At 38.2% G+C, this 61,793-nt stretch overlaps 8 protein-coding genes and 1 long non-coding RNA gene across 9 annotated transcripts; 5 read left to right on the forward strand and 4 right to left on the reverse strand.

Moving 5' to 3' along the window:
- Window positions 1-14,854: 14,854 nt before the first annotated feature.
- Window positions 14,855-18,829, reverse strand: LOC141907174 (uncharacterized). Its single transcript, XM_074796748.1, has 2 exons — window positions 18,332-18,829; window positions 14,855-16,686 (listed from the first exon to the last, which is right to left on the reverse strand). The coding sequence occupies exons 1-2, from the start codon at window positions 18,827-18,829 to the stop codon at window positions 15,184-15,186; spliced, it is 2,001 nt and encodes a 666-aa protein (XP_074652849.1). The 3' UTR covers window positions 14,855-15,183.
- Window positions 18,830-26,365: 7,536 nt separating this feature from the next.
- On the forward strand, window positions 26,366-27,455 carry LOC141907175 (uncharacterized). Its single transcript, XM_074796750.1, has 2 exons — window positions 26,366-26,495; window positions 26,590-27,455. Exons 1-2 carry the CDS (start codon window positions 26,366-26,368, stop codon window positions 27,453-27,455), a joined length of 996 nt encoding a protein of 331 aa, XP_074652851.1.
- Window positions 27,456-29,904: 2,449 nt separating this feature from the next.
- Window positions 29,905-30,894, forward strand: LOC141907176 (C-C chemokine receptor type 2-like). Its single transcript, XM_074796751.1, has one exon. It carries the CDS (start codon window positions 29,905-29,907, stop codon window positions 30,892-30,894), a length of 990 nt encoding a protein of 329 aa, XP_074652852.1.
- Window positions 30,895-32,685: 1,791 nt separating this feature from the next.
- On the forward strand, window positions 32,686-34,461 carry LOC141907460 (uncharacterized). Its single transcript, XM_074797108.1, has 3 exons — window positions 32,686-32,778; window positions 32,983-33,118; window positions 33,391-34,461. The coding sequence occupies exons 2-3, from the start codon at window positions 32,989-32,991 to the stop codon at window positions 34,254-34,256; spliced, it is 996 nt and encodes a 331-aa protein (XP_074653209.1). The 5' UTR covers window positions 32,686-32,778; window positions 32,983-32,988; the 3' UTR covers window positions 34,257-34,461.
- Window positions 34,462-36,102: 1,641 nt separating this feature from the next.
- LOC141907356 (uncharacterized) lies at window positions 36,103-37,846 on the forward strand. The gene is made up of 3 exons (XM_074796969.1): window positions 36,103-36,314; window positions 36,529-36,663; window positions 36,759-37,846. Exons 2-3 carry the CDS (start codon window positions 36,534-36,536, stop codon window positions 37,622-37,624), a joined length of 996 nt encoding a protein of 331 aa, XP_074653070.1. The 5' UTR covers window positions 36,103-36,314; window positions 36,529-36,533; the 3' UTR covers window positions 37,625-37,846.
- Window positions 37,847-38,227: 381 nt separating this feature from the next.
- On the reverse strand, window positions 38,228-41,688 carry LOC141907354 (toll-like receptor 1). Its single transcript, XM_074796968.1, has 3 exons — window positions 41,462-41,688; window positions 40,925-41,039; window positions 38,228-40,737 (listed from the first exon to the last, which is right to left on the reverse strand). Exons 1-3 carry the CDS (start codon window positions 41,655-41,657, stop codon window positions 38,520-38,522), a joined length of 2,529 nt encoding a protein of 842 aa, XP_074653069.1. The 5' UTR covers window positions 41,658-41,688; the 3' UTR covers window positions 38,228-38,519.
- Window positions 41,689-42,874: 1,186 nt separating this feature from the next.
- On the reverse strand, window positions 42,875-45,093 carry LOC141907177 (potassium voltage-gated channel protein egl-36-like). Its single transcript, XM_074796752.1, has 2 exons — window positions 44,533-45,093; window positions 42,875-43,837 (listed from the first exon to the last, which is right to left on the reverse strand). The coding sequence occupies exons 1-2, from the start codon at window positions 45,091-45,093 to the stop codon at window positions 42,875-42,877; spliced, it is 1,524 nt and encodes a 507-aa protein (XP_074652853.1).
- Window positions 45,094-47,436: 2,343 nt separating this feature from the next.
- Window positions 47,437-50,527, forward strand: LOC141907178 (cysteine-rich venom protein VAR8-like). The gene is made up of 7 exons (XM_074796753.1): window positions 47,437-47,467; window positions 48,130-48,233; window positions 48,332-48,422; window positions 48,880-49,049; window positions 49,190-49,284; window positions 50,210-50,295; window positions 50,388-50,527. The coding sequence occupies exons 1-7, from the start codon at window positions 47,437-47,439 to the stop codon at window positions 50,525-50,527; spliced, it is 717 nt and encodes a 238-aa protein (XP_074652854.1).
- A 3,260-nt stretch (window positions 50,528-53,787) lies between these two features.
- Window positions 53,788-55,395, reverse strand: LOC141907596 (uncharacterized). The gene is made up of 3 exons (XR_012619518.1): window positions 55,001-55,395; window positions 54,817-54,922; window positions 53,788-54,466 (listed from the first exon to the last, which is right to left on the reverse strand). It is a non-coding gene; the product is annotated as an uncharacterized LOC141907596 (long non-coding RNA).
- Between the last annotated feature and the right edge of the window lie 6,398 nt (window positions 55,396-61,793).

Here is a 61,793-nt window from a genome sequence, read left to right on the forward strand (position 1 = left end):
AATGGCGGCTAGCAACTGTAAAATGGTTTATTGAAAAATTCTATATCAGAATGATTGTATTTGAGGAGCGACGTTTCGGCTAATAACTGCCATCATCAGGCGTACTGCCCGATGATGGCTAACAGTTGTTAGCCGAAGCGTCGCTCCTCAAATACAATCATTCTGATATAGAATTTTTTTTTTTGGCTTTGTGATTGTGGGATTTCTCTCGTCATCTTCATACGCGGATATTGTGTATCTTCTCGTCTAATATGTGGCTGGCTATATTGAACGATTTTCAAAACTGTCTGGTGCAAATATCTGCATTTATTTGCAGAACGAAGCAGTGAATGTTGTCGGCTCATCGGAGTTCAATGTTTTAATCATATTTCACTTAAACTCTACTGAATGATTTAGCAAATAAACGCAATAATCAATTAATAATCTACACAGTGAAGGGGTAGAAACGTCTCGCAGTACCTCTTTATCCTGTAGTCGGACAGTAATTCTTCAACGATGCAGTCTAGCTTTAAACGATATATCTCGTTGTTTTTAAAGTCGCTGTTATTTGGCGGTAAGTACTTAAATATTCCGCGAATTGATAATACATTAATTGTTAAAAAAAATATTTTCAAGGGAGGAAAGGAATGAATTTGAATTTTCTAACTTATTCAAAAATTTCCATCGGCGGATCTTTTGGAAATATCTGCTAAATCCAATGAAATTCACTGAAAAATCCTTCTATTTTCCTGATTCACAAATCGATAGATGCGACAGCCTGGTCAGACTGGTTATACTGGTTAGACTGGCCGACGATCAATCTAATTCAATAAAGAGGTTCCCAGTTTCTAGGCGCCATTTTGTGGCGGTCCCTCGAGGTCCCTATTGTTGCGATAATTTGCGCTCATTTTTGAATCATAAGTTTTGATTGAATATCATATAGCTCTGCAGTCCCTTGCTTGATCAACTTAATTTATAGACCGTTTTAAAGGAAATGAAATGCAGATATTTGCCGGTGATGCTTGGATTTTTTGAACGCAACAATTAAGAGCAGTGATGTCAATGATTACGTTATCCAGAATAAATTTATTGATCCTGATCTTGGTATCATATTATCTTATTATGTTATTAAGTTTCGATAATATTAGGCGATATAGAAGTTTACTTTTCATCGAGGCATCAAAAAACTTTCAAGCTAAAGTTATTCTTGTTTAGGGATTCTCGGTAGAAACGCTGTTTGTCCGTCGAATATAAACACGAGTGGTTCCGACAACACCGCAGCAATTCACGATACGAGACCTTACAAATGTCGGCGTTTGATTTTCCCGAATAACCAGTTCGCTTGCGACGGTGAAATCACTATGTGGCAATATGCGATCTATGAAGCAAATAATCCGGTGAATCTGTACGGGAGCGTGTGGAGAAAATTAACAGATAATTTATACAAACACATAGGAAGCAATCATTTACCGGGTAGAACAGTAACGGGTCAGGTGAACTTTACTGTGCCTAAAACTGATCGTATTCAATTTCTGACCGGAGATGTTTTAGGATTTCATTGCGAATCACATCCCGTTAATTCATTCTTGAGGTTAACATCACGTTCCTCGCCATTACCCGGTGATCGCGATGCACTGGGCTATTCGCTGATATTCCATAGATCATACGTATTCAACGGTGATGAAAATCGTTTCAGCATCACCGTCACTGAACCTGCCCCGAGCAGACGATATCGATATTTCAATATACGAGCATATGTCAAAGGTAAGTAGATTCAGGCTCGGGTACCCGAAGGTGGTTAAACACGTAACCGTTTGGTAAATCAATAACCAACGGTTAACCACTTAAAGAAATAATCCTATCAAGCAGGACCCAGTCCCACAGTTCTGAGCTAGATTTCATTTTACTACGTTAAAAATGAGCTGATTTTAACTCAATCTAATTGTGGAACTGGATATAAAACTCCCGAATTAAGTTAAAGAAATAGAAATTGCAGAATAGTTTGTTTTCTTTGAAGAGTATTAACATTTTGCAGATTCGGTTATAGAGCGCTGCTGAAATCAATCATTATAGAAAAGTTTCATATCAAAATTTGCCGGAAACATTTACATTTCAGCTAAAAATGAAGCATTTTTGTAGTATTTAGTTGTTGTTGCTGTTGCTTTGTAACGTAATAATCAGTAAGAATCCGTAATTGCTATCGATTATAAAAATGGTAAGTATTAACTTTTCAATTTCAATTAGATATTTAAAAGCAGTGATTGGTCAGACTTCGCACTACAACTATAAACAGTGACTTCTAGATGAAGATTGATACCTGTAGGTAGTCATCCCTCGGTTCAGAGGCGATGGTGCTGTACGTTCAATTTTATATCTTAAGATTCGTGCGTTTACATAGCGAAAAAAGATGTGAGAACTGGTGGTACATTGAACGTTAACTTTATTTCAATTATACTAGCTTTATCTGGTGAATTCGCATCGGTTGAAGCCAATATATGCGCACTCGGCCGCCGATCGGATAACTACATCTGTACTTTCGATTTCCGGTTTCAAAATCAAACCAACTGTTTCGCTCCCAACAGGGTCAATCCCTACTTAAGATCAATTGCGAAAGCTAGTATTTCGGATAGAAATAAAGTTGATGTTCAAAGTATTATCTTTCATCGCGTTTAAAAAAAACTTAAGGTGTAGCCCCGCAACAAACTGTTGCATTCACTTTTCGTCCATTGGCTGTCCTTAACATCCAGTTATTTTTGGAAGTTTTGAAGACGCTTTAATAGAGCGTGGCATAGTGTCCCTGGACCACTAGTTGTTCTAATAGTTACTAAACATGTTTATCATTGGGATTATTTGATGATTAATGATTTAATTAACCACCGGAAACTACAGTTGAGAATTAGAGTTAACTTCGAGTTAAATCATAACTTGCAGAGCAGTGTGGAACTGATTAACGACTCCTTCCTCTCATACAGCTAAAACAACGAGTGAAACGAGCTGAAACTTATACATTGCTAAACTTGTCTGTCAAGCGACGAATGTATCAATTTATATTTATCCTTATTGAAAATGATGATTATCTAATTTGCGCCTGGTTTGAATTGGAATCCATTGCCGCAAATCGCTACTAAATGATTCAACAGATGAAAATACACCACGAACAATTCATTCGTTCGAAATCAATCGTTTCAAATGAGTTGAATGACGACGATAAGGATGTAATACCTTTGCCGCTATCGAAATATCAAAAACCTGCTGAACGAATTAATGAGATAAAACAGAATAGTCACAGAAGTTTGAACCACTCGTCCTGAGATCGGGCTATCATTTCGTCAACGATGCGTCTTGGTTTTATACGAAATATCCCGTGGCTGTTTTTTGTGTCTCTGGTGATATTCGAAGGTACGTGAAATAAATCAAAACTAGTCAATGCGGTTACTTTGAAATGATTGGAAATTTTCCCCCTTCCCGCCATTTGTAATTTTGTAAATTTGAATGTGTGAATGTGTGCATGCTCGATGAGTATACGTGTTGTGACCGCGTGTGAGGGATGGATGTCTCATACCCGACAAGCAACCTTGCTTTAAATGAGCACCTACCACTGATATTGGAACATCCTTTATAAATATAAAATTTGTTACAATTACTTGTGGAAATAAAATATTATTATTATATAAGTTATGTATTACTTTCATATACGAATTTCAAATGAGATACAACGTTATATGACCGATATCTTCATTTCTCAGAGGTTTTTGGCAGTGGAAATGATGTTTGTCCCTTGAATATTGACCTGAGTGGTACCGACAACATCGGACTAGAGCAGAGATACTACTCGTGCCGTATTCTGATTTTTCCGAATAACCAGTTCACTTGCGACGGTGAAATAACTATGTGGCAATATGCGATCTATGAAGCAGAGAATCCGGTGAATCTGTACGGGAGCGTGTGGAGAAAATTAACAGATAATTCATTCAAACACATCGGAAGCAATCATTTACCGGGTAGAAATGTAACGGCGGGTCAGGTGAACTTTACTGTGCCTAAAACTGATCGTATTCAATTTCTGACCGGAGATGTTTTAGGATTTCATTGTGATTCTTATGACGGAAAATCATTCATTAAATTCAAACGTTCTTCAACACCACTACCCGATGATGGGGCTATGGGTTACACGTTGTACTTCAAGGACTCATACCAATTTAGCGTTGATAGCGGAACATTCAAGAGTGGAACTTTATACAACTTTTCTGTATCGTCTTCAAAAGGCCGGTACCGATATTTCGACTTTCGGGCATCTATAGTAGGTAAGTCGATATTCTGATAATAGTTTTTCAAGATAACTTATAATCTACAAGCGACAGGATTCCATGCACGGTAAGAACATCATTACTTTTCTATCGTTATTCCTAAATATACAAATCAAAACCAAGGCTAAAAATGATAAAATGATACCTTGATCTTAAAGTTTTTTGATTTGATTTGAACACTTTATTTTTCAAATATAATTTACAGCATAGTGTACAAAGCATAATACAAAATACAGTAAATTAGACGTGGAGGGGCCTGTAGAAACTAAGGAATAGTTTGTATAAAACAGGTCCCTCAAAAGAGAAAAGCAAAAAGAAGAAAAAAAAAAAAAAAAAAGAAAAAAGAAAAAAAAAAAGAAAAAAGAAAAAAAAAGAAAAAAAAGTTGACCCGGCCGGCCGCATATCTACCGTCTACATTACTTTTCTAAAAAAGTCACGATCAAGCTAACAATAACAGATCCGGCAGCTATAGAAATAAACTGATTACATATTCCATCAGAGTTTACAGAAATGGCCCAGCCGATTAGGAGAAACAAGGTATCATTTTATTTTAGCCCAAACTGCAGAAAAATTTGAGATTAAAAGATGGAAATCTCGCGTGAGGATATTCGTTCAAGACGAAAGATGCAGCAGGATCGGATTTGCAGGTATGGAAAGATGATAATGTAATATCGATGGTGGGATGAGATACATTTCACAGCTGTAACACGGGGACAACCAAAACCTTAATCCAGTTCCGCAAGTGTCTGGTTCACGGAACCCCGCACTGTGCGCACTGCGCGATACCGGTACCGTTGATGCCCAGGGGCCAGGTTTATAGACTGGTATCAACTTTAACCTGGGGGTTAATTCAATTCATTTTTAATTGAGTTAACCCCTGGCTCAAAGTTACCTCGCGTTCGGGTGAAAATCGTGGTGGAATTCGAGATGTTTATATACAAATTGAAATTGAAATTCAATAAAGTGCGGTCTGATAGCGAACGCAATTTGCTATGAATGATTCAACGAATAAATACAAGGAAGATCAATTTGTTCAATATCTATCGTTTCAAATAAATACGAAATGATACATAAACGGACGGGAAGAATGTTACGCTTGCGCTTAGCTGCAGTCGGTCATCTTCGGAAATCTGAAATATTCATATCTCGTCGAACATAGCGGAATAGTCACAGAAGTCTGAACCAGTCGTCTTGGTCGGACAGCTATTTCAGCAACGATGCGTCGTGGTTTTATTGGAAATATCTCGTGGCCGTTTTTTGTGTTGCTGATGATATTCAAAGGTACGAAATGCGTTAATATGAAGTAGTTGAAAAATATGTATTCGTTTGATATGAATCTGATTTATATCTACCATATGGAAGTTGATGAAATGAATGATGATGAATGATATTCATATTTCGCAGGGGTTTTTAGCAGTGGAGATGATGATTGCCCGTTGAATATGGACCTGAGTGGTACCAAAAACACCACCGGACTAGATGAGAAATCGTATGGATGTCAACTATCGATTTTCCCGAATAACCAGTTCACTTGCGACGGTGAAATCACTATGTGGCAATATACGATCTATGAAGCAGAGAATCCGGTGAAACTGTACGGGAGCGTGTGGAGAAAATTAACAGATAATTCATACAAACACATCGGAAGCAATCATTTACCGGGTAGAAATGTAACGGCGGGTCAGGTGAACTTTACTGTGCCTAAAACTGATCGTATTCAATTTCTGACCGGAGACGTTTTAGGAATTCATTGTGAGGCTCATGGTGGAAGTACATTCATGAAGTATAAATGTTCTTCAACACCCGATGATGGGGCTATGGGTTTTACGTTACTCTTCAAGGACTCATACCAATTTAACGGCAGCAGCTTCGACCGAAATTCATACGTGTTTAAGACACCGGCCTTAGTAAGCCGATACAGATATCACAAAATACAGGCATCTTTCATAGGTAAGTCGAAATTCTGAAATATTATCAATTAATATGAATGAATGAATTCATTTTGCATTTCAACATAAATAGTTTTCAAGATGATATATGATATATCTAAAAGCGACTGGATTCGATGAACGGGATGAATAAGTAAGTAGGCAGAAAATGTTTCTATCGTAACTCGTAAACATGAAAAGCGTAATTAAACTCCACGGAATGTAAGTTATAAGGTTCACAGGTTGCGCGCGAGTTTTTGGAAATCTCACTCGCGTCAGGAATCCGTTGAAGACGGACGATGCAGTAAACAAATCACGTTTTGCAGGTAAGAGACATAATACATAGAATAGCCAATTTTGAAATAAAATAACTAGTGCAGTTTCACTGACATTTTGAATTATTTCCTTCAATCTTATAATCTTCATATAGTATCCCTTTTATACATATTTCAGACTGTTGTTGCTCTCCATCGATTTTGAAGAAATATTATCATGAAATGTCTCGATGAGATGCCATATGCGTTTAGCCGTGACACGAGGAAAACTAAAACCTGTTTGGTTGGGTAAAAATCTTGGTGAAATTCGAGGCGTGTCGGTCTACCTCACTCGGTATCGCTCGGACTGTAAAAACAGCGAAACCTCGTTACAATGAACTCGGACACAACGATTCATCGGATATAACAAATATGGAATTTCGAAAATGAGAAAATTAATTGATTGATTTCACACTGGATATAACGAACTATCGGTAATAACGAACAGATTTTCTGGTCCCATGAAGTTCGTTGTAACGAGGTCCCACTGTATTTCACATGTTTTTTCCCAAATGTGATCCATCTCGTTTTTGAAACGACTAATGGATATTTCCCAAGGGACGCATTCGTTACAGGTCGATTAATATTTTGACGCCTATCGACACGATTTCCATGATGAATATCATATTACGTTACAGTCTAAATCATTTTCATTGCGCAACTATATGAATGATTGATATCAGTAATTGCTTCATGACAGAGCTTAATTGTTTTAACAATAAATTCGCTATTTTAATCATGGAAATATTTTTTGTCGATTTTTCGCGTATCGGATTAGAATGGGGTACGCGCAGTGCTACTGTGGCAATCGAGGATTCCACTCACGGCAGGCGAGGATCCGCCAGGTTCGCTAGTAGATAGTTGGTCGTCCGCATTCGATTTCCTTTTACGTTTCAGTTGAATCTGAATGAACTTTTCTCTTAAATGAATCAATTATTTATGAAAACTAAACCGATATCTGAGTAGGAGGATGAAAGTATTGTATATCTAGTGAGTCCTGTGATAATATATGGATTCAGGAGTCTAAAAATCAAGTTCAAAGTTCATTGAAAATGAACTTATTTTGACAACGAGCAACCTACTGCTTGTCGCGCCATCTAACGGGGTAGCTTGTTTAGCGGGTACCCCATTGTTACTTATTTTGATAACATCTGCAACAATCAACTTTGTAACGATGCAGGTTTTCCACGGACGGGCCAACATTTCATCATACTGAATACGGTTTTGATGGAAATGTATTTTGCTGGGTAGAAAGATTTGAGTGTTGAGATATGTATACCTACCAGACGTGTCACATAAGACAAAACTAAAGGAAATTGGAGCAAGCATTAAACTGAAACAATCTTTTTGAATCTACCCTAGTAATGATAATACCCTACCTTTAACCTCATCTTACCTTCATTTTCGTGGTACACATGCACATCAGGTATAAGGTTTCTTTTTGTTCTAAATACTCACTAACCGTAATATACGATTACTCACGACTTGTAACATCAATAAATGTGAATTGGACATATTTTAAGATAGAATATTGAATCGATAAAAATTGAACTTTGAGATTTATTTGTCCTCGGATGATGAGTTGGGCAATTAAAGATGTCACCAACCTACCTTTTAAACTAATTGTCCGCAATCGAAAATATCGATACCGGTTTATTGAATTAGATTCTTTAAAAATGTATGATTTTCGGTCGAATGCGCTGTCGAATTGGTACAGTTCCTTGAATCTCTCCGTGTAGCCCGATTCTTTGCGATCACCGGATAATGGCGAGGAACCAGATGTAAACTTCATGAATGTATTGCCACCATGAGCCTCACAATGAATTCCTAAAACATCTCCACTCAAATACCGAATACGATCAGTTTTAGGCACAGTAAAGTTCACCTGACCCGTTACATTTCTACCCGGTAAATGATTGCTTCCGATGTGTTTGTATAAATTATCTGTTAATTTTCTCCACACGCTCCCGTACAGTTTCACCGGATTCTCTGCTTCATAGATCGTATATTGCCACATAGTTATTTCACCGTCGCAAGTGAAATGGTTATTCGGAAATATCAGTATATGACATCCGTAATATTTCTTCTCTTGTGCCGCGGAGTAGCCACCAAGGTCAACATTCGACGGGCAAACATCATCTCCAGCGACAACTCCTGAAAACATCAATATTTCCTCAAAATCATTAGATCCCAACATAATTGAAAATCGAAGTTCATATCATACTTATTTCCCAATCACTGTTTGTAACTATTTTTACATACCTTCAAATATCAGAAATGCGAGAAGCCACGATATTAAAACAAGACGCATCTTTGATGTTAACTGCAGTCCTCTCTGAACAAATGAAGTGACTTCATTTTGACCGTTCTCTAATATCACTGAGCTTTTATATTTGCGAATAAATTGACAGTGTGTTGAATCTGCTGAATCATTTAGTAGCGAAGTTCAGTCAATAAAACCTTTTACCTAATTCTACGGAAGCAATAAAGGGCCTTATTTATGTCGATATATCGCGATATATCGATATATCGACTTTTCGCGAGAAAAATGGTCGAGAAAACGAAATATGTCGTCAAAACGTCACGATATATCGACATATTCATGTCGACTTAACGCGATATATCGCGGTATGTCGACATAAATATGGCGACTTGTCGAGTTGGAACGCGACAACTCGAGGCCCTTTATCGCTTCCGTATAATTCAGATATTACATCATATTTTTTGTTTTGATAAACCTGAATCTTTTGAAGGCAGACGATTTGAGAATAGATTAAGCTTTTCCCAAACTAGATATTAACCCTTTCAGTGCGGACTAATTACTACCCTATAGTGCTGGAGATAATTTGAACATTTTGAAAAATTCCACCCTAGTGTGTTGAATAACGGGAATACCACTATAGTGCGTCTACACTGTGGTGCGATGTATCGTTAGTTACTAATATCTCACTATGTTTGACAGGTGCTGCCATTTTTCAAGAGGGATAATTACTAATTACTAATGACATCAATACACCATAGTGCGGTGTACAAGCAAATCTATCACTGATTTATACACTGCACTGCAGTGTAGACGCACTGAAAGGGTTAAGCAAACAGTGTTGGCGCAACCATAGGTAAATCTAAACAAATATCTTCACTACTAAATGTAAAGAGCCCTATGTCCTTTGTGGATGAGACAATGCAGTTTCATCTAATCAGTTTAGACACCACTGCAGATATATCGACGAGCTGTAAATCACAGCCATGGTTAAAATTGAGTAGTTACATTTACGATAAAACGATATTGAAGTCTAAACTTTTGAAATAAAAACATTCGAGTAAAAATCAATAAAGTACGGACAGGTGAGAATCATACAATGTGCTTATGATTGAGATAGGAAATTTGCCTGTGGCATCAACGCTCTCTCCCCCAACCCCCCTCTCTCTCTCCCCCTCTCTCTCTCTCTCTCCCTTTCTCTCTCTCTCCCCCTTCCCTCCCCCCTCTCTCTCTCTCTCTATCCCCCCAACCCCCCCTCTCTACAAGTCCGATCGAAAAGCGATTAGGATTCTTTCATTCTTCGTCCTATGATTGGGGACAGGTTTTCACATAATGATACCATAATAATGATGATAATACAGTGCAGTCAATATTCTAATGGTATTATCAATTTACAAAATCAATTATTTACAATAGTCGCATTTTCAGAGAAGTTCCATTTAGTGAACTCGGGCGTGAATCACCGAGTTTAGTCCCCGAGGAAATCATTCACAAACGAATAAACGTCGGGTGTGTGTTCTTGGTATCAAAGGTAAGACCACCGAGCATTTAAAATCGGTGGAATATTTCGAGTTTCAAAACTGTAGGAGCGTCGATAGGTTTCATCAGAGATAGAGAAAACAAAATGATGAACGCTTCTTCAAATATCGCCCGATACGTGAATAACTCGTACGTAAAGACTACTACTACGACAGGAGGTGCTGCTGGATTTAGACCGCATCCTCGGTGTAAATACATTCACTATTCCGATTATAAACCGTTTCACGTGAATCTCTTTCTGCAAATCACGAATTTCGTCATTTTTAGTATTGCCGTATTCGGCGTTTGCGATAATTTGATATCGTTTGTCATACTCAGCAAGGAACGCTCAAGGAACACGAGTATACTATATTTGAGATGTTTGGCCGTTGCTGACATGTTTCAGTGTTTATCATATGTTGTTTTTAATTTTCACTACGAGCTCTACAGCCATACTCTGTTACTGGACATGACCGCTGAAATAAACCACGTTATGAAGCGCATGTATTCCTACACTCAAGTAATCAGACCCGTATTTTCAATGATCGGTGATCTGATAACTTTAGTAATCTGCGTAGACAGATACATAGTTGTTTGTTGGCCCTTTAAAGCTGCTAGAATAATCAGCCTGAAGAAAGGTTACATCTACATGTTTTCTATCATATTAATTTCTGTCGCTGATCAGAGCAAAAACTTCTTTAAATATACTACAAGGCGTTCACGCAATCCGTGCACTGGATACGAACGGTGGTCTCAAAGACGAACTCCATTTTCTAGAGATACTCATTTGCGATACTACGACGCTTTCGTTCGAGCTCCAATAATCAACTTCATCCCGACAGTGATAGTGATTATTATAACTATTCGATTAGTTCTCGTTCTGACATCAGCAGAAGCGGCGAGAAAATCAATTTCCACGAATCAAACTCGTAACGATCGTAGTTTAACTCTGACTTTAGTTGTAATTTCCTGTTTCTTTTTAGTTCGAAAATGTTTTTTTCTATCCGCGGCCGTCAGGAACTTAATTCTAAACTTAAGTGGTAAATTCGGTAATGACTCGGCCGCGCTCTATTTAAATCCGACTCAACGTATTCTCAATATGGTTATAGCGTCCGCTAATTTTTTCATATACTGCGCTTCGAGGCGTCAATTTCGTAAACAGTTCAAGACAATTTTCTGCTAACGACATATCGATTCCAACACGAAATTATGTACATAACATATGAAATAAGCCTTGAATCGAAGATAAACCGCACAACGAAAGCGTCACATAATATATCATTTGTAGTTCACACCATGCAGGTGAAATTTCTACGGTGACTAAGTACGTTTCATCTTTGAAATCAACATGTTACCGCTTTTTTATTCATCTTAACCTGTATTATCACAGTCTAGGGAAGAAAAATGAGTATTGACGTAATTACAAAACAGAAAATAAAAGCATCTGGAAACATTTCAAACTTTATTTACCCATTCTAATTGCATTGGAGCGATCTATTGATAAATTAAGCTATTTCTCAAGTTGGATTTTTTAATACATAAAAGTTCCTATGAGGTATTTGTTTTCCCTTTGATCGTTATTGTTAGATATATTTATGAATGAATGAATCTTTTTTCTTTTTCTAATGTAACACTTTTTTGGGGGTGGTATATCCTACAAGCTATGCTTTTTTATATCTTTCCCTCTGATAAATTATGTCAATTTATACTGAATTTGTGCAAAAACATGATAATTTATAAATTGTATATTATTTGTTATAAATTGCTATAATTTTCAGAAAATAAATAAATAATAATAATAATAATAATAATATTTGATCCGAAAAATGTCACGCTTTATTTTTTCTGCTTCTAGTGTTTGCTCTTGAAACGTTTTTCAATAATTATCTTCACCCGGTAACTTACTACTGATATTTTAAGCCGAGTGTAGGTCGTAGCATAGTGAATACTTCCTGCATTTTCGATCAAATAATATTTTCATATAGATTGGTGCAATGATTGTTCTACTAAAGTAACCGTCAAACCAAAATTGGAAACCTATTGCTTGGGTTTTTGTTTCGTTGGTTTTGCAATTGGATTTCGATAGCTCATTTGCTATGTCTCATTTTGTTGCTACTAAATCATTCACTAGCTTCTCCTCTCTGCGAACGCTTTCACCAATTTTTTTCACGCATTTGAAATAATAACATATAGCATACAACACAGTCACGTAAACCTCTCGAATTGTATAGAAAGTTATTTCCTCAACGATGCATCTTGGTTTTCGACGAAGAATTAGTTGGTGGCTTCTTGTGTCGCATATATATGAAGGTATGTAGTACAAATTACGTATTAAATCTTAAAAGTGCCACCTGTATAATGATGTATACGTAATAGTGCCAGAAATCTCCGGTGCAGAAGGATCAATTTTAATCTTTATTCATTTCATTGAGATGCAAATGGTCCAATACATTAATATGTAGTGTAAGACCGGTGACATAAAGCCGTTTCACCAGTTCAGGCAGATAAGAGTGCAAAACCTCAGGAAGATACAGGCACACATTAACAACTAAGTGAATTAAATCGTCCCCGTTAACGCTTATGATGTATCATTATGATTAGAAATCATCTTCCAAACCAAACGACTCAATTGTCGGGTGTTGCTAGTTGAAATTATATCCAAAAAGCTGATCCGAAAAACTTTTGACTAGGTTGTTTCTGAGGGGTTTATACCGACAGGAACTCGACCCGACCTGACGATTTTTAATGATTTCATTGGTCAGAAATGTAAAAATAATGCCAGAGTTTTGCAAGGTCCCTGACAAAACCTTGAATTCTAGGTCCGGCCTTAAGTGTATAGTAAACAAAGGGGAACCTCATAATATGTGTAACCGGCTGGTTGTTGTATCGGCAGGTTGGCTGGGGAACTAGCATTTACACCAAAGGTACAGGATTCCAGCCATCAGGAACAACAAGGCAGTTAGCACGGGACAAAATCGCGTTTGAATCGGAACTGGTTCCGGAAATGACTCACTGCGCTTTGTTTAAACATTGTTTTGTATCGATTGAGAGGTTTACGTGTGAGCGCACTTTCTAATCCGGCACTGGCCAAATTCAGCTCGGGCCTGATCCGTGCAAATTTGACCCGGGTCGTTTTCAGTTCGGTCGTTTCTTCATCGACACTATTTTTGCTGGAACATGAAATAACATATACGTAACTAGGGATCTGTAACAAGCATTGACATCATTATTGGACTGTTGCATGAGTACTTTTTTAGTTTTGAATTCATCAACATCAGCACAAAAAATATGGGGTTTAATATCCTTTAGAACAAATGTTCTCAATTTGTATAGATAGCATACGATTTAAGGTCAGGGAAACTCCTCATTCTGTCGTTGTTACGACTGCTAAACTATAATAACTTGCAGTGAAGATTTTAATACTTATTATTATAGCCTTTCTATATATATGTTAAATATTTTCTCGTGGAAAATTCTATGAAGTTATTAGATTTTGATCATGACAAATAGACTGGTAAATGAGTTGAAAATCTGAATATTCTTTTCAGGGAATTTCTCTAGAAATGACGTTTGTCCGTCGAATATAAACCTGGGCTGCACCAACAACTCCGCGGCGCTAGAGGAGAGAATTTACTACTGTTATCCATTTATTCTGCCGAATAACCAGTTCACTTGCGACGGTGAAATCACTATGTGGCAATATACGATCTATGAAGCAGAGAATCCGGTGAAACTGTACGGGAGCGTTTGGAGAAAATTAACAGATAATTCATTCAAACACATCGGAAGCAATCATTTACCGGGTAGAAATGTAACGGGTCAGGTGAACTTAACTGTGCCTAAAACTGATCGTATTCAATTTCTGACCGGAGACGTTTTAGGGATTCATTGTGAATTTCAATCTTCAAAATCATTCATGAAATTTAGATTTGATGATCACGCTGCATTAGGCTATCTGTTAGAGCATAAGGAACCTTTATACCAATTTAACGGTATGCGAAAAAGTTTCAGCCAGAATCCCCGCAACTTTACGCCAACTCAAGGGAAATTCAGATATCGTTCATTTCAAATAAAGGCATTTTTTAAAGGTAGGTTTGTGAATGAAATTATCAACAAAATGAATTTCAGTATTTTCAAAACATAGAATAAATGAATGAAGAAATATTTGTGACACACATCACGTCTGCTAATGCATTATAGATTTTTGTATTGTTTCTTCCTGTTTTCTGGTTATTCTGCTTAATGTTCAATGCTGGACTAATTGTCTTTTAAAATCAATTTTCATTGTCATTTACGTAAGGTTTCCACGAATGATCTAGAATGGTAAGTAACTTTCTATCATACACAAATTCACCAATATTAAGTACGGTTACAAATTAGAACCAGTTCCTCTTTAACAAACCCGTTATTTCGAAAGGTAGGTAGGATACACAATTTCAAATACCGCGTCAAACTGCTATTGATGGAGAATCAAAAGAATGAACGATTAAAACAACGATTTCAATACAAAGGAATTTATTTACAATATTTAGCTCGAGTTTCCCGTAACGTGTAATATCTATACGTCATCTCTTCTTGATCAACGCTTAGTAAAGAAATAAACATCCTATTTTGAATATGTTTTGTTTTTGTTTATTTTCTTGCAGGAAATCACAACGTCGTAACACGTGTTTATTGACTGTTCTGACGTTCGATGGCTCTGATATTATCGAAACATATGTTTTATTTCATGTAAAATCAAGTAGTAAATTGATGAAGAAAGAATGTTTCGAAACCTCTACTTGTGAGTTTTCTCAAAAATCGTTTTCAGCGTTCTACATCAGCTGACTTTCTGTTAATGATTTCGAACGATTAGAATTAGATTTTCGCCATTCATTTTAAGAAACGGCTTGTATGAATTTATCCATTAAATCTGCTCCGCTATCCGGATCACCTTTCAGATATTTATCCAATTCTTTACTAAATTCCCCGTTTAACAGATTATCCAACTGTTCGGGATTGATTCCTGCGGCGCTCTGAGCTCCGGCGCCGTCCAGAACATTTTTCAACTGTTCGTCGATCGCTTTTTCGAGATTATCCAGTTTCTCTTTAACGAGTTCGTGTTTTTCTCGAGGTGTTCTCGGCGTAGTTGCAGCTGCAGTTTTATTACTCGCAGTAGGTGGTTTACTATCGGTCGAAACTGAAGGAGTAGATTCCTCCACGACCGGTGCAACGATTTTAGGCGATGATTTATGATCAGGTTCCTTTACCTCGTTTTTCTTCACTTCCTCCTCACTCGGTTGCGGTGAACTGTCTTTCTGTTGTTGTTCATCTTCTATCCTAATGACAGGTACAGCAGCCGGTTTGATTTCCTCAGTTTTCTCTTCGGTCGTTTCTTTGTGTTTATTATCCGCATCGTCTGCTATAACAGCCGTCGTTATTTTCTGTTCGTCTGTTTTGATAACCGTTTCTTCGCGAACTAAATCTTCCATTTTTACGCTTTCGTCCGTTTCCTTGATCACGTCGTCATTATTCGAGTTTTTCTCCGATTGTTCAGACGCCTCTTCAGCAGTTTTAATCACTGATATTGTCTCTGTTGTGGTTGTAATATTTTCGGACGTTGTTACAGTATCTGAACTTCTGTTCTCGTTATTTTCACCAGTTTCGCCGTTTTCTACATTATTATCACTTTGTTCTAGTTCAGCCTGTTCACTGTCTTCTATTTCAGCAGTTTTAGTCACCTCATCAGCAGTTTGTTCAGTTGTATCTTTCACCTCAACTCGTTCGCTTTCTTTATCATCACTAACCTCCTCGGCTACAATTTTCTGATTTTCTTCGTTGTTCTTTGTTTCAACTGTTGTTTCATGTTCTGTAGTTTCGACGGTTGTTGTCGTTATTATGACGTTTTCTTGCTTTTCACTATCAACAGACACCGTATTTTGATCTACTGCAGCAGTTCCGTCACTTTTCTCTTCGTCAACTACAACGGATTTACTTTCTGTATTTGTGTCGTCTTGCTTTTCCTCCGTTGCGGTACTCGTCGTTGCTGCACTTTCTTCGTTACTTTCCGCCATTTTCCGATGTTCTACGACGACATTTTTATTCCGTTGCTGTTGCGCAAGCACGTCCTGTACTGTCTGGTGTACACTAAGTTTCGTAGAAGGACTGTTATCTGTTTTTGAGGCCGGATCGTCCGCCGAGTTATGATCGATGATCTCTAAACGATTTGAAACTACGCGTTTCGTTGAGCCGTCAGCGGCGGTAGTTTTTCGTTCCTGATAAGTCTCAACGGCCGTATCGTCCCGGTTTATCACAATAGTTCGATTTGGAGTAGCCGCATGGGGCGTCTCGGGTCCGTGGTTGACTATCACAGCTGTGCCGTTTTGATTATATTTCTTATTCTGAAAATGAAAACCAAATCAGTGAATTATCGGGTTGTATTTAAAGATGAATATCTGTAACTGATAATTCATAAAAAAACGTGGCCGGTTCTACAGTTGTGAGTTAGAGTTATCTCCGAGGTAAGATTAGGTTATTTAAAATTTTCCTACATTCAAATCTTAACTCTAAACCGTGGAACTGGGGACCAGGAATACAAAAACTCTTTAGCATACGATTTTTCGACGAAGCGCGTATAATGTCAAAGAACAGAAAAAACCATCGTAGAATAATGAAATTATTTCTAATGTGAAATAACACGATACAAAAACTTCCTTAGATTTGGAGCAACTAACAATATTTGTTATACATGATATAATTAAAGAAAGACAGTCGTATAATACTTCACCACGCTAACCGACGTTAGGTTTAAATCCTAAAATGTTTGTCCACACAAAACGTAAAGACATAGCGTTATAAGTGAATCAAAAGCAGAATGATTTAATGTATATTATACACGTAGAAATATCTTAAGTTCGTGGGAAAAATTTCCCGCATGAATCTGAACGCTTTTGTGCACGTTTCCAATATTAATTCACGGAGATTTTTTGCCGATATGAATAACACACAGATTTTATAGCCTACGATTAGAAAAAATAGCGTCGTTCTAATAATTGAGCACATAAGGAGACATATATTACGCCTACCTGCTGGTAAGATATATACGCGCACTCTATCAGACCTGCTACTGAATGCGAGCATACGGTACACGACCGGATAATTTGTGCGCAATAAAATTCAGAAAGCACATATCGACTCTCTCCGCGAACATGTTTTACGTTTTAAAATCTATTTTCGCACGAAAACATGCTTATTATTTCCGATTACGTGAAGAGAATAGCCGATTGTTTTCACGGGGGATGTGTCATCGGGGAAAGTGTTCCGCTATAGAACACAGTTATACGGTGTTGATCGATACGGCTCCGTCGTCACCGTGTCGTTCATTCAATTGCTAATTATCAATTCATAACCGTAATTTTTTTTACAGCCGTCTTTAGAAATAGAAATAATGATATTTTATACGGGAGGTGGTGGGGAGTATCTGTAAAACCAGAGGTGAATTTTGGGATGAAGCGATGAATTATTTATAAGTAATCAAAATAGCTAAATCTTTATATGTTGGTCTCGAGCATTTTTCTTTTAATGCGATTGTAATAATCCCTGGTTTATATATTATATATATATATATGTATGTATGTATGTATGTATGTATGTATGTATGTATGTATGTATGTATGTATGTATGTATGTATGTATGTATGTATGTATGTATGTATTGCATTGCATTGCATTGCATTGCATTGCATTGCATTGCATTGCATTGCATTGCATTGCATTGCATTGCATTGCATTGCATTGCATTGCATTGCATTGCATTGCATTGCATTGCATTGCATTGCATTGCATTGCATTGCATTGCATTGCATTGCATTGCATTGCATTGCATTGCATTGCATTGCATTGCATTGCATTGCATTGCATTGCATTGCATTGCATTGCATTGTATTGTATGTATATGTTTATGTTTTAATGATATCAAGTAATAATCTAGATCATTTTTTTTTCAATGAAATATTATTCTGGAATTTCCGATTATATTATTTTTACCTCATCGTTAAATCGTTTTTGTCGTATAATATCAGCTAAGGTACGTTTTTCAGCGGTCGGTTCAGGTTTCTGTACGGTCACCGGTCGACCTCGAGACTGATGCTTCTTTCTGTGCAGACGAGTTTTAATTTCTTGCCAGTTTCGATTTTTACTGTTTATTTCTTCGGCTTCTCGTTTTCGTTGCTCCTCGGCGAGTCGAATTTGTTGTTTTTTCGTCAATCGATGTCGTCTGGCGTCGTCGTTGTTGTTCTCGTTCGGCGATCGGTCGCCGTCGATCGAAGGAAGCGCGTCTTGTTTCGCCGAACGACGCCGACTGCTGCCGCGAGAGGTCGTACTCGGCTGCCGGCCGTTGTTGATTGGCGGAAGACGTTCGGTAGTGTCGTGCGATTGGATGGCGTTGGTGACGCGATGGAGGTTAACGACTGTATCCCAGCCGGACCTCGACCCGGACGGCGGTAGGCGCATTGTATATCGAGTTCGTGGCTTATCGTCAGTCATTTTCTGAAAGCAAATGTTTCACAGTGTAAGATGGCGCAGAAAAGTTATTTCCAAATTTCATCTATACCGCACTATTTCATCATCTTCTTTAAGACCCGTACATTTTGTCGCACAAAAGAGAAAATCCATCTAATTAGGAAACAACAGATTCATTTGCAAAATAAATCTTTTAAAGAAATTATATGCATCTAACGAAATACTAGTCATTCTACTGAGGTAACTACATACTTATTTTTCATAATAGAATTATCACACAAATTTGAAGGCGTTTTTACAAAACAAAACCTATTTAGCATGAGAGGTCGGGACGTTTGCGTTCCTGAGTGGATATTGTACCGAACAAACAAAAAACATTTATTGAGAATCTCCTCTCTGTCGATATTAAATGAGCTAACCGTAATCACGAATATTGCGGAGACACTTGGCAAGGAAAATATGCCGATAGTTTTTACGGTGGTTTTCATCAATAATTCAAGTGAAACAGAATCGCGTCATGGACGCACGTCAATCATATACACGACAGAGAAAGAAACAGAAATGACAATACGGTACTGTTGACAATGTTGGCAAATTTAATTAGAATGAAATTGACATGCGTGAGGAATTGCGTCTAGAAAAATAGGAAGGCGCGCTCCGAAATAAAAGGAAAGATTTCGGCCCGTATCGAGGAAAGAACCCTCCCGTTTTGCTCATTTTTCATTTAAAAGGAAATATTTATTAGAAACATTACACTCACAACTATCAAAACAATAAACAGTGCACTGAATGTATTCATTTATTCAGACTTTCTTTTTTACCAACGGAAATCGTTCAGAGGCAGTTTACTAACCGAGCAATAAAACTTCCAGACCCCTCATTTTTCAACCAAGTTTCAAACGTAGATTGAACCTAGTCTAAATTAGACTGGTAATATTCCGCACGCTACCTGAGTATTTCTCTGATGAAGCAACAAAACAAACAAAAGATTTAGAGTCAAAATTACCGGCTTTTATGTTTTGACATGAAATGCAAGCTAAATGCAACGGCAGGGGTTCAGAACAACTCTAGATTAGCCCTAGATCTCCCCTAGGGGCTGTTTCCATTGTAGATATTTAGACAAATTGGAAAACGAAAAAGAAAAATTATCCGATAAAGGACACAATTCTCATGGATGAATAACGCAATTACGGGTAAGGATGTGAAATAGTTTATTTCCCGAGCGCTACGGGTTTGATTGTCACTCGGGGCAACGATCACTTTTTTCTCCATGATAATGACGGCGCGGAGACTGAGCGCGGTGTCGTCTGTCTCCACGCGTGTCTTGTGTTTATCTGATCCGGAACTATCAACATTCCGACTAATCAATACCTACAGCATTACGTGAACCCTGGCGATATCCTATCACGAACTTCAGCCCGAAGGGAGAATTAATTAGCGAGTCATTTGATTGATTTAATGAAAATAGATGTATTGAGATTATTTTCGAAAACGTGGAATCGGAAGTTGATTCATCCTTGGATTCAGAGATTGTCTGTAGGTTAGTGAACAGTGCATTGAACAACAAGTCACCGCCCCTGAATTATAAAGCTTACGCATACTTGACTAGGATAGAACTGTTACTACAAAACGTTCCTGGTATCGCAAAGCGCTGGTCAAAGTGTCTAGTACGTTGGTACATAGAGCCTTATAGGTCCCAGGTTCGAACCACCGGCTGGTCTCCGTATTTTACTGACCGCGGTTGCGGAAACAGTTAATTTCTAAAAATCATCGATCTCCAATCCTTCCAATTAATATCTAAGCTATAATCAGACATCTTTTTGCCGTTACAGTTAAATAGGAATTCAAGTTTGATGTTTTTATCATAGATGTGTACAAAAACGAATAGATAAAATACACACACTATCTTAAATCATATAGTAATAATATATGGCTCATGGGACCTGCCATAATCCCACAATGTTCAATGTATATAATTATATAAACGATTTCGATCTTTCTGTAGTTCGGTAATGCTTCGTTGTGTTGGTTGGTTTAATCATGGACGTATAAACTAAGATCTAATCTAGTTTATACGTCCATGGTTTAATCATGAGTTTCACCCGGTCCTCTGTCGGCTAAAGGGCAATAACATACCATGAATGGTAAATGAAGTTACATTTTAATTCGGATACGCACATTAATATAACAATTGCAAGATGACGTTACTGGCTGCATTTCCGTTTTAATAATAGGTGAAATGAGGCGGCATTTGGTGCATATTACATTATGTTCGATCTGGTTTCATTATTAGCTGTCGTCAACTGTATTTGAGAGAGATATTTGCTTTCATTTTCATTCGCTATTCATAATATTTACACGCTCCCTCTCCCTCTCCCTCTCCCTCTCCCTCTCCCTCTCCCTCTCCCTCTCCCTCTCCCTCTCCCTCTCCCTCTCCCTCTCCCTCTCCCTCTCCCTCTCCCTCTCCCTCTCCCTCTCCCTCTCCCTCTCCCTCTCCCTCTCCCTCTCCCTCTCCCTCTCCCTCTCCCTCTCCCTCTCCCTCTCCCTCTCCCTCTCCCTCTCCCTCTCCCTCTCCCTCTCCCTCTCCCTCTCCCTCTCCCTCTCCCTCTCCCTCTCCCTCTCCCTCTCCCTCTCCCTCTCCCTCTCCCTCTCCCTCTCCCTCTCCCTCTCCCTCTCCCTCTCCCTCTCCCTCTCCCTCTCCCTCTCCCTCTCCCTCTCCCTCTCCCTCTCCCTCTCCCTCTCCCTCTCCCTGACGATAAATACGAGTACCAAAAGAAAAACAACTTGAAATCTGCTTCAATTTTCCGATAGCGACCAGAGAGAGGAAACAATCTCGACCCTGTTATGAAAACTATAATGAAATAATCTCGATTTTTGACGTAGTCTGTAGTCCACCTATACCACATGACGCCATGCCATGAGGTTTGAACGTCGAAGGAAAGTCAAATAATGCTCGAGTGATTGGGAGTTTATTCAATATTCCGAGTATTTGCGACGCCTTCCTTAAATGAAGGAAGTTCTCCATAACATCAATAACCAGCGATTTGTTATTGACGCACTTTACTTAGACGGAATTCGCGCATTATCCAAATTGAAATGCCATTGAAATATTCAAGTCAATGCAATATTGACTATACGCGCCATCACCGTTAGTTTTCAGTTAAAAGTCTTAATTATTTAATTCGTACGTATTACAGCGAGGACCAATTCTCTGCGTAATGTATGTAAGAGCTTCAAGCGATACGGGGTGGCATTTAGGAATATTCAAAATTGAATTGCAGCAGTGAAAACTTGACGGTGTCTCGCATAAATCGATATAGAAGTAATTCGTTTCTAAAGTCAGCAAAATATTCCAAGATATCAAACGTAAAAAATTCAACGATTGAAACGCTTATTGGGACCAGAACATTTCATATATTTCCTGACGGCTATCATCGGATCAAATGTTGATCAAGTTCGCGAGGAAATGTGTTCTCAATAAGTTTTTCAATTGTTGAACTTGCGCCCTCAATTATTTGTGAAAGATTTCACTTCACTTTAATAAATTTTTCTCCATTTTCTCCAATCAAAAAACTAATAACCTTTAAAAAGTAATTGCCTTTTTGAAAATCGTTTTAAATCGCCAACACGGAAAATACACAAAACTTTGAGCGACTTGAATCTTTCAATAAATTTTCTGAATCTAACAGTACCTCGAAGATCGGATTATTTACTCACCTTGAATGCAGACTGTTCCTTGAATGAGATATTTCAACATGACAATACACCCAAACAGACAGTTACCGTCGCTTAGTAAGCCAATAATAGTTTAGCCATCCGCACATCCATCTAATCACCGCAGTTACTGCACAACCTACATTCATATCGGCACTTTAAGTATTTATTGTGTAAAAACGCATCGATTGCACTTCTTGCATCAATATATAAATTAAAACATGGCATCGAAAATTCAACGCGAAGCATTGGATTTTTTTGTTCACGGAATGTTCGAAATATCGGTTTTCGGTTTTACCTATCCGTCCCGGTATTTGCTGCTACGCGCGAGAAATAAAGGGCCACAAACACCCGTCGTTCTGTTGAACACGCGAATGTCGTGATGTGACAGTTTCGACGCGATGCCGAGTAAGAATCGCGGCTTTGTTTTATTCTACGGAGTGAAGAAGATGAATGAAGAAAATCCATAAATCAAACATTACAATAATCACCACGACGCGTAACGGTAATTATGCGGTGTATGTCTATATTTCCCAGTTTCTCTCTCTCTCCATCTCTCCCCGTCTCTCTCTCTCTCTCTGTGACTGACTCTCTTGACGACGGTAGACTGTCACGGTCTGCGGTGACGATACGGTTATTTAGCGCAGCGACGGGTATAATCCCCTCAGTAACTACTGGTAACGCTGAGAATTCCTAACCACGTTCAGACGACTGGAAGCCGGTTGGTCACACGGCAGTGAAAATTTATCGCAGGTTTCCGTCGATGAAAGCAATTAGGCATCATTTGCACGAATCTTACGTCGAAACTCGGTAGTTTAAAGCGTTAATGGATCGAGGAGCGATTTGATGTCGATGAAATAACGGAACAAAAATACTATAGATGCGATAGTGTATTAAAATGCGCATTGAATCATCATTATCAATATGAGATATCGTCATTTCGAAGTAAATCTCAACCACTCGTCCACAAAATCAAACTTGTCTAATTGTCCAAGAATGAAATTGCAGATCATGTTACTATATCCTTCGTTTGTTTAAGCGTTTAAGGTTATATTCAATCCCTATAGGTTAAATATATAGTAATCGTAATAGTAATTTATTTCATCATAGAATGCATAACAAATAGGTAATTATGATGATAGGGAACTGAACCTTAAAGGCTGTACAATCACTAGGACGTTCAGGCCCCTTGAGAAAAAAATGGTTAACGATAATGATAATGATAATGATCTCAAAAATATCAGAATCTGATTTTATAATACATATATATATATATATATATATATATATATATATATATATATATATATATATATATATATATATATATATATATATATATATATATATATATATATATATATATATATATATATATATATATATATATATATATATATATATATATATATATATATATATATATATATATATATATATATATGTATTTATTGCCAAAGTTATAAACTTTTATGACAAAAATCGATATACAAGCATAAATGACGGGAAACAATATAACATAGAACAAACATTGATACATGTATGTGGATTACACAATAAGTTAAGGTTGCCTGAGTATATAAACTTTCTTAAGGAATTTCGAAAGGTTTGAAAAATCATTGTTATTACGCATTAGAATAGAAAATTTCGCTGTATTTGGGTGGTTCCAGTATCTCGAGTTGATATATTCTAACCTAAGGTTATCATAAAAGGGACATATCAAAACGATATGATATTCGTCTTCAACTGCATTAATATTACACTGGGAGCATGTGCGGTGAGCATACGGTAATGGAGGTATCATTATAATAATAATGATGAACTCAATTGTCAAAGACATATCCATGTTTGGAAAAAATAATCATGATAAATACATCTATCTAAAGGTCTAGACGGAAGCAATTGATTTATTCATTAATTGATACATTGACAAAAGGAATAAGTGTGCGGAGTCGGGTCATTCTTAATACTACGAGGTTTCAAAAAATGGTTTTTCGAATATGCGAGTAAATAAAACCTTACATTCTGTTGGATGTGTTTCACACGTCGTATTCTATACAAAATAACCAGGGTCGGCTTTCACAAAAAGCCTTTAGAAATAGGAACACGAGGCGTTTGGAATGGAATACAGACGCATGTTGCGGTATGATGTGATGTTCGTGTCGCGGGAAGTGTTCGCCAGCCGACACGATCACGTGATTCGATAGAATATTACATGCGTTGATGATTGATCAGATAATAATCACACGCAGACGAACATTGTCGACGACATTGACGCCGCGCGACGACGCAGACCGTTTTCGGTTTTTAATTTTCTAATTACCAGCATAAGGTGAAGTGATAAACCAGACGCGTGGAGACGTCTCTGGAGATCTTACAGGAATGAGATCAATAACCGATGAATTCTTAAGGAATGCAGTGAAACCCGTTAAAAAAAATAATAGCGCTGAATCAAGCGAAACTGAACGTTTTATAGCTGACGAAATTCTTCCTCAAATAGGAAACATTATATTAGAAAATGTCATCCTCCATCGGCTGGGATTCGAACCTGATGGCATCGAGATTGCCACGGCACGAAACCCTGCCATAATCGACCGTGTGCGCAGATACATGCGCAGTTCAGATGATGTGATTTTTAGCCAATCAGAAATCCCGTTTTATTTTAGCCTGGGTTTTCCCATTTATAATTCTTCCTTGAAATTTGCCTCAACGATTATACAACGAGTAATCTGATTGGTGCCGCCAGTTTTCGTTCGGAAAGCTGCGCATGTAGCTGCGCACCCGGTCTACTGATGCAGGGGTTCGTGCCGTGGCTGAGTGTAGCGATGCCATCAGGTTCGAGTCCCTGCAGAGGGAGGATGGCACGAACCCTGCAACACTAGACCGAATGCGTAGTTAACGCAGTCTCAAAATTACGTACGAAAACCCGCGGCACCAATATAAAACCAAGCTAAAATTCTTACAGATTTTCCACGTGGAGTCATGTCCTATTGTACTAGTGGTACTTTCTTCCCTAAACGTATTTTAGATCAAATAGTAAACCCTTTTTTCAGAACACATTTTCATGTGTAAAAATCTATTTGATAAATTTGCAAATTTCTCACGAATTTCTTCCCTAGGCTTTCAAGGAGCCTGAGTCGTGAGTGACGAGCTTTGCTCCCAGATAATCGTTAAAATTGATAAGCTTTTACAGATACAAGAACAAATACTTCATTGTAAGTGTTTGTATGTGCGTAAACATAGTTAATTACATACACAATCATCTGCTATTGTAATTGCAGGTTTATTATGTCCAGTGATTGGCAACGTGAGCATTAGTTCAGGCGAGTGTATATCACAACTCGTACGGGACAATATTCACGTGTAGGCGCATGCGACAGACTCAAAATTCTCACACTAACCGCGGGTGACAATCAGAACAACAACAACCACTCAACAGACGCGGTCAACATATAGGAACATCGTTAAAAGGTAATATTTTAATACATCTTTTCGATTGCTTTCATTGCGACTTTGAGCATTAGCATAAGATTTAGTATTCTTAGAGATAGCCTGATGTCGATATAGAAAATCTCGCACTACAAATGAAAAGAAAGGTCCTAATTTTTTTCTTAATCTATTGGATTCAACGTTTCGACTCTATCCTAATAGTCATTTTCAGGCCTCATGAAGTTACAATACAGGAATACTGAGGTTTAGCTCTCATTTAAACAATCGATTTAGCTTCATAACTGCTTCATCATTGGGTGTTGAGTCTAGCTCATTCTACTTATTTGTCGATTCGGTTTAACAAGTTTATCACGAAATGCAGGAAAAAAATTTGTTTTTCTTTAAAATCAGATAAAAATGGAAACTGAGAAGAAACTATATCGACACAGCGGAGGCCGTGTAACAGTTATAGTGTTAACTGTTTTAATGTATGGCGTAGCTCTGTTCTTCAACTATTTGGCATCTTCTCCGATGGGTCAAAAACTCGGTAAGCGTTTTTTAATCGATTTGATTGTTCTTTTTTCCTCGTATGGAACTTTTTAACTATCTTTCCTTTAAATCAATTTCTTTTCTAATTTCAGGCCTATACGTCAGCAATACAGGAAATGTATCGGATCGGTTTTACCTAGAGGTCACACCAGCCGGTTGGACATTCACTATCTGGGCGTTTATTTACGTATGGCAAGGGACCTGGCTGTTGTACGGATTCGCTTCGATTTTCAGGAAACTACCAGACGGTTACATGTACCAAACTCCACCTGTCATCCAACTACCGACCTACATCGTTTACATGTTCAACCTTGGATTCAACATAGGCTGGGTGTTTATATTTGATCGTGGATTGATCGTACCCTCGCTCGTTTTTATCGTACTGATTCCGCTGACGCTGATCGCCTGTCTGATCCTCGAGTATCGTCGTATCGGACACACTTATCAGACTCTGACAAGTCACGGTAAGAAAGCCGACGTATGGCTGGTTCGACTTTTTGTACATAACGGTCTGGCTTTCTACTGCGGTTGGGTGAGCGTCGCTTCTCTACTGAATACAGGCTTCGTACTCGTCTACATCCTAGAAGTTGCCAATGACGTAGCTTCCACTGTCGTACTTGCTCTTTTAGCCTTCATCTTGGTTTTGTATTTTTGTTTGGACATGTTTTTACTGGACAGATTTACTCGATACCAATTCAGCAACTACATTCCCGTTATAATGGCGCTAGGGGGCAGCATCGCTAAGAATTACGAACGAGTCGGGCCGTCATCTAGGAATCCGATTTTCACGGTCGTGTTGCTGGCTGTTGCGTTGACGTGTTTTGTCGTGAAGATGATAGTTTTGATTGTGCGACACGTCAGAGATCCACTCGCTAATGGAGGCAGTGTATCTGATATAAATCCTATTGCTTTAGATGAAAAATCACACGCTGAAACAAAACAAGGAATTGCGGCGTGAACATGTGGAGCGATCGTAAACAGTTTAATGGTAGCTGAAAAATCGTTTTCCTGACAATTGTTGCAAACAAAACACATCCTCCCTCTGCAGGGACTCGAACCTGATGGCATCGCTACACTCAGCCACGGCACGAACCCCTGCATCAGTAGACCGGTTGCGCAGGTATATGCGCAGCTTTCCGAACGAAAACTGGCGGCACCAATCAGATTGCTCGTTGTATAAACGTTGAGGCAAATTTCAAGGAAGAACTATAAATGGGAAAACCCGGGCTAAAATAAAAGGGGATATCTGATTGGCTAAAAATCACATCATCTGAACTGCGCATGTATCTGCGCACACGGTCGATTATGGCAGGGTTTCGTGCCGTGGCAATCTCGATGCCATCAGCTTCGAATCCCTGCCGGGGTAGGATGACAAAACACAACTTTAAATACAACTTATGGTGGAAAACCAGACACCAGTTACCAGACACGACGAAACAGGCCGCCCCGAAGACATTTATTTCAAATTGACATTCTTATTTTTTACGCTGTTCATTCTTTGTTTCTAGATGAAAAACCATTTTAAAGAGAAATTCATCTACAAGATTACTATAATTTTTCTAATGAATACAAACTATGGAAATGTATTCATGGTATATCGAACGAAAAAAACTATCATGTAACTTGTAAGTTAATGGAAATACAATTTTCGAACTTGTAAACGATTCATTACTCTGTAAATAGTAAATAAATGAATATTTTATCCATAGCTTCATAAGTACATATACTTATCTACGCTATCTACGAGGAACCTATTGATATGGTACTTCTAATCAAACCTATCCAATGAATGCCCGTATTTGGGATATAGCTTTCAGTGTTATATACCGCCCGTAGCCGACATTACTAGAGGAATGTTCTCATATTGACTCTCACGCACAAGGGTGCTTGTATTGATGGTTTGAATCTGTAAATGAATAAGTATGGGGGCCATCAATAAAACTATATCGAATTGTAATGATAAAAACATTTTTACCTGAATCGAGGCATATATAATGCATGTATCAGCGTATTGACATTATTTTATTGTTTTCCCGCTTGCACGGCAAGGCCAAATTGGACATATAAAGCCATCGCTAGAACGCAAAAAGCCCGGGACTGTTGCAAAAAAAGACCAGCCACCATAACAGACAGACCAAGGAAGGAAAAGACGTGGAAACTGATTGATCAAAAAAGTACAAAAATACCAAAATGAGTCTAGAGCACCAATTGTTTTTAATTACTTATACAAGGGCAGAGGGAAGGGTTAAAATACACTGAATATAAATTTGAGAAAAAATTCATTTACGAAAATTTATAATTTGTTTTTGGTATCTCACTGTAGATCATCGCCAGATGTTTTAACTTTGCATGTAACGCGTTTTTTGAATAACATATCTGTTAACCACACGCGGGCACTCGTCTACAACCATTCTTGTGATGTGTCACTTCTTCTTCATCCTCGCTTGCCAGGGGTCCAGTGTCACTCCTGAACTTGCTTCCACCAGCCCCCTGGCCTCACGAAGCGTGATTTCATTACTGGCGCTGTTGCGCATGACGTCATATATCGATTTGCGAAATACTTCCTTGTTCGGTAAAACGTTCGCTGATTGGTCCATTTAACGGGAAAACCAACAGAAGTCTACTGTCGGTTTGTTACAAGCGCTGTGATTGGTACGACCGGATTCTGGTCGGCTAGTAACGACTCCAACGACTCGTGAGGTCAAGGGGTTCGGGGAACAGCTTTAGCGTAGTGGGTTCGAATCCCTTGACGGGTGAAGATGCTTCATCTTCAACATCTGCATTTCAGAATCAAATGTTTCGCCGTGCGCGTTATAGATGCATGATAAACATTTGGTGGAAATGAGAGAGCTTCACTAAAAAATAATTTGCCAAAATAAAACTCGGATTTCACTAAATCACGGTATAATATATCTGATAATCTAGATATCGAATACATTCGTAACGAAATCCTGTATAAGCGAGGCAAGTGTTAAAATCACCAAAGAGAAATATGAGAAAAAACCGATTTACGAAAATTTAGAATTAGTGTTCGGTATCTCTCTCCCATCGTCAGGTGTTTTAACGCGTTTTTTGAATAGAATATCTGTCAAACACACGCGGGTGTGACTCGTCTGCAACCATTCTCGTGATGTGTCCCCTTTAATCTTCAACGTCTTCATTTCAGAATCAAATGTTTCACCGTGCGCGCGCTACAGATGCACGGTAAACGATTTGAGCTTCCCTGAAATCAGAATTAAATTTGGATTTTAATGAATCACGGTGTAATATATCTAATTATCTAGATATCGAATACATTCGTAACGAATCCTGTAAAATTAAAAATGAAATTCGATACAGAATATTCGACGAATGTTCGCCGTAGTAACCATTGTTAAAACGAGCTCGTGCGGTATGCTAGTAGCGCGATGGTGTTAGTATTCAATAATGATTCTGATGCGTTACAGCAATGGCTCGAATCGGCGTCGGCTCCGGTCGCCGCCGCGTTCGTCGAAAAATACATCCGAAATCCGTCGAATATGGCAAATTTCTGGCTGTATTTCGGTATATTTACGGTGATATTTCCGTTCGGTTTGGTCGGTAATATTCTCACTCTAATAGTGATGTGTACGCCGACGATGCGACGTCGTTCGTACTCTGTTTATTTACTGGTTTTGTCGTTATTCGACCTGACGATGGTCGCGTTTAATTCGATCGGTTGGATCAACATCGTATCGATTCTAGTCACCGGGCCGATTGCCATCACTTTCCGTACTACGTCCAGTTGTATGGCTATCGAGTTCTTCCACGATTTAGGCATCATGGGCGGCTCGTGGTTTATAGTGATGATATCGTTTGAGCGGTTACTGATAGTTCATTGGCCGATCAAATCTCGTCTTATTTGCTCAGTGAATTCTGCTAGAATCATAGCCGTTTTTGTGACCGGTTTCAGCGTGGCTTTTTCCATATGGACAGCGACTCGTGTAGACTACTGGTCGGGGTATAGTTGTTATTTTCCGGAGAAAGACCGCGCTTTGGATCACTATTTGTCGGTCATCTTCTATTTCTTTGTACCGGTGCCGTTACTGACGATTTTCAATATTTGTATCGTCACGAAAATATTCAGAAGCAAAAATATGGGAAACAGCGAGCGAAAGGATGAAAATATAACCAAAGTGACGATCACGATGATGATAGTTTCAACCGTTTTTCTGATTTGTCTTTTGCCGGTGGCTTTCGTCGTGTCGTTACTGGTCGCGATACCGCACGATCAGCAAGAACAACTCGGGCTGTCTAACGCGATGCAAGTTTGCGAGATAATTCTAGCCGTTAATTATTGCTGTAACTTTTATATCTACACAATTACCGGAGGTGAAATCAGACAGGCTGTCGTAAAATTGATTTGCCCTCGACGATAGTTTGCGTCAGGAGTGAGGGTAATTTTATCAAATTTGCCTTGAACCCCCATTAAAATGTTGAGTATCAATATAGAATTATGGCTTGTGTTATATAATCGAGATTTTTTGATGCAGTAGTTCAATGACTTCAAATATGGTAAGGACTAAACGTCCGTGAACAAGTACAAAAACGAGTTTTTACAACTTGAAGAATTTTCCAATACAATTCACTTCACACACGTATTATACAAATACAATCCTGTGAAGTGTTATAACAATATAGATTTCGTGAATAATATCACTGACGGTTTCACACTTGAACGCATGCATATACGTGTCGCGAGGATTGCAATATCAGTGTCAAGGTCAAAGAGACGCGCGTGTTAAACGACCTCGGATCTTGACATTCGAGCGCCGTCTGGTGGATGATGTGCGTAGAAAGGTCGTATTACATCAGGCCATTGTTAAAAAAAAACAAATAAACGTCTTATCAAATTTATTTAAATTCTTAATCCTTTAGCGATTAGAGATTCAATATTTGTTGTGAATCCGAGCAGGAGCCTTTGGGGAACTGTTGTTATTAAAAAAAGAAAAACGGACTATTTTTGCTATACATAGGCCTAATACTAATTTCACTGGCTGTTGTAGAACTGATCCTTCAGAAGATGCTACGATGGTCATAGAGCAATTGCCCAGTTCAGCAATTGTCGGTTAAGTTTGAAATTTACTAGGCTTTTAGGAAATTTTACAAATAATAGAGTCAAATGTTAAGTGAGATCTGGCGTCCAGTAACGGAATATTCGTATCGTCAGAGATTGTTGAGTTTGAGGGGTTAATTCGTTCAGCAAGTTCCTAGGTTCATGCGGCCAATAAAATGACCTGATTCCGATTTACGAGCGATTTATGATTATCTCCGAAGTTCAGTTTATATAAAACCATTTGTTTTTTATGTGATATTTTCCTTTTATGAAAGTATTCTAGATTTTAATTTTGTCCTTGGAAATTCTGGCATAAAACGCTCGTACGTGATCGCGCGCTACTACGCAGTAGAATAGCGAAAAATCACGTTGTGAAAAATCTTTTTAATAACGTGAAAGATGGTAATTAGAAACACGAACATGAACTATGCGAGCATGAAATATCTATTCAAAGTTCTTCGCACTGATTCTTCACACGGGGTCGTGTCTCCACACGGGGTCGTGTCCTATCGAACTCAGGTGGTATTTCCTTGCGTTTGCGAATATATCTTGTATTAAATAATGAACGCTATTTTTTAAAACATCCATGTTTAAATCTCTTTGATAAATTTGAGCAAATTGCAGGACGTGCATGTTCTCGTGAATTCCTTTCTTATTCCGGGCGAAACTCGGGCAGAAATCAAACGCATCTCAACAGTGAATGTTGTAGAACTGTGAACAACTAACTGATTGATAGTTTGTCAAAAGACAAATTACCGATCTATTTATTAAACCGTATTTCAACGCCTTCAATTATCGACGAAAGACCATCGCTGGTCATACGTCTAAGTTACTGATTACTGAAAACGTTCCGAGAGATCTCACGAGTTTCCGGCTTCTACACATCTATGTCCGATTTCTAGCCAAGAACAAATATCTTATTGTATATGTCTGTATGTACGTAAATTAATAATACATAATCATCTACTATTGTACTGGTTTATCATGTCCACTGATTGGCAACGTGAGTTCAGTCAAGTGTATATAACAACTCGTACGGGACAATATTCCCGAGTATATTCCTGTGTATTCACGTGTAGGCGCATGAGACCGACTCGAAATTCTCGATACAACCAACGTATGACATCGTAAGATCACATTAACATCACAACAACAGCCACACAGCAAACGTTGTTTAGGATACAGGATATCATTAAAAAAAAACAAGGTAACATTCTTATATGAACATCGTTTGAGCTGCTTCCCTTGCGGCTGTGACCATATGGATTCGATGTCCAGTGTTCGGAGATTATGATATAATCATTGTTTGTGGAGTTTTGTTCATTTACTTATCGGTAAATCATGTTCAAACGACTTTTATGGCAAAATGTACGTGATAATAAATTTTCTGTTTTTTTTAAATCTAACATAGATAAAAATGGAAACTGAAAAGAAACTATATCGACACAGCGGAGGCCATGTAGCAGTTATAGTGTTAACTGATATATCGTTTGGCGTATCTCTGTTCTTCAACTATTTGGCATCTTCTCCGATCGGTCAAAAACTCGGTAAGCATCAAGAATCGTAATGTAATGTATATTGTTTATTCACCATGAATATGTACAATATACTTCATGATTCACAAAGTTATTTGATTACAAATATGAAAAGTACATACAGTGGAATCTCAGGTAGTATACGAATCTTGTCGGCAAGCGTGAAATTGTCGTATTAAGCTGGTTTCAGATCATCTTAAATCAACTTGATTGCAACATTGTGAATATCTTAGCTGAAAATAATCATAATCAACGGGTTTGAAATAAATCGTTTCTAATTTCAGGTTTTTACGTCAGCTCTATAAGTGAAGTATCGGATCGGTTTTACCTGGAAATTTCACCAGCCGGTTGGACTTTTACTATCTGGGCGTTTATTTACGTATGGCAAGGGGCCTGGCTGTTGTACGGATTCGCTTCGATTTTCAGGAAACTACCAGACGGTTACATGTACCAAACTCCACCTGTCATCCAACTACCGACCTACATCGTTTACATGTTCAACCTTGGATTCAACATAGGCTGGGTGTTTCTATTTGATCGTGCACTGATCGTACCCTCGCTCGTGTTTATCGTACTGATTCCGCTGACGCTGATCGCCTGTCTGATCCTCGAGTACCGTCGTATCGGACACACTTATCAGACTCTGACAAGTCACGGTAAGCAAGCCGACGTATGGCTGGTTCGACTTTTTGTACATAACGGTTTGGCTTTCTACTGCGGTTGGGTGAGCGTCGCTTCTCTACTGAATACAGGCTTCGTACTTGTCTACATCCTAGAGGTTGCCAATGACGTAGCTTCCACTATCGTACTTGCTCTTTTAGCCTTCATCTTGGTTTTGTATTTTTGTTTGGACATGTTTTTACTGGACAGATTTACTCGATACCAATTCAGCAACTACATTCCCGTTATAATGGCGCTAGGGGGCAGCATCGCTAAGAATTACGAACGAGTCGGGCCGTCATCTAGGAATCCGATTTTCACGGTCGTGTTGCTGGCTGTTGCGTTGACGTGTTTTGTCGTGAAGATGATAGTTTTGATTGTGCGACACGTCAGAGATCCACTCGCTAATGGAGGCAGTGTATCTGATATAAATCCTATTGCTTTAGATGAAAAATCACCCGCTGAAACAAAACAAGGAATTGCGGCATGAACACGCGGAGCGATCGTCCACAATTCAATCATGGCTGAAAGAAACACTTTTCCTAAAGATTATACCAAAATTAATGTTCTGAAAAAACTTTTATTACGCTAATACAGCTTTAAGGTAGATCTGTGTATTGGAAGCCATGAAAGTTTTTTTGTCGTTGTAATTTTTTGGCTGCCCAAATCATTTTCAGGAAACATTGCGGCCCTTCTTTGGCACCATTTAAATTTGGTTTGTATAGAATTAAATAACAATGTAAAGATATTCTTATCTTGTAACAAATAAATACTTTTTGTATTTTTTATATTTTGTGTATTGAATGAACTTCTAAATAATGTATAATTGCTCTGTAAATAGTGAATAAAAGTTTGTCATATTATTATGAGTATCTTGTTTCGTAATTATTGTAGTGTCAAAATACTGGTTGATTATTGAAATTCATACACGCAGAGACCTACACTTTGTGCTCCTGTCCAAGGAACCCTTTGATGAACTTCTAATCAAGCTCATCCAATGATCCATATTTGAGATAAGACTTATACGACTTAGAATTCTTTGAGACTGAGTGCGACTTCTGCGGCAAAAAATCCAATGGCCAATATCCAGCAAGTTCGCCTAGAAATTTTGTGTAAGACTGGTCGCCTCTCCAATTCTGCACCACCCGCATTCGTCGTCAGAATAGATGGGATCAACTGATCTTTAACTGAAGGTAGAGACCGGCAACCAGTCTAATTTTGCGCCTGATGATAACGCGGTGGTTTATAGGCGCGCAAGTCTCGAGACCTCGGTGAAACAGTTGCGCCAAAACTTTTACTCCACACTGTTTTATCAATGTCCGCTTCTATAATATAAACAATAGTAAATACATTTCTTCTTCAAACAGTGTTTTTGTTGAACCTCTCTGTAATGCAAATATTATCTACGAAACTGTACTTTGTACCATTTTTGCGCACATGTCATTTTTGTGATGCAATTTTATTTTCACAATTCTAAGGTGTGAAAAAGCAGGCTGTCGCGAAATCGATTTTCTCATGTCTGTTTCAGAAGGGAAGGCCGATTTGCCTACTTCTTTTTTTTTTACTAGAGCGATTTATGTTACATGATGTCAATCTCTGCGACACGGCAGTTCAATGTCATGAGATAATTATTAATATTCAACGTCGACGAACAAGTTCAAAAACGGGTTTTTAACAACTAGAAGAAATTCCAATAGAATACACCTCACCACACGTGAGACAAATAAAAATAACATATGTAACGTTTGAAGAAAAAATTAATGTTGTTTACGTGAAAAATCACAGATTACTTAAACACACGTGTCGTGAGGAATGAGATATCGGTGTCAAGGTCGAGGAGACGCGTGTGTCAAATCACGTTAAAACCTGGAATTTAACATTCAAACACCAACTGCTGAATAAACCTGTAGAAAGGTCACATTTAGAGCACTCTTTTAAATCCGACCTTTTATTTTTCCTTACATGAATTTTGCTGCCAGTTTTGGATAACAAATATACGACGAACGTTATCGACTTATTTTTAGGTTTATATTTGACAGTAATAAAACATAGCCTACTGTATAGACCAAAGGCCCAGTTCCACAGGGTCGGTTTTGGCACTTAAACTAAGTTTCAAATGTCTTACTGTAGAGTCGAATCATCTTAACAAGAACTGTTTCCAGGAACGGAACATTGGATGCACTTGTCTGCACGTCAGAGATTGTTGAGTGTAAGGGGTTAATTCGTTCAACAAGTTCGGGTTAATGCGGCAAATTGAGTGACCTGATTCCAACGCCAAATTAAGAATGACGTTTACGAAGTTTGGTTTACATAACGCTTATATAAATGCATTGGTTTTTTAATGTGATACATGTATTTTTCATTCGTGATAGTATATATAAGGCCTTGGAATTCTGCGCTGTTATATAAAATTCGTCCTCGACACTGGAAGTGAATAAAGACACCGCATTTTTGTTGTTGATAACTCAGGGGAAGGTATTCCAGTATTCCTGTGCCAGCAACAGTCACGAAACAGACGCCGTTAAGGAATAGGGACGTTATCGATAAGGTACGTATTATGCTAATACATCTTTCTGACTGCTTTCCTTTTATGGGCATGACCCAGATTTAGTTTCCTGAGAGTTACCATAGCAAATCTATAGCTGCATAAGTTCGTTAACGTATAAATTCATTCATCGTTGTTGGGTCTAGCTCAATTTGCTTATTTGTAAAATCTGATTAAGCAATTTAATGATTTAATGACGAAATTTCTTCCAAATTAGAGAAAATGGAAACTGAAAAGAAAATGTATCGACACAAAGGAGGCCATGTAACAGCGATAGTGTTAACTGTTTTAATGTTTGCGGCAGTGTTGTTCTTCAACTATTTGTCATCTTCCACAATGGGACAAAAACTCGGTAAGCGTCAAGAATCGTAGATATCTCAAAATGATTATCTTTTTGCATAACTTTCTTTCTAACTGATTTTCTTTTAAATTCATTTCTAATTTCAGGCCTATACGTGAGCAGTACCGGGGATGTATCGGATCGGTTTTACCTAGAGATCACACCAGCCGGTTGGACTTTTACTATCTGGGCGTTTATCTACCTATGGCAAGGGACCTGGCTGTTGTACGGATTCGCTTCGATTTTCAGGAAACTACCAGACGGTTACATGTACCAAACTCCACCTGTCATCCAACTACCGACCTACATCGTTTACATGTTCAACCTTGGATTCAACATAGGCTGGGTGTTTCTATTTGATCGTGGATTGATCATACCCTCGCTCGTTTTTATCGTACTGATTCCGCTGACGCTGATCGCCTGTCTGATCCTCGAGTACCGTCGTATCGGACACACTTATCAGACTCTGACAAGTCACGGTAAGCAAGCCGACGTATGGCTGGTTCGAATACTTGTACACAACGGTTTGGCTTTCTACTGCGGTTGGGTGAGCGTCGCTTCATTTCTGAATGCGGCTATGGTACTTGTCCACATCCTAGAAGTTGCCAATGACGTAGCTTGCACTGTCGCATTGGCTCTTTTAGCCTTCTTCTTGGTTTTGTATTTTTGTTTGGACATGTTTTTACTGGACAGATTTACTCGATACCAATTCAGCAACTACATTCCCGTTATAATGGCGCTAGGGGGCAGCATCGCTAAGAATTACGAACGAGTCGGGCCGTCATCTAGGAATCCGATTTTCACGGTCGTGTTGCTGGCTGTTGCGTTGACGTGTTTTGTCGTGAAGATGATAGTTTTGATTGTGCGACACGTCAGAGATCCACTCGCTAATGGAGGCAGTGTATCTGATATAAATCCTATTGCTTTAGATGAAAAATCACCCGCTGAAACAAAACAAGGAATCGCGGCCTGAACACGTGGAGCTATCGACCACGCTAATACATCTGCTGTGGTGGCCATAAAACCGTTTCATCGTGTCTGGTGACTTATCCATTTTAAGAAAGGTTTCCCTTTTCAACCACCATTGAATTTGAATTGTATTGAAAGAATAGATTAACGGATAAATTACTCATTTTCTAACAAGGACATTTATTTCAAATTTACATCCTTATTTTTTACGCTTTCAATAGATGGTGTTTCTACATTGAAAATCAGCGATTCAGATGAGAAATTGATCTGCAAATATTATTTATGAATACAATCTATAGAGGTATATTGTGTACTGAATGAAAAAACTACAATTATATAACTTATAAATGATATATCATTTCTGTGTAAATAGTGAGTGAATAAAGATTTTAACCATGGAACATACATTGACTTAATATCCACACTTGTGGGCCTACCAAAGGAACTCTTCGATGTACTATATCCAATGAATCCCCGTAATATTTGGAATAGAGCTTTCATTTATACCATTTCTGGAAATTCCAAGTGAACAGTCTTCATATTTCGTCAGTGCTGTGACTGGATCTTGTTTTTAGCTGTATATTATAAGGCATAGTTGATTTACCGTTATCAAGACCCACAACCCTGTTGTTCTCTTACGCTATATGCCCAAGTACATTTATTAATTTATTGCTGACTTGAATATCTGATCAATTACTCTTGTTCATAACACTAGTTTCAAATATACATAGATACATAAAAAGATAAGCAATGTAATCTTGAAGTCAACTTATTACAATCTGAGACAGCTTTTTGCCATCTCACTTTAAACGCTATTTATTAATCGCCAAATGAGCCGGACACAAATAGGCCTCGACAAGGCCTCTTAACTCCGCCCGTGATGAAGATGAATCGAACATTTACGTGTTCGGGAACGAATTGGGTCTCGGGTATGATAGATTACTATGGCTGCCGTGATCCAGGGTGAGCTTCAGTCGTCTCCAGAAGTTTGTGATAGTACCGGGTCGAGATGAGGCCGGGTAATCGAAGCGTATCGTGTGATGTATGATCGACTGTAAACAATCGGGCATTTCATCGACCGGGATATCCTCGATAACGACGATGATTATCATATTTTCATTCTCATCGATTTTCCTCGTTATCGCTTGATTCACTTCGAAGTTTGACCAGTTGCTGTCGACGAACGCTCGCGATACTATGAATATCACCCAACGACTGCCGTATATCGCGTCGATCGAGTTCTGAGCCATGTAGCCGCCGACGGGAAAGTCACGAAATTCTAAACACAGTTTAAACTGAACGTCCGGGTCTTGCTCGAGTTGCGGGACCATTTGATGGGCGACGAATGCCGAATCGTCAAGAGCGTGGGACACGTAGGCGTCGTATAATTTCTTCTTTTTTTTCTTCTTCTTTCGTTTGCCGCGTTTGAAATGTCTCCAGAAGTTGATGTCCACGCGGTGTATGTAGGCGACGATTCCGGCAATTAAAATTAAAGCTACGATGAACGCGACGACAGAGTAAATAATGATATACTTTCGATTGTCGCATTCGATCCAAGGCAACTCGAAATCCGTTACGGGGATGCCTTTCAAATTAACGGGATCGAAACACAACGGCCTCGGAATGCCGTAATAGCTTTTTCCTTTTCCTCCAAACTTGAAAACAATTTTACCCGATCGATACCAGTTCCTGAGATCTCTTAATCTACAGTCGCACACCAACGGATTGTCAGCAAGCGTCAATGACCAAAATCCTCGTAACGCCTTGAACTGGTCTGGCGCCACGACTGTTAGAAGATTCGACGACAAGTCCACGGCCTTGAGAAATTGCAGCGGCGCAAATAGGTCACGCGGTATCGACGTGAGTTTATTCGCTCGTAATGATATATATTGTAAGATTGGCGTCACTCCGCGGAAAGTGTCCGATGCCAAATGTGTAATACCGTTATCCGGCAGATAGAGAACGTCGAGAAAGTTTTTATCTTTGAGCATTAGTTTAATCGGTGAACATTCCACAGGGATTATCGTTCCTTGAACTCGTAGTTTCCTCAGAGTAAACGACGAAGCGAGTGCCAGTTGTTTGAAGAAATCGCAAGCTTTTCTTAAAGTTGTTCGTGAAAATCGTGACTTTTGTCGCTCCGATTGTAAAACTACCGATAAGGTCAGGAGATTCGGCGCAAACCAAATGGTGCCGAACGGAAACGTGGGCCACGGAGAGGATTGGAATAATGACAGGTATCTTAGAGAATGCATTTTACTAAGATCAAGCTTTGTATAAACACCACCGACTGTGTCGCACGACATTTCAAGTATGCGGATTCTCGTACGGGATATTTCTATTTTCAGCCAGTCCATACAACGAATACCGATACTCTCCGCTAGATTCAACTGATACAGTCTGGGGGAACGTGAGAGAAACTGACTCAAATCAAACTTTTTCAGGTCACTATTTTTTAACTTGAGCAGTCGCAGGTTTCTTAGGTGGTAAAACTGGTTCCGAGCGACACGAAGACTGCAATAACTCATCTTCAAGGTGCGAAGGTTTCTGACGTAGGCAAAGGCATCTCGGTCAGCGTACAGGATCGCATTCGACGATAAGTCAAGATTAATCAGACCCGTAGATTCTTTGAAATACGCCAGTAAGCCTTTCTCAAGACGTGAAATAGCAATGATCATTCTCATGTGCAGAACACGGATATATTTCATCTTTCCCAGAGCTATGAAGAGGCGGACAACAGCCTGATAGTCAGGAGATAACCTCTGAACTTGTGACACGCATGCTCGTTTGTAATTAGACCAATAGATGGAGCTGATATCCAGATGAGTTAAGTATCGTACGGCCGTGAACGTATCCAAACCGATTGATGTGATACGATTACAATTCACGTATAGGAACCTCAAGTTTGGGAAGTATTGAAACATCCGTTTCGTTAGAAAGCTCAGTCGATTCTGAGATGCGTCCAGTTGGTAGAGATCGGACAATAGTCGATTCGTTTTGATGTCTTCGAGGAAGTTTTTGCTGATATCAACGTTTACCGCATCGCTCGGCATCGTAGTCACCGGCCAGTGTTTCAAACCTTTACCTCGACATAAAACACCGCTCTTTCCGATAAAATGCCTGAAAGAGAATTAAATTATCAGTTTGGAAGCGTAAAATAACAAAGAATAACGAAAGAACACTTAACACTTAGATAAAAAGAAGTGGCCCGTTAAGGAAAGGAAGGAGTTTTTTTTTAAATTTCTAAGTTCGTATTTTTAGGTGATTCGTTGGGACACGAAGAGTAGTAAAACAAATGCATTCTTACCCGGATGCAATTCGTCCACAAAGACATCGATGTGGACATTGGCTGTTTTGATTAGAAGACGCGGTAAAGTTGACATGTTCTGCCATGAGATGAATATGCATTTCATCTTCATCATCTAGAAATTAGATTTTACCGAGAAAAAAAGAAAATGTTTTTTATTAGGAATAGAAATTGAAATTCTTGCAATACAAACAGGCTGAAAAATACGCGAGCAAATAAACCATATGGAAAATCTGGATCAAATTTTGACCATACCGAAGAAATGAAGGCACTTTTTCGAAAAGGAAACATCGGAAGAATCGACCAGAATCAACCAAGACTCAATCAAAAATATCAGATTTATTCTCCTTGAAAATTTACTTAGAAAATTTTGCCTGGCAAAACATACCAAACATTTTTGAAGTCGTTTTTAATTTGTTCTGCCTTTCTTCAAAAATGTTAATTTCATCTTAAGCTTGTGAGATATCCTCGATCCATCCTTGAAAAATGAACGTTCACGTAATTTTCATTCCTTTCTCTCAAGACTATCATAATTACCGTCTATCCGATGTGCAGCGTCAAACAGGTCGCGGTTCATCATCTTCCAGCCGTGGTCCGGTGGTGGACGGCGTGATGAGTCATCGGTGAAGTTTGCGACGCGTACATTATCAACGAGAACGTCGTCTACTTCCATCGAAGTTACCGCTGATAAAAACCAGCCGACCAAAATCATTATCGCAGTTTTAGCGAACATGATGAATTCGGAGTTACTAACTGCAGTTACAGCTAATGTTCAGTTACATCTAATATAGTGCATTTTAACTTCCCGATTGGCTTCATCTATATTTCATTCTGAATCTATTGTGGTCTTTTTTATGTCTCAAATAATTCCTGGTTCCTAGTTCCAGATCACCTATGTCTATGTTTAGTTCTAGATTGAGCCTAACGCGCACGCCACAGGGAAACGCTCAGAGACATGACTTTCTGTGTCCTGTTTCAGCGTTTTTCTGCGCCCGTGTACATTGGGCTTGACCCATGCCTACGATAGCGTTATAGCGGGGTTCGTTTCGACCACCAGATATATTTTACACACCGCTTTTGTTTATGTCCTGTAAGTTTGTATTCTACGTTACTTCTGTTTTCTGGTCATTCCACCTGATGATGGCTGTTAGTCAACAGCCGAAACATTGTGGTTTCATTCTAATAAATTATCTCATATAGAATTTGAATTGTGGAACTTCTTCAATTAATCTACAATATACACGGATTAGAGTGTTTCATTCGACGATATATTTTAGCATTTTTAGACCGGGCATCGTCGCGCTACAGAGTTCGGTTGCGTCTCGCAAAAGATCACTCGTTAAAATTAATTACAAAACTTCTTTTGGTTCGCGGGAGCAGCGGTGACAGGCAAACAGGCCATGGCAGGTGGGGATGAGTAAGGACTTCTTAGGGTTCCCTGGAATTTTCTGGCTTTTTTTCATCAGTCATAAAATGAATGCAATATCTGTATTACCGGGCATCGAATTGATCGAGAATTGTTAAATCATCCGGGTTCACCTCGTTCAATTCAACAAAGCCAAATGAGAAATAAATTCCTCTTTATTTTCAGTTATATTCCATATGTTAACTTTTGTCGATACAACACATGAACATTTACAAACACATCCTTGTAATATACAAAATATAATCAACAAAATATAATGATAGAAAGAAAAGCGAAAATTTGTCAGCGCGGGCGATCTTTTTAAACCTGTGATAAAAGTGACAATAAAAATTGTCTTTTAGAATCCCTGAGTAGTTAGTTGACACGTGATGTGTCTTATTTCGTTAGGTCAATCGTGGATACAATGCTGTTAATACGAGAAAAAAAAATACAACAAAACAAAGAATGAACGGACCACAATTGATTTCGATAAGTAACGAAACCGAGTCGAAATTGAAAGCAACGTTGAATTTTCGGTTTATTTCTCAAAGACGAGTGTTTACAACGTCGGGTTCGTCATTATCAGCTATGAAACCATTGTTAATGTAGCCTGGCTGACTTTGCTTTTCGATCTCGTGAATGTCCTGAATTGCAATCATCGATTTCCGCCTCGAAGAATCGTAGATGGCATAATTGTAAATTTCCTCGGGTACTTTCGGCGGCAAGTACGACCGGGTACAGTAGTGCGTATCGGGGAACTGCGCGTGCCCGAAGTAGGTCATGAAATTATTGATGATCGTCGAAAAATTTAAACCGACCAATAAAATTCCGACCATCATCGTAATCGCCCCGACCAGATATCCCCAGGAGCTAGTAGGATACATGTCGCCGTACCCGACCGTGGTCATCGTCACCATAGCCCACCAAATCGAAGCCGGAATCTCGAGGAAGTTCAGTTTGTTGTCCATTTCGGCGTAATACATAAGACACCCACAACACGTGATGCCGATTATGAACAATAGGATCGTTAATCCTATTTCTCTCAAGCTTTTACGCAGCGAATACAAGACGACTTCTCCGGAGCGAATAAACCGCATTATGTGCATCAGCCGAAGCACTCGAAGCGATTCCAGAGCTCGTAGGGTGATCTTAAACTGTTCCCGTTTAGCGAAGGCCGGATTCGCCAGAAAACCGATGTAGAAAATGATCGGCCAGATAACCGCCAGTAGGTCTACTATGAAGTACGCGTTGGTGAAGAACATTTTCTTTTTGGGGCAGAACGTAAACCGAATGATGAACTCGACGATGAAGAACAAATAACAGAACCAATCTACGTAAAGCAGTTGAATAGGGGGCACTGTGGTATCGCCTGGTTGACGTATACCGGGTATCAGATCCAGTGTACCGTTACTGTAACTCGAGATTGGAACCTGTACGGCGTGAACCGACTCCAGAATCAGCGACAAAACCGACAAAATAATCACTAGTTGCGAGATTATAGCGAAAATCTGAAAGAAATGAAAAATATCTAATTGAATTATCGTAATATTTCAGAGACCGAGAAACCGAATTTCAAGTACTTCACCGCACTTGTTGAGAGTCGGACGCACACGACCTACCCAAAACCGAATTTGTAAAGCCCAACGCACACGACACGGAAAACAAGTTTTATCCTTGTTTCGTTTCGCAGTGTGCGGCGATCAGCTCATCGTTTGAAGGCATTTTTTTGAAAATGCATTTTCTGTGGTGACGAGGCAAAATAACGCATAACGAGCCGGTTTGTACGGAAGCCCCTAGGTGACATACGAGAAAATTTTTTCACAATTTTGACTTATTAAGTCGAATTTCGACATAATAAGTCGAATTTCGACTTAATAAGTCGAATTTCGTTTTAATTAAGTCGAATTTCGTCTTATTAAGTCGAATTTCGACTTAATAAGTCGAATTTCGACATAATAAGTCGAATTTCGTGTTTATTAAGTCGAATTTCGACTTATTATGTCGAAATTCGACTTAATAAGTCGAAACTATGAAAAAAATTATCTCATATGTCACCTTGGGGCTTCCGTAGGTTTGGGATTAAAAAATCGATATTTTTTGTTTTCTATTGCCGCGCGCTCACACGAACGGTATTTTGCTGTTAGAAAAGGAATTTTCGACTGCCATGTGCTTCCGACTTAATGGATGGATATAAAACACTTACCATCGCCCCAACCGATGAATTAGGATTATCCAGAAACATCCAAACAGACTCGACACATCCGGTGCAATTTGTCTTGTTTTTGTCTCTCGTAAATTTCTGCAGCGATTTCTCAAACTCGAGCAGATTGTCACGTGTGTCGGAACTACCGTAGTAGTTCTCCCAACAGCACCGTTCAACATCTCGCTGGTCGATACCCCAGAATTTAAATTCACGCTTCACCTGTGGACCACACATCGACCTCGGTGAATGCAACTCGCCCGTTCTGTAGTATTCGAGAATCGCTCCGAAAATTGTCGGATTTCGATCGAAGTAGAATTCATTTTTAGCCACGTGAAAGTATTTACCCTTTCCGTTCTTTAGATTAGCGAGTCGAGTATTGGGAATGCGTTTCAGCGTCGACGCGTACGTTTCGAATCGTTGACCTCCGACGTTGATTACAAATATTTGATCTTCGTCGCTCGTTGTTTTTTCGTTTTGATCTTCGTCAAATTTCGCCGCGGCGGCGACGACGATTTTTTTCTCCGCGTCGATCTTAGCGATTTGATCGGCTGCCGAAGCCATTTCAAAATAACAACAATACAAAACACGCGAAGGAAAATAATAGATCGAGTTCGCAATTTGCACACCTTGCAGCTGCGATCAGTTCTTTTGACAGTGCAATTTATAATAATAAGACATTTGACCAGCGACGTATGTTCAAATAAATACTCGCTGGTTCGGGTTGAGACATGTTTGTTTTCAATTCAACTCATTGCGTAGAATTGAAAAGACCACATAGCCTCGACCCGTGGAGGAGAACTTGTCGTAACGAACCGAACTTTTGTACGCGTCCAATGCCTTAATAATGGCCACATTATTCCCGTTCTCACAGATCCGCTGTTTCGCAATGGGTTGTACTGCGTGACCGGACATAATTTGAGGGTTTGTTCCGCATGAGCTAGCCATCGGTCCTAACCGTCGATTATTAACCGGACTTCGCGTGAGATTAATATATGTAATATATACTACCGTAAAATATCTCCCAATAGCTGCCTTTCATTCTCAGATACCAGTCTTCCGTATCTCGCGAAATAATCACATATAAACATAGAGAGCATGCTTGCGTAAGAGTACACAGTGCCTCCATGAATATACATCGAAATATTTATGAATAATTAATATCATTTTACTTCAATATTGCATGATATGATTCGAGTCGTATTTCGAAGTTGGAATATAGTTATATAATTATATCTATATGTGTATTGCAATAAAAACTAAATTTTTCTATCTAAAAACTGAGAGAATTGATTATGAACAGTTAAGATGAACAATAGAAAGAGTTCGACACCATGAGTGAACGAATAATATAGAAGATTTTGAACATTGATTTACAGTAAGCTAATGAACATTTCAGCATCCTTGTGTACGGTATAACCAGCAATGAATATTTTATATTGGAATGAATGAATGAATGAATTGACCAGTTAATCAATTAGTTTTCAATTCTAATGATATAATATATGAAATTATATACATTGCGTGTTCCACGTAGATAATGTTGAATGTTATTGGGCAGGATTTTTCGAGTTTTAAGCTGTATAGCTACTAATGTAGCCAACAAAACGTTTGAATAATCATGGATGATTTTAACCCGTTATTTTTAAGATGGCGGAACTAAGCTATATTTGGATATATCATGATACATAAAATCAAATCATTATGTATGATAAATAGAAGCTGAATATAAGATGACATTTACTCATTTGTAATGAGACATATGTTTTTTATGTGAACTGACAACCTTTCTATTTCTCGAGGTGAATAAACCATAACACGTGTGTCAATGATATTCCATATACACAAACGTCGCAACTAGAAAATGCCGTCTTGAGTAAAAGACTGTTTTTACACATAAACGAAATACGATGAAAAATGTATTTACAACAGATGATGAGCAAATTTGAAATAATATTCAACAGTGGTATAAAAAAAAAACGATCAGATAAACTGTGAAATGAATATGTAGAGGGAACAATAGTCCTTATTTCGAGGTGAAAGAACTATTGCCGTTTAGTTGCGCTCAATGGGTTGATGGATGAAACGCCTTTTCGGGCCATCAACAGGTGGGATCAATATCCCAAACGATGTGATTGATGTGAATTGCTTTGATGCTTGTTTTGCGTCCCTTACAAACTCACCACATCTGCCGAGAACGAAAAAGAGTGTTAGATTTTGGAATCAAAAGTTGAGTTGGATGGCTACATGATTTGGAAAGTTCCGTTATGGTTCATGGACTCTATATACACTCGTTTTAGCTTATCGGTCATTCAGCCCGCTCATTAGTGTAGTACGAGCCCCAGACTCGATAATTCTTTCCCCTATCGAGTGAGACTTCAGACATTACACATCTCATAATAAGTTATTCAGAAACATATCAATATGTTGTGTTCAGTTCTTTGTTATGCCTCATATGTGATTAACTTGGTCATGGAAATTATGGCTTAACACTTCTGATAAATTATGCGATTGGGGTTTGACAGAACTTACGATACGTGGCAGGTTAGGACTTGCGCCCTCAAATCGCCGCCACATATAGACAGAAACAATCGCTGGTGATAAGTTGTGATAAAAATGTTCATTGAACTTTGAAATACGAATGATTACTATAAATACCAAAACCATTGAAAACATCCTCGCAGCTTTTCGTCTCAATGACTCGTCAGCATTTATAATTACGAGTCCTTTTGATATGATATCATGTGTCATAAAACATGTGTTAATCTGGTTATTGTTTAGTTCGATAAGAACAATACGTATTTAATCGGTAAATGCGTCTGAAACTGAAAACCGTGAACAAGCTGCTATCAGAGCCTAACTTATATAAATCTAACACTGCCTCCGGTTTTATCAGTACCCGCCAATATGTTCACGGTAGCTGTGTTAGTCGTCGCGGGTAAGTTCCGATTTCATCAGATGAAAATTGTCACAGATCAGTACAATTTGTGGTCTTTTTATCGGTTTTACTGGTCTTCAATTTGGTGACATTATTGCTGTCGATGTTTTTAGATTTAAAAAAACCCATTCGTTCATCAAAGCTTTTGATTAAGTTAGTTTTACTTTTCTCTGTTTTTTTTTTATCGCGTTAAGCTATATTTCATATGGATTTTAGGCTTAATAAATTATCATCATTTTCATCATTGTCGTTAACGATTGTTATTATCGTTTTCTATAAGGTTAATACAATGTAAGGTTTATACAAGTTTATATGCTTATCGCTTCAATGTTTCTAATATTCTATCAATTTCTTTTCGTTCAGCTTTTGTCGCACAAAATATTGTCGTCGCACAGGTAATGATTAAAACATAGAATTATAGCTTTTTTCCGTGAATCCATTTTTATTTCGAGACGAATCTTCGATTCTCGCCTTTTATATGCACTTCTTTTCTTGCAGAAATGCGACCCTAAATTCAGTACTGTGACCTCAACTCATACCGCCTGCAAGCAATTTAATTATAACCTTAAAACAAGAGGTAATTGATAAATACAATTATTTACATCCATGTCACCCAGACCGGAAAATTCTATAAAGATTATAACAACTTCTGTTAATTTCAGGTGTATCCAAAAGTTCACAAACCGAAATTGAAAATCTCCACAATAAACTCCGTGCAACAGTTTCTCAATACGACCAACCAGCGGCCACAAATATGCTTAAACTGGTATTTAAAAATAACATACGAAAAAATAGATATTTTTCGTATTTTGTATCGGTGTAAAAACCAGTATATACTTCTTATTCTATGCTAATAAATTTCAGTACTGGGATGATGAAATCGCTATGATCGCTCAGAAACAGGCCGACTCATGTGTGTACGGACACGACCAAAACATCCAACGTAACATTCCAGGTATAAGTTAACATCCATGGTCCCCAGTTCCACAGTTATCACATCATCATCCTCAATATCACGGACGGATGGAGGCCTGGTAGAGGCTATTGGTGTCGGGCTCGTTTGGTGATTCGGTTTAGATGACAGGTTCTTTGTGGATTCTCTGAAATTAAATTAGTTCATTCTCAATCTGTTAACTCTGACTCAGAACCAGTAACGATAATAGCAGATAATAAACAATTTTCGTACATAAACATATAATGAAATAATTCTTGTTCTTGTATAAAAGTTTATCAATCAAATGATAATTTCTGGGCCCCAAACTCACGGGAATACCGTTCTAATGTAGATCTCTCGAAACGTTTCGGTGATTTCGTTTCTACAGAGGTTCACCTAGAACTGGATGCACATTTGAATATGTTTTTATTGCAGTCGCATTTTACTGTATTTCTATAATTTTCTGTTTATATTTCAGGACGCTTGACTCTCGGGCAAAACATCGCAACCGGACAGAGAAGCTGGAAAGAAGCAATCATGGACTGGTTTTTGGAAGTCCACGATTACAAATACGGCGTCGGAAAGAAATCCGAATATAAAATTGTGAATGGTGCACGAGTTAAGGTCATGGTTGGACATTACACACAGGTAAATGACTCGATCCTTGCGACGACGTAATGTGCTTCGTGATTACATATAACGAATAGAATTATTGGTTTCGCGCTTTTCATCAAAGATATCTCTTGTAATAGCAATGATACATTTTTTCTTAATCTCATGGTTTTCAGATTGTGTGGGCTAAAACATCGCGAATCGGTTGCGGTTACGCATACTGCCCCAGTCTGCCTTATAAACATCACTATGTGTGTAATTACGGACCAGGGTAAACATCATTATATTTACTTATAGATACCTATATTCCTAGTGGTAAAATCCCACAATAAATGAAGAAATGTCTAAAAGATTTTTTGAAATATTGGAAATATTTTGCCGGTTACCACCACCCTTCTTCAGTCTAAAATGGTAGGGTGATAATAACCGCCCGAAATATTTTTAATATTTTAATGAACATTTTAGACATTTTTGCATTTATTTTACTCGTTTTATCACCGATATTGCGGAGCGCTGTGTAGCACTGCCAGATCATCTGTTTGGGGACTGGCAGCGCTGTTTGGGGACTTGCAGCAACGAACTGTTTTTGTCACTGCGTTCAAACAATATCAATGAGTGATTGAGGTTCACCAAGCGTGGATTTTCAATTTTCGAATCGCTGCTGGTCCGCCCAGAACTGTAGTCCACAATGAACACAGTGTGACATTTCAAGCCACTGATCCGATACTTCAGTGGTGCATGAGTCGTTGGAGTTCACCATCAGTCCATTTTGTCCGGTCTAGAAGCTCCACCACATCTGTTAAGTGCAGGGTTGACCAAACACAAACTGTAATTGTTCTAGTCACTGCTCTACAGCCACACGAAGTGTAGAGTTATCCTACTGCGACTGGTTCCATCACAACTGTGGATGGGACAAGCGTGGACCATTCGTGTAGGCCCACTGAGCGCAGCAAGGGCCGGGTTGATGTGAAATTTGCAACGCTGAAACCACGTCATGTCAAACGACACAGAAAGAACAAAATGCAATATAAACAAACATAAAATACTAACATTGTGGATTTTTATATAACTGAATATATTGCGACTAAATTTATTTCGATATGATACTAAGCGTTGCACAATGCAGTTTCCAGAATCTTCATAGAAAACCAAGTCTGCAAACAATTTTTTTGAAACGGATCTCGTGAATGTTTCAGAGGCAATGTTGGCAAACAGAAGCCGTACGAAATCGGTGGTAGTCAGGCATCAGCTTGCCCAAGTACCCGAGCGGATGGTCTCTGTGGTACGTTTTTGCTTAATCTCGTTACAATTTGTTAATAAGTTAAAATCATTAAGCGGTAATCGAGGTATTAATTTTTCATATCTTTCTTTAAGATTGTAAAAACAAGATATGTTTGAATCTGGGAACTATGAATCCCAATACGTGTCAGTGTTCGTGCGTGGCAAGTTTCCATCGTAAATCCGATTGCGGGTGTAAGTATCATTCGACTCCCAGTGAAGATCTCTCTGAATAATGGCACTAACAGTGGAACCTCCTTATTATAACGAACTCGGATAAAACGATTCATCGGATATTACAAATATCGACTTTCTTCCCAAGTGAGAAAATTCAATCAATTTATATAATAAATTCATTATCATATGAAAATGATGATTTTTCTGGTCCCGGGATGTTCGTTGTAACGAGAGTCCGCTGTATTTCACATGTTTTTCTCGAATTTTGATCCGATCCTGTTCCCGTGATGTAACTATCTATTTCTTTAACTTTATGTATACAATTTCAGTGGAATGTAACAAAGCTCGGGATACAGGCGCCTGTGCGACGAAAGGAGGACCGTTCCCTGCTCGCTATTGTAAAACTGTCGGAAATGTACCAGTAGAGTATTGTCCAGTGATGTGTAAACAATGTCCAGGTATCTACAGAAAACACTGTCACCAAAAACTATCATTCTCACGCTAATAACAATATTGCGATATTGCATATACATTTCACTAAGTAAATCCCTTATTATTTACAATTCGATACAATGTGCCCGTGAAACAGAAAATAGAAGCAATACAGAATTGGCTTAAGTGATTCTTGAAAGGTCATCCTCGCTTGCCAGGGGTCCAGTATCACTCCCGAACTCGCTTCCACCAGCCCCCTGGCCTCACGAAGCGTGATTTCATTACTGGCGCTGTTGCGCGTGACGTCATATATCGATTTGCGAAATACTTCCTTGTTCGGTCGGTAAAACGTTCGCTGATTGGTCAATTTAACGGGAAAACCAACAGAAGTCTACTGACGGTTTGTTACAAGCGCTGTGATTGGTACGACCGGATTCTGGTCGGCTAGTAACGACTCCAACGACTCGTGAGGTCAAGGGGTTCGGGGAACAGCTTTAGCGTAGTGGGTTCGAATCCCTTGACGGGTGAAGATGTGAAAGGTCAACGCTAGGGCCTTTTAAAGAGTCGAGATATTTAAAAATCGGTTTTTATTTCTTCCTTAGGTGGTGATATCAGCAAACAAATCGAAGGTGGCGCCAGTGCTCCGAGTAGCGGTGGCAATAGTGGAAACCAGGGTGGAAACAGCGGTGGAAACAGTGGTGGAAACAGTGGTGGAAACAGCGGTGGAAACAATGGTGGAAACAATGGTGGTTCCGTCGTACCATCTGGAAGTAAGCATTGAAAGTACCAAATAAGCGGCTAAAAAGGCCCATTTTAATTATAACCACGTCGATGATTTAACACCCGGGACCCAGTTCCACAGTTGTGAGTTAGAGTTAACTCTGAGTTAAAGTTAGTTCATTTTCAATGTTTTAACCCAGGGTCAAATCTTAACTCAGAACTGTGGAACTGGGTCCTGTTATGTATTTATTTTGATTATGATGATAATATGTATGTAAATTACCAGTGTAAATGAACTCGATGTTTCTTATTTGTTTGTTTTTCGTAGATGTTTGCCCATCGCCCGATCCTACTATATGCGGCCTCACTGATAGACCAGGCGGTCACTATCCGAAATCATACTGCTCCCATGGATTTATGAAAAGTCGATGCCCCGCAATGTGTGGAGTCTGTAACGGTAAGTTTAAGCGCAAATGTACTTACGAGATTTAACTGAAAAAAAATGCTCAAAACTGTTGAACTTGAAATGAAATCGAATGAAATGAAATCTGTGTGTATTGTTCCAGCTCCATCGTGTCTTGATCGCTTTGGCGGTCAAAAGAATCTGGGAAGTACTTGGATCTCTATTTCTAGTCAGTTCACTTGTACGGAACGGGGCTACGTTGAATCGAAAGGTACGTGATATAATACGATATACCCCCGGACCAACTCGGCCGGAAACTTGGTCCGACGAGTGAAGTCCGAGTCAAATACGTAAGATTTTTGATGGAAACCTCCTAAAGCTAGTCTATGAAACTTGTCCGGATATGTTTTCAGTCCCAACCCGCAATCCAATGTAGCATCATTACTCAATTCTTTTCACCAACAGGTTGCGTAGTTTATGGACAATTCCTCGGAGACAACCAGACGCGAAAGATACATGGAAAAGATTGTACCTGTCATGGACACGGATCGTCCAGTTGTTCGTGGAGCTTCAAATAATTATTTTGATATTGCATTAACACTCAATCAATCGATTATAGAATGTGCTTAAACAATAAATTTCGTGGCTCCAATAATTCATCGTGTATTCAATTACTTTAAATGTTGTGACTTACGTACATCCTCCATTAAGCATCAGGGCCACTCGTTCAAACCCAGTAATTGGTGATACTGATTCAGAGTGGTTCTGATGCTGAATAGAGAATGTACAGGGGTGTCCCAGGTTCAAACCCAGTAATTACTGATACTGATTCAAAGTGGTCCTGATGCTGAATGGAGTTATTTAAAATCAGTTGAGAATGAAAACATGAATACATTACACCTACAAATTCACTCACACTCTGGAGAGCGTAAGGTTAACTAATTAATCTTACTTATTACAAGAAAACTAAAAACATTGCCAAATTTTCCTTGTCTTAAAGAGATTTCTTCAAACATTATCAACTAGCTTATTTCACAAATGTTACATTTGAAATAAAGCAGGGTCTGATGTAAGCACTAGTTCAATTGCCCGGGACAAGTATATTTTCATTAGGGCAAGTAGGTTATCATTATCGCTCATCCACCGGGCTTGTGTAATTCTATATCTCAAAGCTTTTATCCCACTCGATGCAAGGGATGATTGTGTCACAATCGGACTGCTCATGTAGGGCACGTTGAGGGGGCAAGCGATATTACATATTATGCTTGCCCTGCGATCGAATGGCATTTATTCCTTAGATCAAACCCTGCAAACTATTATAAAGGAAATTCTTCTTGTCCAGACATTACAGGCCCCACACAGACGCGGTTAAACCGATAATCAAAACAAAGCTTGGACGATTGACCAATTAGCACTGCATCCACAAGTTATCCTCTATATTCAAAAGGGCCTTAATTAAATCAGTATTTTATGAACGACTGATAAGCACCAAAGTGAAATTGTTGCTATAAAACTTAACAACTGAAAAGGTTCAACATGAATGATGAAAATGTACATTGTTTTATTCACACAACAATAATATCTTAATCGAGGAATCATCATGTAAGTTCCTAATTTACAAACACGTGAATCGATTACAATAACAGTCTCTAACATAAAGCATTAAAACTAGAGATGAAACATACTGATTCACTCCAGAAATCTTGGAGTATCAATTTATCATTCTTAATTTCTTTTTCGTAAACATTACTTTCACTAGAATTTTGCCAAATTTGCCCCGACTTAAAGATTTTCAAGCACCTTGGCATTAAATACTAACTATTCTGACGTTTTTTCTTCCAGTTTCGAAAACATCAACATAATTATACAATCGGTAACTAATCGATAACATCAATAACTTAAGTTTATAGCTGTTTTAAATTCTTTCTAAAAAGTAAAATGTATGTACATGATTTTAGATAGTAAGTCTGCCTCATAAGTCTACCCCAGTATCAACAACTATTTTCATACTCCATTCCACGCAATCAGGTAAATTTTTTAAACTATGTTACCTATCAGACTGGTCTGAAAAAGGGTGATATTAGTAAAAAAATCAATACTTTACTACAGAGGTTTTTGCCGCTGCTAGATCTCAGTGTTCATGAGATAAACCATTGTCTTTGCTGCTTCGGCGTTTATCCTGAATCAGATTTTATAAGATAATCCATTGTCTTTGCTGCGCGAATCAGTGTTTATAAGATACACTATCATCTCTGCTGCTCCTGATAAAATGTTTTATAGAAATCAACCATCGATTGTAGAAGATTCCATCGTTGAGTGATTAATCCGTAGCTGGCTCCTAAACTTCTCATCTGGGCTTCTGCAGTTTTCATCAGCAAATGGGTCAATGGGTATTTGTCTACTAGTGTCTTCTTCAGGCCATTATTTCCGGGATGTAGTTTGACTGAAACAAAGTGAAGAAAGCAAAACATTTTAGACAGATTTATCATAACTTACATGTCATTTCAAATTACAAGCCACCGTGTTTTTCACTTAGTTAATATAGTTATTTCCAAAATCAGAATTAGGTTCATTGACGTCAATTGCCGATTTAAACCCCAATAAATAATTGCAGTAGTAGGACTAGTTCATTAATGTTTAAGCTTGGAGTAATCATTTGAAAAATTTATTACTCCAAGGTGCAAGACTAGTAAAGATAAAAGTTCTAAGATCAGCCATGTGGACAGGTAAATAGATTTCGATGATAATCACTTATCAAATGATATTCATATGAGGCCTGAAATTTCTATATACCGGTAATTTCCATCTGAGTTTGATTCTTCTGTGGGTTGTTCAAATCCGTAGATTTCAGATGAGTAGTTGATTTTAAGCTGGTCTCTTTCTTATAGTTGAAACTTAGCTGCAATGAGTAAATAAATATATCCTGTAATCACGACATTTAGAAATCATCGTAATAACTCCATGTATATCAAGTTACCTTTTATGATTGCTGGTTTCATCATCGACGAGGATCTCCTAAGTCGGTTGGTTTCTGTGCACTGTTTTCTCTAATTGTCAGATTTTTGATGAGTTGTGGACCTCAAGCTCTTGTTTGACTTTTCGAGTTGGTGACCCTTACAAACCTACCACACCTGGCGGGAGCGATACGGCGGTTTTTTTCAAAATCGGAAATCGAAGTACAGATATAGTTGCGTGATCGGCGGTCGTTTTTACAGATCTTTTTTTTTTAAGTCCAAGAACATAATCGGTAATTCGGTTCCGGTTAATTCAAACAATCTTTTATTCTGCCTAATTCTGATTTTGGAAATAACTATATTGTTGAAGATAATTTTACAATATTTGGTTTTTTTTTAATGTAACTAGTCCGAAAGTTTACAATGTTTAATAATTTTGTCTAACTTCAATTTTTTTGGTCGTTTTCACCGTTTAAATAGTCGAAGCACATATTAAGTGACTGATTGGGGTTAACTTTTTTTCTGCCTAATTTAATACATCGAGATTTAGGAAATAACTATATTTTACAATATTTGGTCTTTTTTTCATGTAACTAGTCCGAAAGTTTACAAGGTGGGAGAATTTTGTCTAACTTTTTCTAATTTTTTAAAGTTTTTCTGCCTAATTTAATACATCGAGACTTTGGAAATAACTATATTTTACAATATTTGGTCTTTTTTTCATGTAACTAGTCCGAAAGTTTACAAGGTTGAATAATTTTATCTATATTTTTTCTGCCTAATTTAATACATCGAGACTTTGGAAATAACTATATTTTACGATATTTGGTCTTTTTTTCATGTAACTAGTCCGAAAGTTTACAAGGTGGGAGAATTTCGTCTAACTTGTTCTAATTTTTTAAAGTTTTTCTGCCTAATTTAATACATCGAGACTTTGGAAATAACTATATTTTACAATATTTGGTCTTTTTTTCATGTAACTAGTCCGAAAGTTTACAAGGTGGGAGAATTTTGTCTAACTTTATCTAATTTTTTAAAGTTTATTGTCGTTTTTCTCGAGTATGTCTGAAATCGAAGTACATAATTGGGAAATTCGATTCCGGTTCATTCAAACTATCTTCCAATCAGTCTGAAACGGGCAAAAGAGCAGAACCTTTTGAGCAGAAAATCCTTTGGAATATCACTGATCATAATTATCATGTCAATTCATATATAAGATCAGCAACGTGGATCGATACGTAGATTTTAATAATAGTCTTAAATGATATTTATGAAATTCAACTCATATAGTAATTCATCTATATTCTAAATATCTAAGCAATGGTTGATTATTATAGTTTAACAACAATTCAACTAAAGCATCTATAGTCATCTCTAGGAATACCAGAGTTACAACAAATTAAGTAATGCATAATCAATCTTATCAAATCGTTTTTGAACTGTTTTCTCTTCTATCTTCTTGGAATTCTTGATGTGTCTTTTATTGAAACCCAGGCCCATCATACAGTGCAAACCTGCTAGTAATATTGGCCTATATATATTTCGATTGTCAGCTAAACCATATTCGTATTATCAAATTTACTTCATCGTCAGTTAATAAACTTAAGAGATGTTTTCTACCCACAGATGGCGACATCTCTACCCAGTGAATGGTATTCTAATCCAATTCATTAATTCTAAATATTGTTCCTAATATATACAATGATTTTGTAATTATGATAATATAACTAACTGAAGAGTGAGTGCGCTGCCAGCATTGAGCACACTGATCCTATAAGTAACATGGTTCTACAGATTTAAGAAACCTCGAATCGTTCCCACAACTCGGCAAATCCAGAATTCTGCAAAGCCTTAAAGATTCAATAAATCCCACGCACAAGAGACAGAGTTAAAACATACCCAGTATTCTTTATATATCAACCAATATTGAATTATACTTATCAACCCCTATGGTTTAGATTTGAGCACTTTTACCTTATATGAAGATGCTGAATTAGATACCTAATCTATAAGTTAATTGATAATGTCCTAGCTATAATTGAAATTGTCTCGGACAATATTTTATATGGGGCTTGAAATTTCTACACGAGAAGAATTTCAGATCCGGTACGAATTTGAATTAATCACTATTTGAACTGCTAATTTTGCATCAGAGCTTTTGATACCTAGCTTAACTAACCCAGAATCCCCCAAAACCTAACTGATTCAACAGATCCCCCACACACACATGTGGCCCAGTTAGACGCAGATGACATTGCGCGATACAGTCGTCTCATCCACTGTGCAATTTTGAATAAGTTTCACTTATATTCATCACATTGAATTAATTTGAATTAAATTCTAGGTATCTAAGCGAACCATTAATTAGTAATCATACTAGCTATATTTTAATTGTCAGTTGAACAATATTTATATGGAGCCTGAAAATCTACATGAGTAGAATTTCAGATGTGGTGAATTCGTCACTATTTGAATTCATCAGAAATTAAAGATAAAAAAGCATATTTTAAGTGGTAAATTAGAAATTCCTTTAGCCGAATGGCTATATAACTTTATTTCCCTTATATAGTACACTGTGTATAAGGACCAAAAGACCTTGTTATGACCGGACCCCCCTGGTGCGGTGCGAGTCATGATGCTAGAAAATAGTTTGAAGGAGAGGGGTTAGTAAAAGAGAGCTATTAGCAAGAGGAATAAGACCTAAGTTTAGGATATCCTGTCAGAATAAGGCTTTCAATCTGACATACACAGTGGAATTGAAATATTCCCCCTTCCAAATCCAGGAATGTATTTGTGCACAGATTCGATCGGAAGTAAGTCTGCGTTAAATGATTTTGGCAATATGTATCAAAACTAATACAGCTGTGTGAAGACACCATAGGTTCACTTAGATACAGATAAATAAATGTGCTCAGATACACATGTATCAGCTACATTTTAAATGTCCATAGAATTAGAAATAATTTCACATAACAATTGAATTAACCTTAATCGATCTAAGTAATACGTTAATGAGTAATTCATCTTAGATTCTAATTTTCAGTTAAACTATATCTAATATGAGTCACTTGACACACAGTATGGCTTTTAGATATTAATTGAATCAGTTAGGTTTGAGTAAATTTTGCCAATAATGAAAAGCATGGCTAGTCGTCGTAAACGCGGCAGTTGGCGATACAGAACTGATCAGTCAATGAGACTGATTCACTTATAGATGTGCTCAAATATAATATATATTTCAGCTATATTTCAATAAATATTTATGATATAAAAAGTTTTTGATCTAACATCAAATATTGAATTCATCTTAATTGTGAATATCTAAGCCATTTTTCCTGGCTGTATGCTAATTGTCAGTCAAACAACATTTATCATGTGTCGCCCAAAACAAGACACAGTGTTTCAGGAATGAATTAAATCAATTAAAGCTTTGGTTTATTCTGGATTTATCAAAGTGTTGAGACCAAATCACTGTTTCATAAAGACCTGTAGTCCATAGTTTTCCCCATATAACACCAGATCTCGATAGAGCCCTAGACGCTATCTTATGAAATTCATAACTGTTATGTGTGAGGCAGCACATAGTATATATTGTAAAGTATGGCCTCAATGGTAATAAATTTATCAATATATTATTTGTAAAGAAAAATCTATCAACCAACGATAAAGTTTAATTGATATATCTTTTAGTAAAAATTGTCCTATCTAGATCTTAATTGTCAGTTAAACAATAGTCATATGAGGCCTGAAATATCTACGGTACATTCGAAAAATTTCAAATGTCACATAAGATATTGAATTTACCTTAATTGTACGTACTTACAAAATCTTTTAATCAATAACTGACCAATCTACATTTTAATTATCAGACCAAAGAATATTTAAAGGACCTCACTCAATCATTTTGTCTAATATTGTAAATATTCAAGCAATCATTGCCTAGCTATATTTCAATTTACTACCGGCCACAGAGCCTCAATAAAGTAGTGCGGAGATGGTGAGCTTGACCAGTGCCTATGCATTCTACCCCAGATATGAAAAATCAACTTAGCTTTATGTATGTATGTTTTCCTGTTGCCATGCAGGATGAGCCATGCAAGACTGCCAGGTTCGGTTGCGACAGGTCTTTGCGACAGGTGTTTGGTGGTACTTCAAGGTGGAGTCTTTTGTGGGCACTTCTGGTGGGCAGATTTTAGATGGGCCTTTCCGGATTAACCTGAAATGAGTGAAAGAACGATATTCTGTAGTTACACAATCCATTCCGTATCACGCATCGTAATTTACATGTGTATCAACTTAACTTTCAATATTGCTGAGTTCAGTGTTCTTTTTTGGCATCGTCTTCGTTGTAGTCACCTTCAGCATCTTCTTCAACTTCTTGGGAGTCCTGAAATGAAAAAAAAGAGAAGAGCGATGAAAACCTGGTACGGAACAAAACTAATGTTCGAAAGCTTTTCAGCTCTCCATCGCTGGTCACATGCCGAGAACACCAGACAATGAGCCAGCCAGGAATATACTGCCCTCTACACGCCCTCACACAGAACGCGAAAACCAGAATGACAACGCCTCACATTCCCCATCTTACTGCAGGATGTACTAGGCGACGTCAGTAACTGACAAACCTGTAAAATTGCACGAAACACAAATAGCACAGTACAACCAGCTTGACCGGGTTGAGATTCAGGATCTCAACTAGCACTCAAAAGCGTGACAAGAGACTTCATCCACTGACCGAGGTTGTCACAAGGACACAATGAAACTAGCACTCACAAGCCGACAAGAGACTTCATCCACTGACCGGGGTTGTCACAAGGACACAATGAAAACTAGCACTCAAACTAGAAATCAAAGAGCGTGACAGTAGAATCATCCATCAGCCGACTCAGAATACCAGAAACAAAGAGCGTGACAGTAGAATCATCCCTCATCCGGGCGGTCACAAGGACACAATGAATGCTAGTAGCGTGACAATCCAGTATAACCGCTCCATTTGTATCCCGCGCAATCCCGCAGATATGCCCGTCATTGACATCACTCAGCACACTTTGTAGATAGGTGGGGGCAGTGAGGCCTCATCATCCTGGTTTTCATGTTCCGTATGAGGGCGTGTAGAGGGCAGAATTTCCTGACCGACTCTTTGTCTGACATCCTCGACACATGACCGGCGAAGGAGAGCTGACGCTTTCGGACATTAGTTTTGTTCCAGCAAACGTTGAAATTCGACAGAGAAATTGGCCCTGAAAAACAAAACGGGTTAATTGCTGAAAAATAGAACGGATTAATTAACACAGAACAGTACAGGACAGCACAGAGACAAACAGTAACACATAAAACATAAAGACGTCGTTCCTCAGGAAGCAGGAACAGGAGCAGGAGCGGGAGCGCAGCGAAAATCGCCAGGAGGAGAATCCACGGTAGCATGTTCACAGTGTGAGTAAGCTGAGGTGAATGGTCTATGCTTGTGTACACCGTGGTCAGCCGGTGACGTATTCAATAGCGCGTGTCAGAATGATATCAACAACTCTGAAAACCCGCAATTGTGTCTCTATTGTTGAATGGATTTACATTATGAGGATCCACCGCCGGGTTGAATACGCGCCAGTAGTCAGCTGAACAATATAGTGGAGGAAGTTTAATAAGGCCATGAAATTACTTGATTCCCAACAGCTACTTCCGAATTTATAAGCATCCGCCAGTTTTTTTTTCTTAAATTCTAGAATAATTTATAAATTATACCGACCGATAGCACTTCCAGTTCAGATTCACACCAACACAGGTCTTCCTATCATAGAAACCGCGTAAACATTTACTAATGAAATTAGTTTATTAGTCACGGATTCACCAAGAACCTTAGTGTCTGATGTAGGATCGTAGAGCGACGGAGATCACTGGTGGAGACAACCACTGCCAGTGCTGGGTGAAGTCACGGACAGTTCATGCACCCCGAGATAACTACCTCACATGCACGAGGAAAGCGGTCGATTTGAGTCATTGGGGGAAAACCCACTAATACCATGTATCACGATTATTCATCATTCATACTGTTATCACAGAATCCCGTCAATAGACAGATTTTCATTTAAAAAAAACTCCTCGATTCAATTGAGGGGAGATATATGAGGCATTTTTAATTACTTGGAGATTTAATTTTATTACAATACATACTCATCAATAACAATTTTTTTCTTATCATCATAATATTCATATTATTATCTATACATTTCTATCATATTCTATCATATTTATTTTATGTATCAACGCTATAATAAAAAATGTTTTTGGTGCCTGATGAGACTGACCTTTGAAGCCTGCTTTACACTGTTGCAAATTGGTTTTAAATCATTGACAATCATATTACGAGTCCTCGTTAACTTTTTGCCGTTTAGTGGATAAGGTTTTCGCATTTTTTGTCCTTTTTCTTAATTCGTTTAGTTTGTAACTGTCTTTGTATTATATATTTAAATTTCTCTACGCTCTTGTCCTTTGATTAAACTTCATATTCACTATTGTCTTAACTTACGATCCCCCAGTTTGACTTAATTCGTTTTGTTTGTGTGTTTTGTGTTGCATTTCTAAATTTCGCAATTTGGTTAAGCTCTCATTGTCCTTTGATCAATTCCCGTTACTTCTCCTTGATCATAGCTGAAAGATAACCAGTAGTATCAAAAAATGCAACTCTGGTCATCTTTGACTCTGGATACTCACGAAAATAGCACCTAAGTAGAACGGAAAAGAGGTTACCCATAAATATTGCCGTAATTCTGCAAATGGGATAGATGGAAATTTCGGTTATTAATCTGTCGGGTTCAGTACAGA

This window comes from Tubulanus polymorphus, chromosome 6 (assembly GCF_964204645.1).
Source record: "Tubulanus polymorphus chromosome 6, tnTubPoly1.2, whole genome shotgun sequence".
Lineage (NCBI taxonomy): Eukaryota > Metazoa > Nemertea > Palaeonemertea > Tubulaniformes > Tubulanidae > Tubulanus > Tubulanus polymorphus.

What these genes read in the sequence shown, in the direction of transcription:
- LOC141907174 (XM_074796748.1), bottom strand. Translation starts at nt 18,829, where the DNA reads ATGACTGACGATAAGCCACGAACTCGATATACAATGCGCCTACCGCCG. An exon ending in AAAAACGATTTAACGATGAG is followed by an intron (nt 16,687 to 18,331) that starts GTAAAAATAATA and finishes TTTCATTTTCAG; the next exon opens with AATAAGAAATATAATCAAAA.
- LOC141907175 (XM_074796750.1), top strand. Translation starts at nt 26,366, where the DNA reads ATGGAAACTGAGAAGAAACTATATCGACACAGCGGAGGCCGTGTAACA. An exon ending in TCCGATGGGTCAAAAACTCG is followed by an intron (nt 26,496 to 26,589) that starts GTAAGCGTTTTT and finishes TTCTAATTTCAG; the next exon opens with GCCTATACGTCAGCAATACA.
- LOC141907176 (XM_074796751.1), top strand. Translation starts at nt 29,905, where the DNA reads ATGGTGTTAGTATTCAATAATGATTCTGATGCGTTACAGCAATGGCTC.
- LOC141907460 (XM_074797108.1), top strand. Translation starts at nt 32,989, where the DNA reads ATGGAAACTGAAAAGAAACTATATCGACACAGCGGAGGCCATGTAGCA. An exon ending in TCCGATCGGTCAAAAACTCG is followed by an intron (nt 33,119 to 33,390) that starts GTAAGCATCAAG and finishes TTCTAATTTCAG; the next exon opens with GTTTTTACGTCAGCTCTATA.
- LOC141907356 (XM_074796969.1), top strand. Translation starts at nt 36,534, where the DNA reads ATGGAAACTGAAAAGAAAATGTATCGACACAAAGGAGGCCATGTAACA. An exon ending in CACAATGGGACAAAAACTCG is followed by an intron (nt 36,664 to 36,758) that starts GTAAGCGTCAAG and finishes TTCTAATTTCAG; the next exon opens with GCCTATACGTGAGCAGTACC.
- LOC141907354 (XM_074796968.1), bottom strand. Translation starts at nt 41,657, where the DNA reads ATGTTCGCTAAAACTGCGATAATGATTTTGGTCGGCTGGTTTTTATCA. An exon ending in CGCTGCACATCGGATAGACG is followed by an intron (nt 41,040 to 41,461) that starts GTAATTATGATA and finishes TCTAATTTCTAG; the next exon opens with ATGATGAAGATGAAATGCAT. An exon ending in TGTGGACGAATTGCATCCGG is followed by an intron (nt 40,738 to 40,924) that starts GTAAGAATGCAT and finishes ATTCTCTTTCAG; the next exon opens with GCATTTTATCGGAAAGAGCG.
- LOC141907177 (XM_074796752.1), bottom strand. Translation starts at nt 45,093, where the DNA reads ATGGCTTCGGCAGCCGATCAAATCGCTAAGATCGACGCGGAGAAAAAA. An exon ending in ATTCATCGGTTGGGGCGATG is followed by an intron (nt 43,838 to 44,532) that starts GTAAGTGTTTTA and finishes CATTTCTTTCAG; the next exon opens with ATTTTCGCTATAATCTCGCA.
- LOC141907178 (XM_074796753.1), top strand. Translation starts at nt 47,437, where the DNA reads ATGTTCACGGTAGCTGTGTTAGTCGTCGCGG. An exon ending in CATCCAACGTAACATTCCAG is followed by an intron (nt 48,423 to 48,879) that starts GTATAAGTTAAC and finishes TTTATATTTCAG; the next exon opens with GACGCTTGACTCTCGGGCAA. An exon ending in CCGAGCGGATGGTCTCTGTG is followed by an intron (nt 50,296 to 50,387) that starts GTACGTTTTTGC and finishes TCTTTCTTTAAG; the next exon opens with ATTGTAAAAACAAGATATGT.